Genomic DNA, 59280 nt, shown 5'->3' on the forward strand with positions numbered 1-59280 from the left:
TCGGCGCTGCGTTCCCACAACACAAAAGTCCCCCAGTAAACTGCAGGAACACCAACTCAATCGTTACGGTCCCCGGCGCACTACAACACCCAGCCAGCCCGGAGTGTGTCTGTGCCTGCCGGGGATACAGAGTACCTGTATGATGCAGGGCCATGTCCCTGATTGTACTCCTGCTCCATATCCATCAGGTTCAACTGGGTCTGTGGATGGAGCCCGGCGTCAGAGCTTAGAGGCCGGCAGGATCCCACTTCCACAGAGCCCTACAAGGGGATGTGGAAGGAAAACAGCATGTGGGGCTCCAGCCCCTGTACCAGCAATAGGTACCTCAACCTTACAACACCATCCACGGGTGAGAAGGGAGCATGCTGGGGGCCCTATATGGGCCCTCTTTTCTTCCATCCGAAATAGTCAGCAGCTGCTGCTGACTAAAATCTGTGGAGCTATGCGTGGATGTCTGACCTCCTTCGCACAAAGCTTGAAAACTGGAGAACCCGTGATACCACGGGGGGGTATAGCCAGAAGGGGAGGGGCCTTGCACTTTTTAGTGTAGTGCTTTGTGTGGCCTCCGGAGGGCAGTAGCTATACCCCAATCGTCTGGGTCTCCCAATAGAGCGCTGAAGAAAGAGCGGCTTGTACAAAATATTTGAAAGACAAGGTTGTTAACATGAGCTTGGATGATTGCAACATCCACAACGACCCCATAATTTGCACTTGTGTCACAACAGAAGATGGTGAAACTTACCTTACAGACACAATCGACACATCTGGAAATTCACATACTGCTGAATATTTACTTGAAATTGCTAAGAACTCAATTCACCAATGCCAAGAACAGTTTGGATGTAAAGTAAGGAGCTTAGTTACTGATAACGCAAGCAATGTGGCAAAAATGCGAGCGGAACTGGCACAGGATGACACAAATGTCAATACATACGGTTGTTCTGCCCATTTGTTGCATCTTTTGGCAAAAGACCTGCATATTTTGGGTGTCAAGGAACATGTTGTAGAAATTGTTAAATATTTCCGCAATAATCATTTTGCACATGCAACCTACAAGGAAATGGGAGGACTGAAGTTGGTTCTACCACAAGATGTTAGATGGAATACCTTGGCTGACTGCTTGGAACTGTTTATTAACAACTGGTCAAAATTACTGTCCATTTGCGAAACACATCGGGATAAAATTGATGCTAATATACGAAGCAAAGTATTAAATCTTGGTGTGAAGAGAAATGCCGAGGACCTTTTGGAATTGCGTTGGATAAAATGCAGAAAGATACTGCAACCATAGCTGATGCCACAGAAGTTTGGAAAGATTTAGAAGGTTCTCTAGATCTCTTGAACCTCTCAAACAATGTAAAGGTTGCAATACAGCACCGCAAGGACCAAGCATTAAAAGAAGAACACTATTTAGCCAATATCTTGCATCCCATCTACAGAGGGAAAAAATTATCTGAGGCGGAAATCAACTCTGCAATGGAGTGGCTCGCCAATACTAACCATGACATTGTGGCAACTGTGCTGAAATTGAAGTGTGAATCTGCACCATTTCAAAAATACATGTTTGCAGAGAACGTCGTTAATGAACTAAAACCACTGGACTGGTGGAAGTCGCAATCACTTGTTCTTCCAGCAAAGATAATAAATCTAGCTACTCAGCTACTGACTGCATCGGCTTCATCCGCAGGAGTAGAGAGATTGTTTTCTTCATTTGGTTTTGTGCACACAACAGTCCGAAACCGCTTAGGAACTGCTAAAGCAGGACAACTGGTTTTCCTATTAAAAGTCCTAAATAAACAGTAGGCTTAAAGGACTGATGTATTCACTGAAGATGTTTGCTTACTTCAAACGTTAGAGATAGGCTATTGTTAAAAAGTACTTACTCTCTGTAGTTCAATTCTGAGTGTTTAATAGTGCAAATAAAAATTATTAGGTTTCATAATCAACTGTTTTAATATTTTTATTTGTGTAAAACAATTAGATTTGCAAAAAGACAAAGTTTTGCTTGTGTACAACTTGATTAAAAAATCTGATTTAAATCAAATGATTTAAATCAAAAAAATCTGATTTAAATCAAATAAATCTGATTTTTTTGATTTTTTTAAAAAAATCAAGATTTTTATCCACCCTGCATACCAGTACCCCACCTCTACCTTGCTGGCATCTGAGTTGGATTGGAGCTCTCTGCCCTTTACTGATCCAGCCTCTGACCCATCCATCTGCCCCATCAAGAGTCACTGTCATTTCATCAGTCTATAAAACCTTTGAAAAATCAGTCTTAAGATATTTCTTGGCCAGTCTTGACCTTTTATCTTATGTTTCTTGTTCAAAGGTAGTCGTTTTTCAGCCTTCCTTACCTTGGCCCTGTCCCCGAGTATGGCACACCTTGTGCTTTTTGATACTCCAGTAATGTTGCAGCTCTGTAATATGGCCAAACTGGTGGAAAATGGCATCTTGGCAACTTCACACTTGATTTTCCTCAATTCGTGGGCAGTTATTTTACGCCTTTTTTGCCCAACACGCTTCTTGCGATCCTGTTGGCTATTTGCCATGAAACGCTTGATTATTCGGAGATCACGCTTCAAAAGTTTGGCAATTTCAAGACTGCTGCATCCGTCTGCAAGACATCTCACAATTTTGGACTTTTCAGAGCCCGTCAAATCTCTCTTCTGACCCATTTTGAAAAAGGAAAGGAAGTTGCCTAATAATTAAGCACACCTTATATAGGGTGTTAATGTCATTATACCACACCCCTCCTCATTAGAGATGCACATCACCTGATTTACTTAATTGGTAGTTGGCTCTCAAGCCTATACAGCTTGGAGTAAGACAACATGTATAAAAAGTATCATGTGACCAACATACCCATTTGCCCAATATTTCTGCACACCGTGTATACAGCATGTTAGAATGCTGTATATAAGCACCCACTGGAGGTGGCCGCAGCTTATAGGCCCCAAATCTGATGACAGGTTCCCTTTAAGTGTTAGACACACACAGCCGATTCCTTATGCCAATGAGTCACAGTACAGACATCATTACCACTGTCCCACTCAGAGCTCACAATCTATATCTCTAGAGTGTGGGAGGAAACCCAGGTAACACAGGGAGAATACACAAAGCCTTTGCAGATGTTGTCTTTTTGGGGATTTGACAGAAACAATGAAAAAAATATCTTCTTCCCCATTTGTGAGTTCTATGGTGTCTTAAAGAAGTGATTTGTGGATATGTTTTTTTTTCTGTGTGAGTTTTTTGATGTGCAATCAAAAGAGACTTTTGCTTAAAACACTTTACATATACACTACTATATACTACAAAAATGCTAGTGCATGCTCTCATAATCTCCCGCCTCGACTACTGCAACATCCTCCTATGTGGTCTCCCTGCTAACACGCTCGCCCCTCTCCAGTCCATCCTTAATGCTGCTGCCCGACTGATCCACCTCTCGCCTCACTACCACCCCGCTTCTCCTCTCTGCATGTCCCTTCACTGGCTCCCAATCTTCCATCGTATCCAATTCAAACTACTAATACTGACTTACAAAGCCATCCACAAATTGTCTCCTCCATATATCTCTGAACTAATCTCTCGCTACACTCCAAAACGTAATCTCCGGTCCTCCCAAGATCTCCTTCTATCCTCCTCTCTCATTCGCTCCTCATGCAACCGTCTCCAAGACTTCTCCCGAACATCCCCAGTCTTCTGGAACTCACTGCCTCAACACGTCAGATTATCTACTACACTTGCAAACTTCAAACGGAACCTAAAGACTCATCTGTTCAGAAATGCCTATAACCTTGAATGACCTCACTGCCCCACCACCGTGCGGAGCTGCCGCCCCACCACCGTGCGGAGCTGCCGCCCCACCACCGTGCGGAGCTGCCGCCCCACCACCGTGCGGAGCTGCCGCCCCACCACCGTGCGGAGCTGCCGCCCCACCTACACCCCACCTACTGTCTCCTCCCCATAATCCTATAGAATGTAAGCCCGCAAGGGCAGGGCCCTCTTCCCTCTGTACTAGTCTGTCTACTGTAACTTGTACATGTATTTTGTATGTAACCCCCTTCTCATGTACAGCACCATGGAATCAATGGTGCTCTATAAATAAATAATAATAATAATAATAATAATAATAATAATAATAATATAGAGAACATGAAAATGGCTTCTATACTGTGTGAATTCTCAGATGTCTAACAAGCGTAAATTTGTGAACAAATCTTTTCCCACATTCTGAACATGAATACGGCTTCTCCCCTGTGTGAGACTTTAGATGTATAACAAGCTGTGATTTCCGATTAAAACGTTTCTCACATTCTGAGCATGAAAATGGCTTCGCCCCTGTGTGAGTATTTTGGTGACTAAGAAGATTTGATTTGTGGATAAAGCATCTTCCACATTCTGGGCATAAAAATGGTTTTCCTGTGTGAGTTCTTTGATGTACAACTAGACCTGACTTTTGTTTAAAACACTTCCCACATACAGTACATGAATATGGCTTCTCCCCTGTGTGAATTATCTGATGTCTAACAACACCTGATTTCTGGGTAAAACATTTCCCACATTCTGAACATGAAAATGGCTTCTCCCCAGTGTGAGTTTTTAGATGTACAACAAGTTGTGATTTCCGAATAAAACATTTCCCACATTCTGTGCAAGAAAATGGCTTTTCCCCTGTGTGTCTTCTCCCATGGTTAACAAAATCTGTTTTATAGGTAAAGCATTGGCCACATTCTGAACATGAATATAGCTTCTCCCCTGTGTGAGATCTGAGATGTATAACAAGCTGTGATTTCTGAATAAAACATTTCCCACATTCTGAACATGAATATGGCTTCTCCCCCGTGTGAGTTTTTAAATGTATAACAAGCTGTGATTTCTGAGTAAAACATTTCCCACATTCAGAGCAAGAAAACGGCTTCTCTCCACTGTGACTTGTTACATGCAAAACTAGCTGTGATTTCCGAGTAAAACATTTCCCACATTCTGAGCAAGAAAATGGCTTCTCTCCCGTGTGAATTCTTTCATGGTTAACAAGATCTGAATTCTGGATAAAATATTTTCCACATTCTGAACAAGAATAAGGCTTCTCCCTAGTGTGAGCTCTTTGTTGTTGAACACACCTCGTGTGGATTTTAGTTTTCTGAAGATTCTGCAGTGAATCAGGAGATTTTTTGAAAGCATCAGATGATGGGTCTTGCATGTTAAGGGCTGAGGATATATCCTGGATAATGACTTGCTCCTCGTATGTATGTAGTATGATATTACAATTATCTGTGAAGAAAATAAAACAGATTTTGTAAATTTTAAGCACTATAACATTAAACTTTGTTTCCACTGGTAACTCAGGCCCCTGACTGCAGTATCATTGTTCTGCCCAGATAGTGATGGCTTTATTACCAAGATGACACTTCTACAATTCCAAAAAGTGAAAGTACATAGAAAATTAGTTAATAATAGTTATAATTATTCGGTTCCACTTGCATATCGTATCCGAGGTGAGAGCATCGGATGAGATATGATAATGATCCTCGGCTCAGGCTCTGCTCGAGCATGATCAGTGTCATTCTACTGTGATCTGATCAACATAAAACTGAATGTCTAAATACTCTATAATGAAGGGGAGTCAGCAACAGTAGTGTACAACCAAGGAGATATTTCTCACATTTTAGCGCCTTGTGATAAAAAAAAACAAAACAACAAATCCGTATAATTCCTTTTTCCTATTATGAAACTCGTCTACTGCACATTCACTGAGGAATTGACGTCAGTAGAAGAATGGCTCAAGAATCCCCCCCCCAATATTGGGATTAAATTGCTGGACCTCGGACATCCTATCAGAACATAATAGGTTATATATAACAGGCGACGCTCGTCTTTCATGTAACCATGATATTTTTTATATGATAATAACACTCTGCCATCTCTGTCTCTTCCTGCTCCCTGGTCAGCAGCATTACCGACCCTCAGAGCAGTAATCTCCATCCGCTCCTGTTATTTGGGTTTATGTCTCCATGTTCTGTATCTGTCACACACTGACATGAATGTAATAGGAGATAATGGATTCTTAGTCCCTAAACTGGAGAAACTCCTCATCAGCCCTGACAGCGGATAATAGGAAAGAGTTGGAGCTCGTCCTCGCTCACATCGGCAGAATTCATGTCCAGCTGTATTTCTCCTCTATAACATAACTGCACATCCCGTGTTATCACCTGCACCGGGATCACAGATTCAGTCACATTTCATGTGTATTTTACATGAAGGGTTAATATACCGCTTGAAAAACTGACACAGCAAAGAGCGGAAAAATAGGAATCAGTGACTTGTGTGCGTTTTTGGGTGGTCTGTACTCACCGGGGCGGTGATCTGTAGGAATCTCCTCTTTACTCCGCTGATCGCCCCTCACATTTCTCTCTGGAGAATTAATATTGTTCAGATCTTTATCCGGATCCAAAAGCTGCAAAACAAAATATTGTAAAAGTCCCCGGGAATAATGGAGATAAGATCCGGACATGTGAGGTCTGTGGTCAGCTGTGATCCTGCCGTCTCCACCTCTCTCATTACACAAGTATAAAACATCTAATACTGGAGGAGAAAACAAGACTGACCACAAGGAGGTCACAGCCGTCTACACCTCATAGGGGAGATCTCCATCTACCTGAGGATCCTGTGGAGGAGGAGGAGCGGGACATCTCTCTGGGGTCGTCCTCGTACTGGAGAGACCTGCAGGAGACACAGACAGGACGGACATCATTATTACATACAGATAATTATAGGCCGGGTATATTCAGTCCTGTCTATTACCTGGTGATGTGCGGGGCTGGGGCTCCTCCATCATCACCTCCTTGTACCGCTCCTTGTGTCCTTCTAGATACTCCCACTCCTCCATGGAGAAATAGACGGTGACGTCCTGACACCTTATAGGAACCTGACAACACAATGATACCGTCATCACCCAGAATCCTCCAGTGCCGTCCTGTATAATGTCCCAGCATTCCCAGCAGTGTCACCTCTCCAGTCAGCAGCTCAAGCATCTTGTTGGTGAGTTTTAGGATCTTCTGGTGATTGATGTCCTCATGTATCCGGGGGTGAGGTGGAGGCCCCGGGATTGGGCTCAGGGTTCCTCCCCGTCCTTCAGACACAGGGGCCTGAGAGCGATCACTAGAGGTCTTCACTACTGTGTAATCCTGAGTGTGGAGACAGTAATAATATCACTACAGACATTTCTAGAATCCATCACCTCCCCGGTCATATCCTCTGTTATCCCCATAGATAATGGTGTAATGTGATGACATCAGAGCCTCTCACCTCCCCGGTCATATCCTCTGTTATTCCCATAGATAATGATGTAATGTGATGACATCAGAGCCTCTCACCTCCCCGGTCATATCCTCTGTTATTCCCATAGATAATGATGTAATGTGATGACATCAGAACATCTCACCTCCCCGGTCATATCCTCTGTTATCCCCATAGATAATGATGTAATGTGATGACATCACAGCCTCTCACCTCCCCGGTCATATCCTCTGTTATCCCCATAGATAATGATGTAATGTGATGACATCACAGCCTCTCACCCCCCGGTCATATCCTCTGTTATCCCCATAGATAATGATGTAATGTGATGACATCAGAACCTCTCACCTCTCCAGTAAGATGGAAGATTATCTCTAGAGTCAGGTTCAATATCTTCTCCATAATTTGGTCTTTGTTCTTATTCATTTCGCATCAATCAGGAAAAATCTCCTAGTTTAAAAAAAAGACAACAGAAGATTTTTTATTGTAAAGAGGATGAGAAGTTAAAAATAAATCAACAAAAGGGAAAACACAAAAATTATCTGAATATAGAAAAGGGAAATTTTTTGAGAGGATATCACAGTCTTCCTTCTTCTAGTGATGAGATGAATAACTTATTGCAGCTTCTCTTTGTTTGAGGTTAACCCCTTCACAACCTTTGATGTAAATGTACATCAAAGGTCATGTTCCTTCCTTTAATGGGGGTTCGCACACCCCACATATTTCCTGGCAGATGACAGCTGATATAATTAGACATCATGTACCTTTAAGAGGCGCGGGTGGTCGGAGCTACACCCGCAGTTGTTAATCTGTTAAATGCCACTTTTCAATCTCTGAAAACAGGCATTTAACATGCAATGGCAGGGGTTCGCGTCATTCCATGTGCCCATCAGCGTGCCCTTGACGTGAGCGCGGGGCGTCAATGGGTTAGTAAAACATCAGAAGGTCTACAGGAGACCCCTGTGCCTGACATTACAATTCTTCTGTGAAGGCCAGCGTTTAGCTGGCATTTATAGCAGATTGTGATTTTCTCTATACATAGCAGTGCTGATCAGATGACCGCAGCTTCAAGTACCTTAAGGGGACTGTTAAATACAATTAAAAAAAGAATGATTTTAAAAATGAAAAAAAAAAAAAAAGTTTAAATTGCCTTTCTTTTGCTCCATTAAAAATAAAATTGAAAAAATAAAAATAATAACAATAATATTTATTTATATAGTGCTATTAATTTCGCAGCGCTTTATATACATCATCATCACTGTCCCCATCAGGGCTCAGAATCTAAATTCCCTATCAGTGTGTTTTTGAAGTGCGGAAGGAAACCGGAGAAACCCACACAAACACGGGGAGAACATACAAACTCCTTACACATATCTGTTATTACTGCGTTCATAAAAGTCTGATCTATCAAAATATAAAATAAATTAATTCAATCAGTAAACAGCGTAACAAGAAAAAAAAAAAAAGTCAAAATGCCAGAAGTTATTTTTTTTGTTGCTGTTGCAACATTGCAATCAAAGGCGAACAAAACATCTAAAAATGATATCAACAAAAATGTCAGCTCAAAAATAAGCCCTCCACTGCCCCAGATCCCGAAATTTGAAAGTGTTTCCTGTCTCGGAAAAAGGCGATGCAAAGAAAAAATGTTTCTTTACAATTTTTGGATTTTTTTTTGTATTACGTAAATAACAAAAAACAAAATGATACATGTTTGGTATCTAGTAATTGTACTGACCTGGAAAATCATATCAGGTCGGTTTTATTGTATAATGATTTGGCAAATAAAAAGCCCAATTGTTGAATTACATTTTTCTCTTGCAATTTTCAACGCGATTGGAATTTTTTTCCGCTTTCCAGTGCAGCAAGTGATAAAATTACTGTCATTCAAAAATAGAACTCGTCCTTCACGCAGCGATGTGGGAAGAAAAATAACAAAAAGTTATAGCTTGGAAGAAGGAGAGGAAAAAAACAAAAGCACAAAAATAAAAACTTGCTCATTTGCGAAGGGATTAAAGCAATGTCGAAAGATGTCAGTTCTTAGCATGAGAGCTGCAGGCGATCAGTGGAGCTGTAGGCGATCAGTCATCTGTTTTTCCTATCAATGTGGACTGGGATTGACAAGGATCACAGGAACATCAGCGCGAGATTATTATAATCTGCTAATCTGTGATAAAATACATCTTCCATAGATTCACAGCACAGATGTATAGACTGGACTCCACGACACCAGAACTTTTTAATCTCCTGAGAAACAATATTTACTGGAATTTTGCGATCACTTTATAAAGCTGACCGAGGTCTGAACTTCTTGGTAAAACACAATCTGAGGAGGAGACTGTGCAGCAGATCGGGCGACTTCAACACTTTCTCCTTGGTCCTAAAATTGTCCGACTCTAAAGGAGTTTATCATAAACCGGCCAGACGGGAAACTTTACTACCCGCTTCTATTAGAGGATGAAAGGAGGAAATAGAAGGGAATGTTGAAAATCCTTTGGTCAAAATAACACATTGGGTCTACTATTCTGGCAATGATAACCGAAGAAGAGACAGTGCGGCTTTTATTCTCAACCGAAAAATTTGCCGACAGTGTCCTGAATTACAATGCAGTCAGTGATAGCGCCATCTTGATATTACTACAAGGAATGCCAATCCAGATCACAGGTTGTCACCCCCGAGCATAGAGAAACTCAGCATGTGGCACAATACATGGGAAACAATGGGAGTGGTATAGAAGGAAGGCCATGACGATAGGGAGACGGGAGAAGGTCACCTATTACACTCACCTGAGGCAGATCCCTGCACTTCCCAACTTCCCTATACGTATTTTCCTTTTCACAGTCAAGTGCCTAGGCCCTCGCTTGCCCTTGACTCACCCTGGCTAGTAACAAGGCAGGCGAGAACACTAGTCTCACCACTACAATAATACAACACAAAGTATGAAAGACAAACAGGGGGAAATAGACAATAAAAGAGGAAAACACTCCAGGCAACTCCAATGCAGCTAAACATCACAGCTGCTATTGTCATTTCTCCTCAGCTTCTTCCAGAGGCTGGACTTCCAAAGTGGCCAGCATAGGACTGAGAATCTATAACCAGCACCAGATGGTAACACGTGACTTTTTTAGTAAAGTAGAGTGGGCACAAAAAAGCTGCATCTAAGATTAAGGCTACAAAAGACAGCTAGATAGGAAAGAGTCTTTAACCTCTACAGCATTAAAAGAAAGTATACTCACTCAAACCCTAGCTTCAGCCCCAGGGCCCCCACCATAAGAGCTTCCAAGGGGGCCCCCACCACCAGGGCCATACTTGCCACCCGTCAACAATTTTTTTTTTTTTCTTCACACCCTCCACACCCACCACACCCACCACACCCAGGGGGGGGGGGGGGGGGGAAGAGAGAGAGGTGCGCGCACCTACATTTATTTGTATGTGCGTCTCTAAGACGCAAAAACAAACTCCGGGCGCAGGACGCTGATTGACCCCGGAAGTAGTTTGTACTTCCGGGGTCAGAGGTATGCCTGCTCCCTGCTCTGCTGCGGGGTCCAATGCCGCGGCCGTCACAGCAGGACGCCGCCCAGGCCGGGGATGAGACGACCGGCGCCGCGGCCGGGGATGAGACGACCGGCGCCGCGGCCGGGGATGAGACGACCGGCGCCGCGGCCGGGGATGAGACGACCGGCGCCGCGGCCGGGGATGAGACGACCGGCGCCGCGGCCGGGGATGAGACGACCGGCGCCGCGGATGAGACGACCGGCGCCGCGGATGAGAAGACCGGCGCCGTGGCCAGGAGAGGAGACTCACCGGAGCAGGAGGATGGCCGCGGCACCGGAACAGCAGCAGGAGGACGGCGGCCTATACCGGAGCAGCAGGAGGATGGCATCAGAGCAGGTAAGGGCAGAGCTGAAGAAAGATGTGTGTGTGTGTGTGTGTGTGTGTGTGAGAAACAGAGCTGTGTGTGTGTGTGAGAAACAGCTGTGTGTGTATGTGTGTGTGTGTGAGAAACAGAGCTGTGTGTGTGTGTGAGAAACAGAGCTGTGTGTGTGTGAAAGAGCTGTGTGTGTGTGTGAAACAGAGCTGTGTGTGTGTGAAACAGAGCTGTGTGTGTGTGTGAGAAACAGAGCTGTGTGTGTGTGTGTGTGAGAAACAGAGCTGTGTGTGTGTGTGAAACAGAGCTGTGTGTGTGTGTGAAACAGAGCTGTGTGTGTGTGTGAAACAGAGCTGTGTGTGTGTGTGAAACAGAGCTGTGTGTGTGTGAAACAGAGCTGTGTGTGTGTGTGTGTGAAACAGAGCTGTGTGTGTGTGTGTGAGAAACAGAGCTGTGTGTGTGTGTGTGAGAAACAGAGCTGTGTGTGTGTGTGTGAGAAACAGAGCTGTGTGTGTGTGTGTGAGAAACAGAGCTGTGTGTGTGTGAGAGAAACAGAGCTGTGTGTGTGTGAGAGAAACAGAGCTGTGTGTGTGTGTGAGAGAAACAGAGCTGTGTGTGTGTGTGAGAGAAACAGAGCTGTGTGTGTGTGTGTGAGAAACAGAGCTGTGTGTGTGTGTGAGAAACAGAGCTGTGTGTGTGTGTGAGAAACAGAGCTGTGTGTGTGTGTGAAAAACAGAGCTGTGTGTGTGTGTGAGAAACAGAGCTGTGTGTGTGTGTGAGAAACAGAGCTGTGTGTGTGTGTGAAAAACAGAGCTGTGTGTGTGTGTGAGAAACAGAGCTGTGTGTGTGTGAAACAGAGCTGTGTGTGTGTGTGTGTGTGTGTGTGTGTGTGTGTGTGTGTGTGTGTGTGTGTGAGAAACAGAGCTGTGTGTGTGTGTGTGAGAAACAGAGCTGTGTGTGTGTGTGTGAGAAACAGAGCTGTGTGTGTGTGTGTGAGAAACAGAGCTGTGTGTGTGTGTGAGAGAAACAGAGCTGTGTGTGTGTGTGAGAGAAACAGAGCTGTGTGTGTGTGTGAGAGAAACAGAGCTGTGTGTGTGTGTGAGAAACAGAGCTGTGTGTGTGTGTGAGAAACAGAGCTGTGTGTGTGTGTGAGAAACAGAGCTGTGTGTGTGTGTGAAAAACAGAGCTGTGTGTGTGTGTGAGAAACAGAGCTGTGTGTGTGTGAAACAGAGCTGTGTGTGTGTGTGTGTGTGTGTGTGTGTGTGTGTGTGTGTGTGTGTGTGTGGGAAACAGAGCTGTGTGTGTGTGTGTGAGAAACAGAGCTGTGTGTGTGTGTGAAGCAGAGCTGAAGAAAGCTGTGTGTGTGTGTGAGAATCAGAGCTCTGTGTGTGTGTGAGAATCAGAGCTGTGTGTGTGTGAATCAGAGCTGTGTGTGTGTGAAGCAGAGCTGTGTGTGTGTGAAACAGAGCTGAAGAAAGATGTGTGTGTGTGTGAAGCAGAGCTGAAGAAAGATGTGTGTGTGTGTGTGTGTGTGTGTGTGAAGCAGAGCTGTGTGTGTGTGTGAAGCAGAGCTGTGTGTGTGTGTGAAGCAGAGCTGTGTGTGTGTGAAGCAGAGCTGTGTGTGTGTGTGAAGCAGAGATGTGTGTGTGTGTGAAGCAGAGCTGTGTGTGTGTGTGTGAAGCAGAGCTGTGTGTGTGTGTGAAGCAGAGCTGTGTGTGTGTGAAGCAGAGCTGTGTGTGTGTGAAGCAGAGCTGTGTGTGTGTGAAGCAGAGCTGTGTGTGTGTGAAGCAGAGCTGTGTGTGTGTGTGTGTGAAGCAGAGCTGTGTGTGTGTGAAGCAGAGCTGTGTGTGTGTGAAGCAGAGCTGTGTGTGTGTGTGTGAAGCAGAGCTGTGTGTGTGTGTGAAGCAGAGCTGTGTGTGTGTGAAGCAGAGCTGTGTGTGTGTGTGAAGCAGAGCTGTGTGTGTGTGTGAAGCAGAGCTGTGTGTGTGTGAGAAGCAGAGCTGTGTGTGTGAGAAGCAGAGCTGTGTGTGTGTGAGAAGCAGAGCTGTGTGTGTGTGAGAAGCAGAGCTGTGTGTGTGTGAGAAGCAGAGCTGTGTGTGTGTGTGAGAAGCAGAGCTGTGTGTGTGAGAAGCAGAGCTGTGTGTGTGTGTAGCAGAGCTGTGTGTGTGTGTAGCAGAGGTGTGTGTGTGTAGCAGAGCTGTGTGTGTGTGTGTGTGTGTGTGAAGCAGAGCTGTGTGTGTGAAGCAGAGCTGTGTGTGTGAAGCAGCTGTGTGTGTGAAGCAGCTGTGTGTGTGAAGCAGCTGTGTGTGTGAAGCAGCTGTGTGTGTGAAGCAGCTGTGTGTGTGAAGCAGCTGTGTGTGTGAAGCAGCTGTGTGTGTGAAGCAGCTGTGTGTGAAGCAGCTGTGTGTGTGAAGCAGCTGTGTGTGTGAAGCAGAGCTGTGTGTGTGAAGCAGAGCTGTGTGTGTGAAGCAGAGCTGTGTGTGTGAAGCAGAGCTGTGTGTGTGAAGCAGAGCTGTGTGTGTGTGTGAAGCAGAGCTGTGTGTGAAGCAGCTGTGTGTGTGTGTGTGTGAAGCAGCTGTGTGTGTGTGAAGCAGAGCTGTGTGTGTGTGAAGCAGAGCTGTGTGTGTGTGAAGCAGAGCTGTGTGTGTGTGAAGCAGAGCTGTGTGTGTGTGTGAAGCAGAGCTGTGTGTGTGTGAAGCAGAGCTGTGTGTGTGTGAAGCAGCTGTGTGTGTGTGTGTGAAGCAGAGCTGTGTGTGTGTGTGTGTGTAGCAGAGCTGTGTGTGTGTGTGTGAAGCAGAGCTGTGTGTGTGTGTGTGAAGCAGAGCTGTGTGTGTGTGTGAAGCAGAGCTGTGTGTGTGTATATATGAATCAGAGCAGTCTGTGCGGCACCCCAGAGCGCTAAGCCACCCAACCCAGTAATGTGTACGCCACCAGAGCTGTTTGCCACTCCAGCAACATCTATGCCCCCCCCAGTAACGTCTATGCCCCCTGCCCCTCCTGTAATGTATATATTGTAGGCCCTAGCCCCTCCTGTGATGTATATACAGAAGTGCTGTGTCAGTGTGCATGGTGTGCAGTCATATCTGTTAGTGATGGCCATCATGCAACACAGCCACATGTCCTGGAGGAGCTGGACGGAAACAAGCGGGGGAGGTGAGTGATGCTGCTTGTGACTTCTCCATATTAACACCTGTAATGCGTCTGTGTCTGCATGTGTGTCAGTGTATATGACTGTGCATATATTTGTCTGTTTAAATGTATTTTTGTGATTTTTTTTCTTCAAATATGTATATGTACATATGCCTGTATGTGTATGTGCATGTCTGTGTGTGGATGGGGCCCACTGAGACTCAACCGGGGACCACAAAAACCTGGAGCCGGCCCTGGCTGCCTTAACATTGGGATGAATAAAAAAATATGTGAGTAACTCTACTTTCTGTGTATAAGTGACTGCTGTGAGTGATCCTGGACTGTCTGTATTGTACTGTGTGTATAAGTGACTGCTGTGAGTGATCCCGGACTGTATCTGTATTGTACTGTGTATAAGTGACTGCTGTGAGTGATCCTGGACTGTGTCTGTATTGTACTGTGTGTATAAGTGACTGCTGTGAGTGATCCTGGACTGTATCTGTATTGTACTGTGTATAAGTGACTGCTGTGAGTGATCCTGGACTGTGTCTGTATTGTACTGTGTATAAATGACTGCTGTGAGTGATCCTGGACTGTGTCTGTATTGTACTGTGTATAAGTGACTGATGTGAGTGATCCTGGACTGTATCTGTATTGTACTGTGTGTATAAGTGACTGCTGTGAGTGATCCTGGACTGTATCTGTATTGTACTGTGTATAAGTGACTGCTGTAAGTGATCCTGGACTGTATCTGTATTGTACTGTGTGTATAAGTGACTGCTGTGCGTGATCCTGGACTGTGTCTGTATTGTACTGTGTGTATAAGTGACTGATGTGAGTGATCCTGGACTGTGTCTGTATTGTACTGTGTGTATAAGTGACTGCTGTGAGTGATCCTGGACTGTGTCTGTATTGTACTGTGTATAAGTGACTGATGTGAGTGATCCTGGACTGTATCTGTATTGTACTGTGTGTATAAGTGACTGCTGTGAGTGATCCTGGACTGTGTCTGTATTGTACTGTGTATAAGTGACTGCTGTGAGTGATCCTGGACTGTGTCTGTATTGTACTGTGTGTATAAGTGACAGCTGTGAGTGATCCTGGACTGTATCTGTATTGTACTGTGTATAAGTGACGGATGTTAACGTTTATGGGGCCCCCACCAGATTTTCTGCCCAGGGGCCCCCACCAACCTTAATCCGGCCCTGCCATCACCAAACGGGGCCTATAAAAATCAGATTAACTACATATATGTTCGACAAAGATACAGGTCGTCAATCATTACTGTGAAAACAAGGCCCGGAGCTGACTGTGGATCTGATCATAAACTTTTTGAAGCATAGATTAGAGTCAAGTTGCACATTTGGCCTAGACATCAGGTCATTTCCAAGTTTGATTTGAACAACATACAGTGGGGAAAAAAAAAAAAGTATTCAGTCAACCCCCAATTGTGCACGTTATCCCACTTATAAAAATGAGAGGCCTGTAATTGACATCATAGGTGACCACACCTATGAGAGACAAAATGAGTAAACAAATCCGGAAAATCAGCTTGTCTGATTTGGAAGATTTGTTTTTGCAAATTATGGTGGAAAATAAGTACTCGGTCAAAAACAAAAGTTCATCTTAACAATTTGTTATATATCCTTTGTTGGCAATGACAGAGGTCAAACATTTTCTGTAAGTCTTCACAAGGTTGGGACACACTGTTGGTGGTATGTTGGCACATTCCTCCATGCAGATCTCCTCTAGAGCCGTGATGTTTTGGGCCTGTCACTGGGCAACATGGACTTTCAGCTCCCTTTAAAGGTTTTCTATGGGGTTGAGATCTGGAGACTGGCTAGGCGACTCCAGGACCTTCTTATGCTTCTTATGAAGCCACGCATATGTTGCCCTGACTGTGTGCTTAGGATCATTATCAGGCTGAAAGACCAAGCCACGTTTCATTTTCAATGCCCTTGGTGATGGAAGGAGGTTTCCACTCAAAATCTCACGATACATGGCCCCATTCATTCTTTCATGTACACGGATTAGTCGACTTCCCTTTGCAGAGAAACAGCCCCAAAGCATGATGTTGCCACCCCATGCTTCACAGAAGGTATGGTGTTCTTTGGATGCAACTCAGCATTCTGTCTCCTCCAAACACGACGAGTTGTTTCTACCAAACAGTTCTACTTTTGGTTTCATCAGACCATATGACATTCTTCCAATACTCTTCTAGATAATCCAAATGCTGTCTAGCAAACTTCAGACAGAAACGTACACGTACTGGCTTAAGCAGGGGACACGTCTGGCACTGCAGGATCTGAGTCGCTGGAAGCAAAGTGTGTTACTGATGGTAGCCTTTAATATGGTGGTACCAGCTCTACGCAGGTCATTCACTCGGTCCCCCCCATTTGGTTCTGGGATTTCTGCTCACCGTTCTTGTGATCATTGTGACCCCACAGGGTGAGATCTTGTGTGGAGCCCCAGATCGAGGGAGATTATCTTTGGTTTTGTTACATAGTTTGAAAATACGTAATTACTTACCGGTAATGTGTTTTTTCTGAACCCATGACGGCACCACGAGAGAGGGGATCCGCCCTTCAAGGACAGGAAACCTCCAGAATAAAAAGGGGCGGCACCTCTCCCCACATCAGTTGATTACCGAGCATGACAGGACCTCCGAAACAAGGAACATCGTTAATAAACATATCCCGCCACCATAACCGCCCAGTGAAGAGGAGTGAAAAGGGAAGCAAACTAGCAACCCCCAAGTGCAGGGAGGGAATGTAAGGGTGCCGTCATGGGTTCAGAAAAAAAAACACATTACCGGTAAGTAATTACGTATTTTTCAAGCACCCATGACGGCACCACGAGAGAATTACAGAGAGGAAGACCTAGGGAGGGACAACAGTTTGCAGAACCCGCCTCCCAAAGGTGATGTCGATGAACAACAAATCAAGGCGATAGTGATTAAAAAAGGTGGACGGAGAAGACCAGGTTGCCGCCTTACATATCTGCTCGATGGAGACCTCCGATCTCTCCGCCCAGGAAGATGCCATCGCTCGCGTGGAGTGTGCCTTCAAACCAGGAGGTACGTCTTCCCCCCCGGCTGCGTAGGCAACCGAGATGGCATCCCTGATCCACCTTGCCAAGGTGGATTTAGAAGCCTTAAGCCCCTTTCTACAACCCTGGAAGACTACAAACAGAGACTTATCCCTCCTCCCTTCCGAGGTGACCAACAGATACCGTTGAAGACAACGCCTAACATCCAGGCAGTGCCATCCCATCTCCTCCGGAGTAGAAGGGTTGGCATAAAAAGAGGGGAGCACTATTTCCTGTGATCTATGGAAGTGGGAATGCACCTTCGGCAAATAGGCAGGGTCAGTTCGTAAAACTACTCGGTCCTCAAAAAACTGGGTATACGGAGGAGAAATGGATAAGGCCTGAAGGTCACTAACCCTACGGGCAGAAGTGAGGGCGACCAGGAGAATCGTCTTAAGGGACAGATGCTTGAGAGAGATAGAATCTAAGGGCTCAAATGGGGGCCGTGTTAAAGCTGAAAGGACCAAGTTAAGGTCCCAGGACGGTAGTGGCATGGTTCCCCGAGGCTTAGACCTAGCACAGGACCTAACGAACCTAGATATCCAGGGATCTCCAGCCAGGGCATGGTTATACAAGGCGCTCAGTGCGGAGATTTGCACCTTAAGGGTACTAACTGATAGACCCAGTTCCCAACCCTTCTGGAGAAATTCCAGGACAACCGGGACGGAGGGTGGTTTAGTAGGATCCGCACCCGTAGAGGTCAGGAATTTCGCCCAAATACGCCCATAAATGCGAGTAGTGACAGGCTTTCTGCACTGCATCAAGGTGGAGATCAGACCCTGAGAAAATCCCTTAGTGCCTAAGAGTGACCGCTCAAGAGCCACGCCGTCAGATGTAACCTGGTGTGCTGTGGGTGGAAGGCTGGACCCTGGGATAGGAGATCCGGTAGGTCCGGGAGAACCCACGGATCGGTGACTGACAGATGCGTCAGCCAATAAAACCAAGGCCTCTTTGGCCAAAAGGGTGCTATGAGAATCACGACTGCTTGATCCTCCCGTATCTTCCTGAGCACTGCAGGGAGGAGGATGAGTGGAGGGAAGGCATATGCGAGGCGGAAGTCCCACTTGAGCAATAGCGCGTCCACCGAGTGGGGACGATCCCTTGGATCCAGGGAACAGAATCGGGGAACCTTCCTGTTGGTCCGAGTTGCAAAGAGGTCTATCTCGGGAACCCCCCATATCCCCGTTATCCTGTTGAAAATGGACTGATTTAGAGACCATTCGCCCTGGTGAAACTGGGTGCGACTGAGAAAGTCCGCCAAATCGTTCTCCTTCCCTCGGATGTGCACTGCCGACAGGGAACCCAGATGAGCCTCTGCCCGAGACATGATCCTGCTTGCGACGGACATGAGGTGTCTGGAGCGAGTACCCCCCTGGTGGTTGAGATAAGCTACCGTCACTTGGTTGTCCGACAGAACTTTTACATGTCGACCCCTTAACAACGGCATGAAATGACCCAATGCCTTTTCCACCGCCAGCAATTCCCTTGTATTCGAGGAATTTTGAGCTTCTTCTCCAGACCATCGTCCCTGAATGAAATGAGCGTCCAGATGTGCCCCCCAACCGTAGAGACTGGCGTCGGTGGTTACCACCACGGGCTCTGGTGCCCTCCAAGGCACCCCTCTGCCCAAGTGGACCGGATCTAGCCACCAATAGAGGGACTGTAATGTGCGATGTCTGAGAATGATGAGTCTGTCCAGATGGTCCCCGTGAGTGGTCTGATGCTGTAAGATATTCCACTGTAGGACCCTGGTGTGTGCCTGAGTCCATCTGACGGCCGGGATGGCCGCAGTCAGGGAGCCCAGGAGGGACATCGCACCCCGGAGAGACAGACGCCGGTGCCTCAGAGTCCGGTCTATCTGGGTCCGGAGGGCTTCCACTTTGGAAGGAGGCAACCGACAAAGTTGAGTGTTGGAGTCCCAAGTGAGTCCCAGAAACAGCTGAACCTTTGATGGAATTAATCTGGACTTTTCCTCGTTGATCAACCAGCCCAACTCCCGCAGGGAAGCTTGCACCTGCCGGAGAAGGGCCGCACAATGGAGAGCTGAGGCGCCCACAATCAAGAAGTCGTCCAGATAAGGAATCAAAAGGACCTCTCTCTGACGCAGATATGCTGACATTTCTGCTATAATCTTTGTAAAAATCCTCGGGGCGATGGCCAGACCGAAGGGGAGGGCTTTGTATTGGAAATGGCAGACCCGACCATCCATGTGGAGGGCTATCCTGAGGAAGCATTGGAAGAGAGAGTGGATTGGGACATGATAATATGCATCGCGTAAGTCTATGACAGCCATGTGACAGTGGGGATACAGATATTTCACTATGGACCGCACGGACTCCATCTTGAAGCTGTCTATTTGATGGAACCGGTTGAGGGCTTTCAGGTTGATGATTGTGCGATAGGAACCGTCGGGCTTCCCTACCAGAAAGAGGGTGGAATAGAACCCTTCTCCCTGTTCCCTTGTGGGAACTTCCACTAGAACCCTCTTGAAGAGGAGGCGACGGACCTCTGCTTCCAACGCCAGCTGTTCCGCCGGAGAACGACGCAGAGGGGTAACCACGAACCGGGGAGGAGGAGGCCGAAGGAAGGGGAGCCGGAGGCCGGAGCGTATAAGGGCCAGTATCCATGCACTGGAGGAAATCCTTTCCCAAGCTGGAAGGAACTGAGAGAGCCTCCCTCCGACCTGGGAAAGCGAGTCACTTGGACGACTTATTCTGATCTTTTGAGGGGCCCTTGAACATGAACCCCTTTCCCTGAGTCTTTCTATCGGACCAGGTATTCCGATCCCGTGGTCGGGTGGGGCGGCGAACTGGCTTCCTCCGAAAGGACCGCCGTGAAGAAGGAAACGATGGAAAGGGAAAGCCGCCCTTCTTGTCGCTAGCTTTTTCCAGGATGTCATCCAGTACCGGCCCGAACAGAAATTCACCTTGACAAGGGATATTGCAGAGTTTAGACTTAGTTTGCAGATCCCCCGGCCAGCATTTCAGCCAGAGAGCCCTTCTAGCCGCATTGGAGAGGGATGCTGACTTTGCAGCCAACTTAGTGGAGTCCGCCGAGGCGTCCGCAAGGAAGGCCGCCGCCCCCCGCAACTTGGAGAGGGAGGAAGCAATCTCCTCCTTAGGTGCTCGGGATCTAAACTGGTCTTCCAGTTCGTCAATCCATATAGTCAGGGATCTAGCCGTACAGGTAGCCGCAATGGCGGGTCTTAGTCCTCCGGCAGCAGCTTCCCAGGTATTCTTTAGGAAGTGATCAGCTTTCTTATCTAATGGGTCTTTCAGGGAGCCCATGTCCTCAAATGGCAAGGCAAACTTTTTGGATGCCTTAGCGACAGCCACATCCAATTTTGGCGCCTTATCCCATGTGGAGCAGGAGGCCTCCTCAAACGGATATTTTCTCTTAAAGGCGCCAGGAATGGAATGCTTCTTATCAGGTCTCTTCCATTCCCGGGCAATTAAGGCTTGTATCTTATCCACCACCGGGAAGGAGCGTCGTTTCTTGTGCTCCATGCCCCCGAACATCCTATCCTGGATAGATTTTTCAGGTTTCTCATCCGGGAGGCCCATGGTGGTCCTCACCGCCTTAACTAACTTCTTCATATTATCGAGTGGGAAGCACTGGCGACCCCCTGAGTCGCTATCAGAGGAGGAGCGGGAAGTAGAGCCAGAGGAATCACATTCCCCATCCGACCTATCAGAGTTCTCGTGGGTAGGCGAAGGGGCCCGAGAACCCCCAGCACTTTGTGCTCCAGACAGGGATCGGAGGGAGTCCCTGACTTCTTCCCGTATGAGGGACCGGAGGTCGGAGGCAAATCCTGGCTGTTCCTCCGACAAAGTCTGCTGAATGCAGCCTTTGCACAATCTCTTAGTCCAAGAACCAGAAAGTTCTTTACAGCACAAGGCACATTCCTTATGTCTGGATTTAGATAAACACTTCTTAGGTTTACTGCGATCCTATAAAAAAAACAGACAAGATGACCGCCATTAAAAGCGGAACACCTGAGTTGCACTCACCCACCGATGCCCAGAGGCTATACCGGTTCAGCAGGGCCCTCATCTGACTTCCTTCCTCTAGAAGGCCGTCTTCTGTCAGGAGAGTCAGGGTCCTTCCGCTTGGAGGACCGGTCATCAGTCCCCCCACGCTTGACCCCTGAGCCGGTGACACTGTCATCCTTGCCACCCTTCTGCTGCCGCTTCAGGGAGGCAGTATCATGATCAGAGGGAGGTTTTGGGGAGGAGGGAGGCGAAGGAGACGCCGCTGACTGCTTGTCCGTCATGGTAACAGAGCACAGGCACCATAGAGAAGATTGCCGCTCTGAATTTCAAAGACAGTCTGGCGACTCCGCCCCCACTTCCGGCGGATGTCCCATCCGGCTCCACAGGCCGCCCGTCCATAGGGAAAAAACGCGCGCCTGCGCACAGCCCGGACATCTCCTTTGCCACCCACAACATGGCGCTCCTTCCTGGAAGCGCCACATCATCAGTCGCCACGAGGATGCCCCGCAGAGATCGCAGCAGCCGTCCCCCTCATCTCGGCCTGGTGCCGGCACGCGCAGACCAGACGCTGGTAAGGAGAGGGGGGGGGAGGGAGGGAAGGAGCCCGTGCGCAGACGTAACCCCCGTGGGTACGCTGCGACGGGAGAGCCCTGCGGACAGGTCCCTTGGAAGATCCACTTACCTGCCCCGCAGGCTCCTGGCGCTCCTATCGGGCGCGCTGTAGGCACTCCGGACCCCCATGGGTCTGTTGCGGCAGCTCCACAGCACCTCGGCCGACCGCAGCAGGACCCGTGCCGCTGCCAGAGCCGGCCGACCGGGCGCCGGACTTGAATCTTCGGCCCATCAGGACCTTCTTGGATCTATTGGACCTCTGGAGGCTCCCTGTTCAAGGAGAGGAAACCAACTGATGCGGGGAGAGGTGCCGCCCCTTTTTATTCTGGAGGTTTCCTGTCCTTGAAGGGCGGATCCCCTCTCTCGTGGTGCCGTCATGGGTGCTGGAAAAAAAGACCTAGGTCCATCTAGTTCAACCTTCCTCCACCAATTCTACATTTTGTCACTAAGTCACTTATAACTAACAATGTTATGTGTACTGAGGAAATCATCCAGCTCTTTTTTAAAAGCTGTTATAGTATCTGCCATTACTACCTCTTGTGGTAGGGCATTACACAGTCTGACTGCTCTAGCTATAAGGAAACCCTTTCCTATTTACCTGCCGGAACCGCTTTTCTTCCACTCGAAGTGTATACCCCCTGGTTCTTAGTATTGTCTTTGGAAGAAATAAGTGATGTGCCAGTCCTTTATATTGACCACACATGAATTTATACATATAAATGAGATCTCCTCTGAGACGTCTTTTTTCTAAGCTAAACATATTTAACTTTTTCAACCTCTCATCATATGGGCGGCCTCCATTCCTTGTAGTAGTCTAGTTAGCCACTTTTGAACTGACTTTAATTTCTAAATGTCCTTTTTAAAATGTGGAGCCCAAAACTGGATCCCATATTCTAGATGTGGCCTTACAAGTGACTTATGTATGTCTGTATGTATGATGTTCCATTTTCTTATTGCTCCCACAGTTGATTTCTTCACACCAAGCTGCTTGCCTATTGCAGATTCAGTTTTCCCAGCCTGGTGCAGGGCTACAATTTTGTTTCTGGTGTCTGTTGACAGGTCTTTAGTCATCACCATAGTGTGACTGTTTGAGGTTGTGGACAGGTGTCTTTTATAATGATAAGTTCAAAAAGATGCCATTACAACAGGTAATGAGTGGAGGACAGAGGAGCCTCTTAAGGAATAAGTTACAGGTCTGTGAGATCCATAAATCTTGCATGTTTTTAAGTGACTAAATACTTATTTCCCCATAATTTTCAAAAAAATCTTGCCAAATCAGAGAAAGTGATTTTCTGGATTTGTTTTCTCATTTTGTCTCTTAGTTGTGGTCTACCTATGATGTCAATTACAGGCCTTACTAATCTTTTTAAGTGGGAGAATTTGCACAATTGGTGGCTGACTAAATAATTTTTTCCCCCCACTGTACCTGAAGTTTTTTGCAATGGTCTGCACAACCAATTTATATCATTGGACACGAATGAAAGAAAGGATGAGGAATTATGGTCACGTATAAAGAATATTACTACTGAAGAAGCCTGAAAGACAATAAACAAGAGGCAGAAGAGACCCCTGCAGCAATGGTTAACAGAAGAGACCCTAGTGATCATCAAAGAAAGACAAATGGCAAAAGATAACAAGCAGGACGCAAGCAACATCAGTATAAGACTAAAGAGAGCCATTCAAGCAGACTCTCTTGAAGAACTGTATTACTAAAAGATATATTCAGAAAGAGAAAATGAACATCTGAAGGGAAAGACCAGGACGGCACCAAAGAATAAAAAGCTATACAATAAAAGTTTCAACCAAGAGTGGAAATGTTGAAAGGCGCCAACGTGAACAAACTAACTGAGCAGATAAAGGAATAAATGAAGAACAGATAAAGGAAAGATGGAAAGAATACACAGAGCAAGTCTACAAGAATGACTCATTGACATGGGAAGAAATGGAGACTGGAACTGATTGCCAACAGAACATCTTAAAAGATTACGTCATTTCTGCGATAAAGCTTCTGTCAAAAATCAAAGCACCTGGATGCGACAATATTCCAATAGAGCTAATAAAGTCTTCTGAAGCAGCAGTTGATGTCACTGCACGCCTGTGTCAGCAGATATGGGCAACTGTTAAATGGCCCAAGGACTGGACAAGATCGGTGTTTATTACTATTCTAAAAAAGGGAGATGCCACAGACTATGGAAACTATCGAACTATTGCGCTTATTCCTTCATGCCAGCAAAACACTACTGAAGATCCCACAAAGATGGCTACGACCTTACTGTGACCAAAAGCTACCAGAGAAACAAGGAGGATTCAGAAAAGGCCGAGGAACAAGAGATGTAATTGCTAACATTAGATGGATGATAAAAAAGGCCAAAGAAAATAACCAGGAGATCTATTTTTGCTTCATCAACTACAGCAAAGCCATCAACCTTGTTGATCACCAGAAATTTTGGATATGGGTGTGCCGAACCATCTGATCAGCGTCATCAGGAACCTTTATATCGACAAAGGGGCAACAGTCCGAACAGAGCATGGTGACACAGCATGGTTCAAAATTGAGCGACGCTTTCAGGCAAGGCGGCGTCCTGTCACTATTTCTCTTTAATTTATATGCAGAATCTATTTTCAGGAAGGCTGGACTTGCTGAAAAAGAAGAAGGAATCAAAATTGCTCATCATCAATAATCTTAAATAAGCAGAGAATACAACATTGATAGCAACAAGCATAGATGATAAGAACGACTTATTACAGAGTTCCAAGATGAAAAGCTCAAACAATGGACTCCTACTCAATACAAAGAAGACAAAGATATGGACTACTGCCAGGAGTGACCGGGACACATTTGAGATGGATCGAGATGAACTGGAAGTTGTAAAGAACGTCAACCTATTGCCTACTGAGATTAATGATCACTCAAGATGCAGTGACGACACCGGCAAGTCAATAGGAGAATAGCTATGAGTAAATCAACAATGAAGTCACTGGACAAGGTCCTCAAATCAAGGAACATTTCACTGGTGAAGACACAACTTGTATATAGTGTGGTCTTTTCTGTAGTCACATATGGATACAAAACTAGAACGATAAAGAAACAAGACAGAAAACGAATCAACTCCTTCCAAATGTGGTGCTGGAGAAGGAGGTTATCAAAACCATGAATGGCAAAAAGAAGAAACAAGTCAACTCTGAACAAATCAAGCCAGACATTTCACACATAGCAAAGATCACCACCTGAGGCTGTGTGCACACGATGCGTTTTTTACCGCGGAAACGCTGCGTTTTGAACCGCAGCGTTTCAGTGGCAAATTGCATGCGTTCAGCTTTCCCAGCAAAGTGTATGGGAAAGCTGAAAAATCAGTGCACATGCTGCGTTTCTTTCCGCAGCGTTTTGGATGCCAAAAATCGGTGCGGAAAGAAAAGCAGCATGTCACTTCTTTTGTGCGTTGTGGCTGCGTTCTCTCCCCCATTGAAATCAATGATGTGGGGTCAGAACGCAGCCACAACGCATGGACCTGCTTTTTTGTTGCGGTCCGCGGCCTTTGTCGGCACGCCAGAACGCAGGCATTTACCTGGAAGTGAGGTCAAGAGGCTTCCTGTTGACCTCACTTCCTGGCAAAGCCCCCGGTGCCGCCAAAGTGCCCGCCCCGACCCCCGACCCCCCTCCCGAAAATCCAACATGGCCGCGCGCACAGTAGCGCACCGGCCGCCCTGCTCCTATGATTTCTGTCGCATGTGCAATAACACATGCGACAGAAAACTGTTCCCCAGGCCCTGCCCGTTCACCCCCTATTCCCCCCGGTGTCATACATACCTGTCCGGTCGCAGCGCTGATCCCCCGCGGCCCCCTCCGCCTCCTTCACAGCAGGCGCCGGCCGGTCACATGAGCAGAGCAGCTGACAGCCAGCACTGTGTTCAGTGTGAGCTGTGCTGGCTGCTCGCACTCTGCAGCTGTGACCCGGGGAGAGTGGGTGCAGATTTTTGCACCCACTCTCCTCAAATGGAGGGTCTGCCCTCCTAGAAAATGGGGGATACGTTTCCTGAACGTGCCCCCATATTCTAGAAGGTCCAGAGGCGACGTGGGACATCCATATGGATTTCTGCGGACCCATTTTTTTTTATTAAATTGGAGAACAAGGGAATGATTTGGGGAGTGTTTTTTCTAATAAAACATTTTTTGTTGTCTTTTTTTGCTTTTGTTTACTGTCAATTAGTTATGTCGGGTGTCTGATAGACGCCGTGACATCACTAATTGCTGGGCTTGATGCCAGGTGACATTACACATCTGGTATCAACCCCATTTATTACCCCGTTAGCCAACGCACCAGGGCGCGGGATGAGTTGGGGCGAAGCGCCAGGATTGGCGCATCTAATGGATGCGCCACTTCTGGGGCGGCTGCGGCCTGCTATTTTTAGGCTGGGAAGAGTCCAATAACCATGGCTCTTCCCACCCTGAGAATACCAGACCCCAGCTGTCAGCTTCACCTTGGCTGGTGATCTAATTTGGGGGGACCCCATGTTATTTTTTTTTTTATTCTTTATTTATAAATAAAAAAAAAAACATGGGGAGCCCTCCAAATTGATCACCAGCGAAGATGAAGCTGCCAGCTGTGGTTTGCAGGCTACAGCTGTCTGCTTTACCCTGACTGGCTATCAAAAATAGGGGGGACCCCACGCCATTTTTTTCATTTTTTTTTTTTTTTTTTTATTGGATAAATACTAAGCTAGGCACCCTTTAGTGCCACATGAAAGGTACTAAAGGTGCCAGCTTAGAATATGCTGGCGGAGGTAGGACGTTCTATATATTTGACATCCCTTCATCCATTGACGCTTTTTAGGCTGTGTGTCCACAATCAGGGTTTGCAGCGTTATGGGCGCTGAGTGTTTTCCCTGCGTCCATAACGCTGCGTTGTGCAGTAGAAGCACAGTGGAAGGATTTTTGGAGATCCCATGCCCACTGTGCTTCTTTTCTCCGCAGCATAAACTGACCGGTAGCGTGGCTTCCCGAGCCTCAGCATGTCAATTTATGCTGCGGAGACGAGTGTTCTCTGCAGGTAGTATAGAGCTCCACAGCAGCCTGAACCCAAATCGTGGGCATGGGCAGCTGCAGGAAGGCTGACACTGTGTACTAGACGCCGTGTCGCTGGATCATGGCCACATAGCCTTAGGCCCCTTTCACACGTCAGTGATTCTGGGACGTTTGTGCTTTTTTTTAAACGTACCAGAATCACTGACATACGCAGACCCATTATAATGAATGGGTCTGCTCACACATCAGTGATTTTTCACTGCACGTGTCTCCATGCGGCGTACCCGCGTGTGCGTGATTGCCGCACGGAGACATGTCCATTTTTTTCTGGCATCACTGATGTCCCACGGACCACGCAGTGGTGTGATCCGTGAAACACGTGCCAGAAAAAAACGTGCTTTTAAAATAAAAAACATTTTAACTCACCCGGCTCCAGCGATGTCCTCTGCAGCCCGTCCTCCCTGTTCCTTCTGTGCCGGCTCATTATTGTCGCGCATATTCATGATGCACGACACAGCCAACCCGGAACCAGCTGCTGCGGGGGTCAGCGCCGGCCGGATGCTGCACCGCGGGAGCGATCAGCACCATGGAGAGCGGGAGCGGGCGCAGGTGAGTTAATCTCTAAGTGCAATCACGGGCCACGGAGAACGGAGCCCGGATTGCACTTAGACAACCCACGTGTGCCGTGATTCACGGCACACGGAGGGACATGTGCGTGTTTTACACGCCAGTGAAAAACGTCAGTGTTTTCACTGACGTGTGAAACGGGCCTAAAAGTGAGAATATTGTTGCTACAGCAACATTTTGGGTGAAGTAGCTGTGGATTCAAAATGCTTAATATACTCCTGAATAAAATCCTTGATGGGTGCAGATTCCAAAATGGGGTCACTTGTGGGGGTTTTCTGACGTATAGGTACCTAAGGGGCTTGGTGCGCGAAGTTTATTTCAACTTTTCCAAAATTCAAATGGTGCTCCTTCCATTCCAAGCCCTCCCATTTATCCAAACAGAATGTGGAGAAGGAAATGACATCACAGGTTTTTTTTTCCAAAGGTCTGTGTTCAACCAACTTTATTATCACTGACAAGTCTTAAAAAACGCACCTAAAAAAACGCATGAAAAACGCATGAAAAACGCATGAAAAACGCATGAAAAACGCATGCGTTTTCGATGCGTTGTTTCTCAAAAAGCATTGTTTACAATTCTCCCCTCTGCCAGAGGGTGCGTTTTTTTCCGCGCGGAAAAAAAAGCAACGTGTGCACATACCCTAAAGCGGGCTTTACACGCTACAATATCGTTAATGAATTATCGTCGGGGTCACGGTGTTTGTGACGCACATCCGGCTTCATTAACGATATCTTAGTGTGTGACACTTATGAGCGACCTAAAACGATCGCAAAAGAGTTTGCCGCGGAGAGGTCTTCCTGAAACAAAAAATCGTTTTCTGTTTATTAGCGATGTTGTTCTTTGTTCCTGCGGCAGCACACATCGCTGTGTGTGACACCGCAGGAGCGACGAATATCTCATTACCTGCCTCCACCGGCAATGCGGAAGGAAGGAGGTGGGCGGGATGTTACGTCCTGCTCATCTCCGCCCCTCCGCTTTTATTGGATGCCTGCTGTGTGACGTCGCACAAACTGCCCCCCTTAGAAAGGAGGAGGTTCGCAGGCCAGAGCAACGTCGCAGAGCAGGTATCTGCATGTGATACTGCCGTAGCGATAATGTTCGCTACGGCAGCGATCACACAATATCGCATGTACGACGTGGGCGGGTGCTATCGCACTTGACATCGCTAGCCAATGCTAGCGATGTCGCAGCGTGTAAAGCCCGCTTAAGACTTGTCTACACGTGATACAAAGAGAATAAACCCTGGAGAAGGACATTAAAGGCCGCTTTACACGCAACAACATCACTAATGAGATGTCGTTGGGGTCTCAAAATTTGTGACGCACATCCGGCCTCGTTAGCGACGTTGTTGCGTGTGAAGTGTACGAACGACCGCTAATGATCAAAAATACTCACCTTATCGTTGACACGTCGTTCTAATCCCAAATATCATTGCTGTTGCAGGACGCAGGTTGTTTGTCGTTCCTGAGGCAGCACACATCGCTACGTGCGACACCCCAGGAACGACGAACAACACCGTATCTGCGTCCTCTGGCAACAAGGTGGGCGTCCCTTTCTTTCAGCTGCTCTCCGCCCCTCTGCTTCTATTGGATGGCTGCCGTGTGACGTCGCTGTGACGCCGCATGAACTGCCCCCTTAGAAAGGAGGCGGTTCGCTGGCCACAGCGACGTCGCTAGGCAGGTAAGTCTGTGACGGGGACTAACAATATTGTGCGCCACAGGCAACGATTTGCCCATGATGCACAAATGACGGGGGCGGGTACGATTGTGGAGGTGGCCTGAGCTAGCAATGTCGCTGAGTGTAAAGTGCCCTTAAGGCCAGAGAAATAGAAGGAACAAGGCGAAGAGGAAGACCAGCAACCTGATGGCTTGATACAATCAAGATAATGGTAGAAGAAGACTCTGGTGGACCTGTCTAGGCTTCACAAGATCGATCTTCATACAGAGCGTTCATCCATCAAGTTGCCATGACTCAAGCTAGAGTTGAAGGCCAAAAAAAAAGAAAAAAAAAACAAAAAACCTCCTTACCTAAATATAAAGAAACCCTGGATACTTCTTTTCCTCCACTTTGTATATGCAGCATTGCACCAATGTGCTGCACCAATACTCCATGTGTGGTGCGGGGGTCAGTCGCTCTCGCTCTCTCCCCCCCATGTGTAGTGCGCGGTCTGTCGCGCTCTCTCTCCCCCCCCTTCATGTGTAGTGCGGGGTCTGTCGCGCTCTCTCTCCCCCCCCTTCATGTGTAGTGTGGGGTCTGTCGCTCTCTCTCTCTCTCCCCCCCCCCATGTGTAGTGCGGGGTCTGTCGCTCTCTCTCTCTCTCTCCCCCATGTGTAGTGCGGGGTCTGTCGCTCTCTCTCTCTCTCTCTCCCCCATGTGTAGTGCGGGGTCTGTCGCTCTCTCTCTCTCCCCCATGTGTAGTGCGGGGTCTGTCGCTCTCTCTCTCTCCCCCATGTGTAGTGCAGGGTGTGTCGCTCTCTCTCCCCCATGTGTAGTGCGGGGTCTATCGCTCTCTCCCCCATGTGTAGTGCGGGGTCTGTCGCTCTCTCTCTCCCCCATGTGTAGTGCGGGGTCTGTCGCTCTCTCCCCCATGTGTAGTGCGGGGTCTGTCGCTCTCTCTCTCCCTCATGTGTAGTGCGGGGTCTGTCGCTCTCTCTCTCTCTCCCCCATGTGTAGTGCGGGGTCTGTCGCTCTCTCTCTCTCTCCCCCATGTGTAGTGCGGGGTCTGTCGCTCTCTCTCCCCCATGTGTAGTGCGGGGTCTGTCGCTCTCTCTCTCTCTCCCCCATGTGTAGTGCGGGGTCTGTCGCTCTCTCTCTCTCTCTCTCCCCCATGTGTAGTGCGGGGTCTGTCGCTCTCTCTCTCTCCCCCATGTGTAGTGCGGGGTCTGTCGCTCTCTCTCTCTCCCCCATGTGTAGTGCGGGGTCTGTCGCTCTCTCTCTCTCCCCCATGTGTAGTGCAGGGTGTGTCGCTCTCTCTCCCCCATGTGTAGTGCGGGGTCTATCGCTCTCTCCCCCATGTGTAGTGCGGGGTCTGTCGCTCTCTCTCTCCCCCATGTGTAGTGCGCGGTCTGTCGCTCTCTCCCCCATGTGTAGTGCGCGGTCTGTCGCTCTCTCCCCCATGTGTAGTGCGGGGTCTGTCGCTCTCTCTCCCTCATGTGTAGTGCGGGGTCTGTCGCTCTCTCTCCCTCATGTGTAGTGCGGGGTCTGTCGCTCTCTCTCTCCCCCATGTGTAGTGCGGGGTCTGTCGCTCTCTCCCCCATGTGTAGTGCGGGGTCTGTCGCTCTCTCTCCCTCATGTGTAGTGCGGGGTCTGTCGCTCTCTCTCTCCCCCATGTGTAGTGCGGGGTCTGTCGCTCTCTCTCTCTCTCTCTCCCCCATGTGTAGTGCGGGGTCTGTCGCTCTCTCTCTCTCTCCCCCATGTGTAGTGCGGGGTCTGTCGCTCTCTCTCCCTCATGTGTAGTGCGGGGTCTGTCGCTCTCTCTCTCCCTCATGTGTAGTGCGGGGTCTGTCGCTCTCTCTCTCTCTCCCCCATGTGTAGTGCGGGGTCTGTCGCTCTCTCTCTCTCTCCCCCATGTGTAGTGCGGGGTCTGTCGCTCTCTCTCCCCCATGTGTAGTGCGGGGTCTGTCGCGCTCTCTCTCTCCCCCATGTGTAGTGCGGGGGGTCTGTCGCGCTCTCTCTCTCCCCCATGTGTAGTGCGGGGGGTCTGTCGCGCTCTCTCTCTCTCCCCCATGTGTAGTGCGGGGGGTCTGTCGCGCTCTCTCTCTCTCCCCCATGTGTAGTGCGGGGGGTCTGTCGCGCTCTCTCTCTCTCCCCCATGTGTAGTGCGGGGGGTCTGTCGCGCTCTCTCTCTCTCCCCCATGTGTAGTGCGGGGGGTCTGTCGCGCTCTCTCTCTCTCCCCCATGTGTAGTGCGGGGGGTCTGTCGCGCTTGTTAGAGAATAGTCAGCCATAATATGCGGAGCAGCCATGTTGTATCTAATAGCCATCTTGGGCAGACTTGAGCAAACTAACTTTGCAGCTAATGAGATGCATTGGCTAGAGTTCTCCCCCCAGAGAGCAGAAAGAGATGATATCAGTGTTATTAGCAAGTATAAGAAAAAGTCTAAAAAGGTTAAATCGAATAGAAGAATACAATTGCGTCAGTTGATAGATGGTGATGTGTAGTCATGAATAGCAGGTATATTGAATTGATAAAGAAACAAAGTTGTCAATAGAGTTGTCAGTGTTTGAAGAGTTATGTGAAGTAGAGGCGCCTTCAGGGATCAGAGAGGCCAGACATGACAACATTACTGAATTAATTCAAAGTACCATGGAGGCTCATAGGGATCTGATAAGTTTCTACCGCAATGCTCGTAAATAATGTCATGATGTATCATTATATTCTTTGTTTTCTAATGTGTACGCCTTTCTCTGCAGTATGAGCTTTCCTTTGTCTAACATGTATAAAAGCCCCCACCCGCCTATCGGGGACACTTCTTCTTCATCTGTTGCTAATTCTGCTGTTCTACAAGACACCTGCGTGTGTCTTCGTGCCGATAACCTGTCTTATCTGCTCTGTTGCTATCTCGGAATAAACTTCAGTCTTTGCTTGGAACGGATTGTCTACAACGTCTTCTTAGCTCTCGAGGTCTACGAGAACCTTTTTCTTTCAAGTGGCGAGCTCAGCTAAGGAGGAGAAGCCAGGACGGTGGCTGCCTCCAAGAAGAACCTAGGAAGAATTTGTAGACGAGAGCTAAGGACTGGAAGGGAAAAAGAAGAAAAAAGCGTGGCGCCACGTGGAAGTCACTCAAAGGAAGCCAGCCTGAAGAGAACCACTCACGAGTGCATCCCAGTCTGCCCGATTGTTTTTTTTATTTATTATAAGAGACTAAGGACTATAGAGATTTATGTTTAACTAAGAAGAAACCTCTTTGTGAGTTTATCTACAAGGACGTGGAGAACCGTTTTTGTGCCACGGTAGCAAAGAGGCTTTAAAAGACGGAGGGATACGCCTGGCAAGCGTAGTGAGTGAGGCTGGAAAGCAACTACATCTCACTTGGTCGACTCAAGCCGGCACACGGGTCTTCCATACAGAGAGGTGTGAGTATCTAACTCTTGCTTGAATCGCACTGGTTGATACTAGAGCAGACTTAAAACGCGTCCTTGTAGACCACTGAACTGATATGGAGTGGTTAAAAAGACAGGCAGAAAGGCACGCTGTCACACCCCAGGTGGAAGGGGTTAATACAGAAGTTACATCGTTAAAAAGGATGCACTGGTTTGTGCAAGAGAATAGAGAATTAGACAGAAAGAAGTCGCTAGTTAGGGAAGGGTGCCGAGTAGCGGCTTTGTGTAAGACAGTGATGGCTTTTGACCAGACAATTGAAAGACAGCCTCAGAGACAGCATATTTGTGGGGTCACGTGGAATAGAATAGTGTATGGGGAGAGAGAAGCGCAGTTGAATGAGACATTAAAGCAAGCAGAGGTAGCACAAAGGAAGGGGTATGAGCTCCGGGACCAGCATGCAGCGATGAAAGAGAAGGGGGAGCTGGCACGGAGTCAGAGTGTGACAGGGAAGAAAGTTGAGGAATGGAGACTTAGGTTACAGAACTGGATGAGAGAACATATGGAAAAACAAGAAGTAGTGACAAAACATATTCAGTTGATGCAGGAGCAGTTAAAGAGAGATGCAGGGGAATCTGATGATGGGGACGATTCATGCCAGATAGAGGATAAACCTAATGCCACTTCTACCCCTAAAATAGCTCCCGGCCAGGCGTCCCTGATACATCTTAAATTAATTAAAAACCTGCCCAATTGGGATGAAAGTAAAGGGGTGTTTCGTAATGTTCTTGGTTTTGAATCATGGTTGAATAAGTTTCAAATTGAGTCCACAGAGGATGCTGCCCTATACTTTCTGTCCTTTGTTACTCCTGAATTTTTGTCCCACTACAAAGTACAAGAAGGAAGAGGGATTCATTATGACCTTACAGATTCTCAGGGGAGGATGAAGTTAGTGATCTCCCAAAAGCCACGAGGGAGAAAGTCTAATCCGGGATTGTTAGAGTCCTTCAAAATTAAGAAAGGGGATGAGCTTAGAGTTCAAGCAAGTAAGTGGGTTGCAGCCTGGTGTGTAGTGTTTGACAAGTTATTGAGTAGTATGGATCAAGGGGATAGAAATGCGATGATGGAACAGTTTGTGAAGAAAGTGCCCTTGGATGGGGCTTTCAAGTCAGGGGTTTTGAATAATGCTGAATCTATTGAGGATGTAGTCGAAGCCTTGTTAACAAATGTCAGAACCATGCAGTCCGAGACGAAGGGAGACGAATCTAATGTTTTTGCCTACCGCGCGCCTTGGGTTGCATCTGCTGATTCACGGAGACCAGGGTTTCCAGGGGGGGATGGCCAGCTGCCGAGAATGGGCTGGTCCCAGTCGGCAGAGCCCCCCTTTCGGAACCCCAATAGGGGTCCTCCGGTGTGTTATTTCTGTGGACAGGTGAGACATATCAAACGTCAGTGTCCTCATTTGGAGCAGAGGAACATACCTCGGGTACCATTTAACCCCCCCATGTCCCGAGGTATTCCCGGACCCCATCCACAGGGAGTAAGACCTCCTTATCCCCTCGTGGATGATCCCCGGCAGTATCAGCAGTACAATGGTCTTCAAATGGTTAACCCTGCCACTCAGGGACCTTCCGCCCCCCTAGCTCTTAATTACACAGGCTCAGAGATCAATGCTATTCAGGGTGGAGCCACCCCTCCTCGTTTCTATGCTCCGGCAGTGAAGGAGCTGCAGGAATATGAGGACCGGGCTCTCGCTGATGGTCTCTTTGGGGCAGAGGTGGGGGCTGTGGGGCGAAAGACTCTCATAGACGAGAATGATGGATTTTTTTGGGCTTCCCACGGCGGGAGACACGGATTGATGCCATGAACCCCCTGTTCCCCTCACCTTTCTTGCCCATCTTTCCCTGGGCACGGATGGACGACCATATGTCAGAGGGAGAATGGAGGGGCTATCGTGGGAAGACTTTCTCGTTCATACAGGAGCCTCGGTTTTGTAACTGGGCACAAATTGCAGTCACCCCCTGGACTGCCTGAAACTACCACTTTGGTAGGATTTGAAGGCTCCTGTATTCAAGCAACAAAAAGCCGTCCAGTGATCCTGAGATTTCAGGACTCAGGGGGATCGAAGCAAAGGGGTCTTCGATGTACTTTTTGGGTAAATCCACAGTTGGACTCCACTATTTTGGGAACTGATGTACTAGGAGCATTGGGAATTGTTGATTTATGTAACCGAGCTCTGTGGCGTGACAAGAGAGCCACTGTTTGTTCCGTTATTGTGCCTGTGGAAGAAGAGCTGGAGAGTCATAAAGTAGACATTGCCAGCTTGAATCTATGTACTGATGAAATTCTGGGGGAAAATGTTGCAAATGATGCTTTAAAAGATGAATTGAAACAGTTGTTCCCAGAATTGTGGACTTCAAATGAAACTGATTGTGGTCTAATGCAAACTCAGGTTAAAATTGATGGTGATAAGCTACCACCTTTCCAGCGACAGTACCGAATTCCTGAAGAAATCATCCCGTACATACGGGTGGCAGTTTCTGGGTTGGAAAAACAGGGCGTGGTCGTGCATAGAAACTCCCTGTGCAACAGCCCCATCCTGCCTGTCAAAAAGACAGATGGTAGCTTTCGCATGGTTGTGGACCTGAGACTTGTAAATAAGTACACTCTGTTAGCTGCTCACTTTGTTGCATCTGTCCCTGAAGTCATGTCGCAGCTGAGGAATGAATGTAAAGTGTTTTCATGTCTTGACATTGCAAACGGATTTTTCTCCGTACCCATTGTTAATTTTTCCAGATAATTTATTGTAGATTTTGCTTGCCTCTCTAAACCACTATATGAGCTCCTAAAAGGTATTGAGAATGATTATGTCCAAATCATTATCGAAATCCTACAGGCCTTTGACGGGTTAAAGCGGGCTCTCACTGCAGCCATGGCATTAATCAACCCTGATCCCTCCCAGCCCTGCACAGGGGATGTATCCATCTCATCTGTGCTTTTGCAAGAATGGCCCAAAGAAGGTTCTGAAATTGCAAGTCATTTACATGCCTTGGGTTTTTCCGCTCAGTTGTTAACGTGCATGGAAACGGGCTTCACTTTGTGCATGACGCATGTACTGGCTGTACACTGGACGATGAATCAAGTAAGACACATAGTCGGATTTGCCCCTTTGATTTTACCAGCTATTCTGCTGGCCATCCGTGCTGTGGCTTCCAAATCCACAGGAATTTCTCCTTTTGAATGAATGACGGGAAGACAGATGCCTGTTCATTTGCCAAGTGACATTGTATCTCCTTGCCCAGAACAAGCCATAGTACAGAGGGATCAGTGGCACCAAAACCAACAACAGATTTAGCACCTTTAGTAGTATGCTGTTTTCAGATGGCTAAAAGTTGTCAATCCTACTGAAAAATCCTTTCAATCCAAAATTGTTACAGAAGCTCAGATCATAGTTAAAAACTTCAGGTAGAACTCAGAAGCAAATTGGGAGTGTTCATTTTTCATCACTCAAGTGATTGGCCCCACAATATTAGGAGTACATAGGTTTAGCAAGCCAACAAACAAAGGTGTTAAAAGTGTTCACATTGATCATTGCAAACTTCTTAATATTGGTAAGAACTGATACCTCACTTTTATTTTTCCCGCAGGTCCCTAACCATGGATCCGCCAGAGTATCTGCAGGTGGTGTTTCACACTATATAGTGGGACTCTGATAGTGTGACAGAGGGAGAAGATCTGGAGATTCCAGAATTTGGAGAGGAAGAAAAGCAGGAAACATGGATCATAAGATTTAAGGACTGTTACAGGACTCATTACCTTGGGACTCATACTTTGATTACTTTGGACTCCTACTTTGATTATTTTTTTTGTGTTTTTTTTGTTTTTGTTAGGGATATGGGCCCTCCATGTACGTGCTCAATCTGATCTCTTGAAAAAACTGGCTTACTGGTGTATGAGTCAATGAGGTCCCTGGATAATCCTGTCTATGGCAATTCAACATTGCATATGTCAGCTCTGTAAGTTGTACTCTGGACAGAGTACAAAAGGGGGAGTTGTTAGAGAATAGTCAGCCAAAACATGCTGAGCAGCCATGTTGTATCTAACAGCCATCTTGGGCAGACTTGAGCAAACTAACTTTGCAGCTAATGAGATGCATTGGCTAGAGTTCTCCCCCCAGAGAGGAGAAAGAGATGATATCAGTGTTATTAGCAAGTATAAGAAAAAGTCTGAAAAGGTTGAATCGAATAGAAGAATACAATTGCGTCAGTTGATAGATGGTGATGTGTAGTCATGAATAGCAGGTATATTGAATTGATAAAGAAACAAAGTTGTCAATAGAGTTGTCAGTGTTTGAAGAGTTATGTGAAGTAGAGGCGCCTTCAGGGATCAGAGATGTTAGCAATGACGACATTACTGAATTAATTAAAAGTACCATGGAGGCCCATAGGGATCTGATAAGTTTCTACTGCAATGCTCGTAAATAATGTCATGATGTATCATTATATTCTTTGTTTTCTAATGTGTACACCTTTCTCTGCAGTATGAGCTTTCCTTTGTCTAACATGTATAAAAACCCCCACCCGCCTATCGGGGGACACTTCTTCATCTGTTGCTAATTCTGCTGTTCTACAAGACACCTGCGTGTGTCATCCTGCCGCTAACCTGTCTTATCTGCTCTGTTGCTATCTCGGAATAAACTTCAGTCTTTGCTTGGAACGGATTGTCTACAACGTCTTCTTAGCTCTCGAGGTCTACGAGAACCTTTTTCTTTCAGCGCTCTCTCTCTCTCCCCCATGTGTAGTGCGGGGTCTGTCGCGCTCTCTCTCTCTCCCCCATGTGTAGTGCGGGGTCTGTCGCGCTCTCTCTCTCTCTCCCCCATGTGTAGTGCGGGGTCTGTCGCGCGCTCTCTCTCTCTCCCCCATGTGTAGTGCGGGGTCTGTCGCGCGCTCTCTCTCTCCCCCATGTGTAGTGCGGGGTCTGTCGCGCTCTCTCTCTCTCCCCCATGTGTAGTGCGGGGTCTGTCGCGCTCTCTCTCTCTCCCCCATGTGTAGTGCGGGGTCTGTCGCTCTCTCTCTCTCTCTCTCCCCCATGTGTAGTGCGGGGTCTGTCGCTCTCTCTCTCTCTCTCCCCCATGTGTAGTGCGGGGTCTGTCGCTCTCTTCCCCCATGTGTAGTGCGGGGTCTGTCGCTCTCTCTCTCTCTCCCCCCCATGTGTAGTGTGGGGTCTGTCGCTCTCTCTCTCTCCCCCCCATGTGTAGTGCGGGGTCTGTCGCGCTCTCTCTCTCTCCCCCCCCCCCCCCATGTGTAGTGCGGGGTCTGTCGCGCTCTCTCTCTCTCCCCCCCCCCCCCCATGTGTAGTGCGGGGTCTGTCGCGCTCTCTCTCTCTCCCCCATGTGTAGTGCGGGGTCTGTCGCGCTCTCTCTCTCTCCCCCATGTGTAGTGCGGGGTCTGTCGCGCTCTCTCTCTCTCTCCCCCATGTATAGTGCGGGGTCTGTCGCGCGCTCTCTCTCTCTCCCCCATGTGTAGTGCGGGGTCTGTCGCGCGCTCTCTCTCTCCCCCATGTGTAGTGCGGGGTCTGTCGCGCTCTCTCTCTCTCCCCCATGTGTAGTGCGGGGTCTGTCGCTCTCTCTCTCTCTCTCCCCCATGTGTAGTGCGTGGTCTGTCGCTCTCTCTCTCTCTCTCCCCCATGTGTAGTGCGTGGTCTGTCGCTCTCTCTCTCCCCCATGTGTAGTGCGGGGTCTGTCGCTCTCTCTCTCCCCCATGTGTAGTGCGGGGTCTGTCGCTCTCTCTCTCTCCCCCCCATGTGTAGTGTGGGGTCTGTCGCTCTCTCTCTCTCTCCCCCCCATGTGTATTGCGGGGTCTGTCGCTCTCTCTCTCCCCCATGTGTAGTGCGGGGTCTGTCGCGCGCTCTCTCTCTCCCCCATGTGTAGTGCGGGGTCTGTCGCGCTCTCTCTCTCTCCCCCATGTGTAGTGCGGGGTCTGTCGCTCTCTCTCTCTCTCTCCCCCATGTGTAGTGCGGGGTCTGTCGCTCTCTCTCTCTCTCTCCCCCATGTGTAGTGCGTGGTCTGTCGCTCTCTCTCTCCCCCATGTGTAGTGCGGGGTCTGTCGCTCTCTCTCTCTCTCCCCCCCATGTGTAGTGTGGGGTCTGTCGCTCTCTCTCTCTCTCCCCCCCATGTGTATTGCGGGGTCTGTCGCTCTCTCTCTCTCTCCCCCCCATGTGTATTGCGGGGTCTGTCGCTCTCTCTCTCTCCCCCCCATGTGTAGTGCGGGGTCTGTCGCTCTCTCTCTCTCTCTCCCCCATGTGTAGTGCGGGGTCTGTCGCTCTCTCTCTCTCTCCCCCATGTGTAGTGCGGGGTCTGTCGCTCTCTCCCCCCCATGTGTAGTGTGGGGTCTGTCGCTCTCTCTCTCTCCCCCCCATGTGTAGTGCGGGGTCTGTCGCTCTCTCTCTCTCCCCCCCCCCCATGTGTAGTGCGGGGTCTGTCGCGCTCTCTCTCTCTCCCCCATGTGTAGTGCGGGGTCTGTCGCGCTCTCTCTCTCTCCCCCATGTGTAGTGCGGGGTCTGTCGCGCTCTCTCTCTCCCCCATGTGTAGTGCGGGGTCTGTCGCGCGCTCTCTCTCTCTCCCCCATGTGTAGTGCGGGGTCTGTCGCGCGCTCTCTCTCTCCCCCATGTGTAGTGCGGGGTCTGTCGCGCTCTCTCTCTCTCCCCCATGTGTAGTGCGGGGTCTGTCTCTCTCTCTCTCTCTCCCCCATGTGTAGTGCGGGGTCTGTCGCTCTCTCTCTCTCTCTCTCCCCCATGTGTAGTGCGGGGTCTGTCGCGCTCTCTCTCTCTCTCTCCCCCATGTGTAGTGCGTGGTCTGTCGCTCTCTCTCTCCCCCATGTGTAGTGCGTGGTCTGTCGCTCTCTCTCTCCCCCATGTGTAGTGCGGGGTCTGTCGCTCTCTCTCCCCCCCATGTGTAGTGCGGGGTCTGTCGCTCTCTCTCTCTCTCCCCCCCATGTGTAGTGCGGGGTCTGTCGCTCTCTCTCTCTCTCCCCCCCATGTGTATTGCGGGGTCTGTCGCTCTCTCTCTCTCTCTCCCCCCCATGTGTAGTGCGGGGTCTGTCGCTCTCTCTCTCTCCCCCCCATGTGTAGTGCGGGGTCTGTCGCTCTCTCTCTCTCTCCCCCATGTGTAGTGCGGGGTCTGTCGCGCTCTCTCTCTCCCCCATGTGTAGTGCGGGGTCTGTCGCGCTCTCTCTCTCCCCCATGTGTAGTGCGGGGTCTGTCGCGCTCTCTCTCTCCCCCATGTGTAGTGCGAGGTCTGTCGCGCTCTCTCTCCCCCATGTGTAGTGCGAGGTCTGTCGCGCTCTCTCTCTCCCCCATGTGTAGTGCGGGGTCTGTCGCTCTCTCTCCCTCATGTGTAGTGCGGGGTCTGTCGCTCTCTCTCCCTCATGTGTAGTGCGGGGTCTGTCGCGCTCTCTCCCTCATGTGTAGTGCGGGGTCTGTCGCGCTCTCTCCCTCATGTGTAGTGCGGGGTCTGTCGCGCTCTCTCCCTCATGTGTAGTGCGGGGTCTGTCGCGCTCTCTCCCTCATGTGTAGTGCGGGGTCTGTCGCGCTCTCTCCCTCATGTGTAGTGCGGGGTCTGTCGCGCTCTCTCCCTCATGTGTAGTGCGGGGTCTGTCGCGCTCTCTCCCTCATGTGTAGTGCGGGGTCTGTCGCTCTCTCTCCCTCATGTGTAGTGCGGGGTCTGTCGCTCTCTCTCCCTCATGTGTAGTGCGGGGTCTGTCGCTCTCTCCCTCATGTGTAGTGCGGGGTCTGTCGTTCTCTCTCCCCCATGTGTAGTGCGCGGTCTGTCGCTCTCTCTCTCTCTCCCCCATGTGTAGTGCGCGGTCTGTCGCGCTCTCTCCCCCCCCCCCTTCATGTGTAGTGCGCGGTCTGTCGCGCTCTCTCTCCCCCCCTTCATGTGTAGTGCGGGGTCTGTCGCTCCCTCATGTGTAGTGCGGGGTCTGTCGCTCTCTCTCTCTCCCCCATGTGTAGTGCAGGGTGTGTCGCTCTCTCTCCCCCATGTGTAGTGCGGGGTCTGTCGCTCTCTCTCCCCCATGTGTAGTGCGGGGTCTGTCGCTCTCTCTCCCCCATGTGTAGTGCGGGGTCTGTCGCTCTCTCTCTCCCCCATGTGTAGTGCGGGGTCTGTCGCTCTCTCTCTCCCCCATGTGTAGTGCGGGGTCTGTCGCTCTCTCTCTCCCCCATGTGTAGTGCGGGGTCTGTCGCTCTCTCTCTCCCCCATGTGTAGTGCGGGGTCTGTCGCGCTCTCTCTCTCCCCCATGTGTAGTGCGCGGTCTGTCGCGCTCTCTCTCCCCCCCATGTGTAGTGCGCGGTCTGTCGCGCTCTCTCTCCCCCCCCTTCATGTGTAGTGCGCGGTCTGTCGCTCCCCCATGTGTAGTGCGGGGTCTGTCGCGCTCTCTCTCTCCCCCATGTGTAGTGCGGGGTCTGTCGCGCTCTCTCTCTCTCCCCCATGTGTAGTGCGGGGTCTGTCGCGCTCTCTCTCTCTCCCCCATGTGTAGTGCGGGGTCTGTCGCGCTCTCTCTCTCTCCCCCATGTGTAATGCGGGGTCTGTCGCGCTCTCTCTCTCTCCCCCATGTGTAGTGCGGGGTCTGTCGCGCTCTCTCTCTCTCCCCCATGTGTAGTGCGGGGTCTGTCGCGCTCTCTCTCTCTCCCCCCATGTGTAGTGCGGGGGGTCTGTCGCGCGCTCTCTCTCTCTCCCCCATGTGTAGTGCGGGGGGTCTGTCGCGCGCTCTCTCTCTCTCCCCCATGTGTAGTGCGGGGGGTCTGTCGCGCTCTCTCTCTCTCCCCCCCATGTGTAGTGCGGGGTCTGTCGCTCTCTCTCTCTCTCCCCCCCATGTGTAGTGCGGGGTCTGTCGCTCTCTCTCTCTCTCCCCCCCATGTGTAGTGCGGGGTCTGTCGCTCTCTCTCTCTCTCTCCCCCCCATGTGTAGTGCGGGGTCTGTCGCTCTCTCTCTCTCCCCCCCATGTGTAGTGCGGGGTCTGTCGCTCTCTCTCTCTCTCCCCCATGTGTAGTGCGGGGTCTGTCGCTCTCTCTCTCTCCCCCCCATGTGTAGTGCGGGGTCTGTCGCTCTCTCTCTCTCTCCCCCATGTGTAGTGCGGGGTCTGTCGCTCTCTCTCTCTCTCCCCCATGTGTAGTGCGGGGTCTGTCGCTCTCTCTCTCTCTCCCCCATGTGTAGTGCGGGGTCTGTCGCTCTCTCTCTCTCTCCCCCATGTGTAGTGCGGGGTCTGTCGCTCTTTCTCTCTCTCTCCCCCATGTGTAGTGCGCGGTCTGTCGCTCCCCCATGTGTAGTGCAGGGTCTGTCGCGCTCTCTCTCTCCCCCATGTGTAGTGCGGGGTCTGTCGCGCTCTCTCTCTCCCCCATGTGTAGTGCGGGGTCTGTCGCGCTCTCTCTCCCCCTCATGTGTAGTGCGGGATCTGTCGCTCTCTCTCTCCCCCTCATGTGTAGTGCGGGATCTGTCGCTCTCTCTCCCCCTCATGTGTAGTGCGGGGTCTGTCGCTCTCTCCCTCCCATGTGTAGTGCGGGGGTCTGTCGCTCTCTCCCCCCCATGTGTAGTGCGGGGGTCTGTCGCTCTCTCCCCCCCATGTGTAGTGCGGGGGTCTGTCGCTCTCTCCCCCCCATGTGTAGTGCGGGGGTCTGTCGCTCTCTCTCCCTCATGTGTAGTGCGGGGTCTGTCGCTCTCCCTCGTGTGTAGTGCGGGGTCTGTCGCTCTCTCTCCCTCATGTGTAGTGCGGGGTCTGTCGCTCTCTCTCCCTCATGTGTAGTGCGGGGTCTGTCGCTCTCCCCCTCATGTGTAGTGCGGGGTCTGTCGCTCTCTCTCCCCCTCATGTGTAGTGCGGGGTCTGTCGCTCTCCATCCCTCATGTGTAGTGCGGGGTCTGTCACTCTCTCTCCCTCATGTGTAGTGCGGGGTCTGTCGCTCTCCATCCCTCATGTGTAGTGCGGGGTCTGTCGCTCTCTCTCCCTCATGTGTAGTGCGGGGTCTGTCGCTCTCTCTCCCTCATGTGTAGTGCGGGGTCTGCCGCTCTCTCTCCCTCATGTGTAGTGCAGGGTCTGTCGCTCTCTCTCCCTCATGTGTAGTGCAGGGTCTGTCGCTCTCTCTCCCTCATGTGTAGTGCAGGGTCTGTCGCTCTCTCTCCCCCATGTGTAGCACGGGGTCTGTCGCTCTCTCTCCCTCATGTGTGGTGCGGGGTCTGTCGCTCTCTCCCCCATGTGTAGTGCGGGGTCTGTCGCTCTCCATCCCTCATGTGTAGTGCGGGGTCTGTCGCTCTCTCTCCCTCATGTGTAGTGCGGGGTCTGTCGCTCTCTCTCCCTCATGTGTAGTGCAGGGTCTGTCGCTCTCTCTCCCTCATGTGTAGTGCGGGGTCTGTCGCTCTCTCTCCCTCATGTGTAGTGCAGGGTCTGTCGCTCTCTCTCCCTCATGTGTAGTGCGGGGTCTGTCGCTCTCTCTCCCTCATGTGTAGTGCAGGGTCTGTCGCTCTCTCTCCCCCATGTGTAGTTCGGGGGTCTGTCGCTCTCTCTCCCTCATGTGTAGTGCGGGGTCTGTCGCTCTCTCTCCCTCATGTGTAGTGCGGGGTCTGTCGCTCTCTCTCCCTCATGTGTAGTGCGGGGTCTGTCGCTCTCTCTCCCTCATGTGTAGTGCAGGGTCTGTCGCTCTCTCTCCCTCATGTGTAGTGCGGGGTCTGTCGCTCTCTCTCCCTCATGTGTAGTGCAGGGTCTGTCGCTCTCTCTCCCCCATGTGTAGTTCGGGGGTCTGTCGCTCTCTCTCCCTCATGTGTAGTGCAGGGTCTGTCGCTCTCTCTCCCTCATGTGTAGTGCGGGGTCTGTCGCTCTCTCTCCCTCATGTGTAGTGCGGGGTCTGTCGCTCTCTCTCCCTCATGTGTAGTGCGGGGTCTGTCGCTCTCTCTCCCCCATGTGTAGTTTGGGGTGAGGAGACGTCTGGAGCTCGAAGAACATGCACTCACCTCCAGCTCAGAGCCAGCACGGTAGATGCTAAAGAATACAGGCTGCTTGCAGGTTATGACATCACTTCCGGGGCGTATTCATCTACTGTTAAGGGGCGTGTCCTTTATACAGCGCGGCCTGTATTCTCTAGGTGTGTAATGTGAATAGAGCGGAGCCTCGTGTGTGTGTAATGTGAATGGAGCAGAGCCACGTGTGTGTGTAATGTGAATGGAGCAGAGCCGTGTGTGTAATGTGAATGGAGCAGAGCCGTGTGTGTGTAATGTGAATGGAGCAGAGCCGTGTGTGTGTAATGTGAATGGAGCAGAGCCACGTGTGTGTGTAATGTGAATGGAGCAGAGCCACGTGTGTGTGTAATGTGAATGGAGCAGAACCACGTGTGTGTGTAATGTGAATGGAGCAGAGCCACGTGTGTGTGTAATGTGAATGGAGCAGAGCCGTGTGTGTGTGTGTGATGTGAATGGAGCAGAGCCGTGTGTGTGTGTGTGATGTGAATGGAGCAGAGCCGTGTGTGTGTAATGTGAATGGAGCAGAGCCGTGTGTGTGTAATGTGAATGGAGCAGAGCCGTGTGTGTGTAATGTGAATGGAGCAGAGCCGTGTGTTTGTGTAATGTGAATGGAGCAGAGCCGTGTGTGTGTGTGTGTGTAATGTGAATGGAGCAGAGCCGTGTGTGTGTGTGTAATGTGAATGGAGCAGAGCCGTGTGTGTGTGTGTAATGTGAATGGAGCAGAGCCGTGTGTGTGTGTGTGTAATGTGAATGGAGCAGAGCCGTGTGTGTGTGTAATGTGAATGGAGCAGAGCCGTGTGTGTGTGTAATGTGAATGGAGCAGAGCCGTGTGTGTAATGTGAATGGAGCAGAGCCGTGTGTGTGTAATGTGAATGGAGCAGAGCCGTGTGTGTGTAATGTGAATGGAGCAGAGCCGTGTGTGTGTAATGTGAATGGAGCAGAGCCACGTGTGTGTGTAATGTGAATGGAGCAGAGCCACGTGTGTGTGTAATGTGAATGGAGCAGAACCACGTGTGTGTGTAATGTGAATGGAGCAGAGCCACGTGTGTGTGTAATGTGAATGGAGCAGAGCCACGTGTGTGTGTAATGTGAATGGAGCAGAGCCGTGTGTGTGTGTGTGATGTGAATGGAGCAGAGCCGTGTGTGTGTGTGTGATGTGAATGGAGCAGAGCCGTGTGTGTGTAATGTGAATGGAGCAGAGCCGTGTGTGTGTAATGTGAATGGAGCAGAGCCGTGTGTGTGTAATGTGAATGGAGCAGAGCCGTGTGTGTGTAATGTGAATGGAGCAGAGCCGTGTGTTTGTGTAATGTGAATGGAGCAGAGCCGTGTGTGTGTGTGTGTGTAATGTGAATGGAGCAGAGCCGTGTGTGTGTGTGTAATGTGAATGGAGCAGAGCCGTGTGTGTGTGTGTGTAATGTGAATGGAGCAGAGCCGTGTGTGTGTGTAATGTGAATGGAGCAGAGCCGTGTGTGTGTGTAATGTGAATGGAGCAGAGCCGTGTGTGTAATGTGAATGGAGCAGAGCCGTGTGTGTGTAATGTGAATGGAGCAGAGCCGTGTGTGTGTGTAATGTGAATGGAGCAGAGCCGTGTGTGTGTAATGTGAATGGAGCAGAGGCGCGTGTGTGTAATGTGAATGGAGCAGAGCCGTGTGTCTGTAATGTGAATGGAGCAGAGCCGTGTGTGTAATGTGAATGGAGCGGAGCCGTGTGTGTGTGTGTGTGTGTAATGTGAATGGAGCAGAGCCGTGTGTGTGTAATGTGAATGGAGCAGAGCTGTGTGTGTGTAATGTGAATGGAGCAGAGCCGTGTGTGTGTGTGTGTGTAATGTGAATGGAGCAGAGCCGTGTGTGTAATGTGAATGGAGCAGAGCCGTGTGTGTAATGTGAATGGAGCAGAGCCGTGTGTGTGTGTAATGTGAATGGAACAGAGCCGTGTGCGTGTGTGTAATGTGAATGGAGCAGAGCCGTGTGTGTGTAATGTGAATGGAGCAGAGCCGTGTGTGTGTAATGTGAATGGAGCAGAGCCGTGTGTGTGTGTGTGTGTAATGTGAATGGAGCAGAGCCGTGTGTGTGTGTAATGTGAATGGAGCAGAGCAGTGTGTGTGTAATGTGAATGGAGCAGAGCAGTGTGTGTGTAATGTGAATGGAGCAGAGCCGTGTGTGTGTGTGTGTGTGTGTAATGTGAATGGAGTAGAGCCGTGTGTGTGTAATGTGAATGGAGCAGAGCCGTGTGTGTGTGTGTGTAATGTGAATGGAGCAGAGCCGTGTGTGTGTGTGTGTGTGTGTAATGTGAATGGAGTAGAGCTGTGTGTGTGTAATGTGAATGGAGCAGAGCCGTGTGTGTGTGTGTAATGTGAATGGAGCAGAGCCGTGTGTGTGTGTGTGTAATGTGAATGTAGCAGAGCCGTGTGTGTGTGTGTAATGTGAATGGAGCAGAGCCGTGTGTGTGTGTGTGTGTGTGTGTGTAATGTGAATGGAGCAGAGCCGTGTGTGTGTGTGTAATGTGAATGGAGCAGAGCCGTGTGTGTGTGTGTAATGTGAATGGAGCAGAGCCGTGTGTGTGTAATGTGAATGGAGCAGAGCCGTGTGTGTGTGTGTAATGTGAATGGAGCAGAGCCGTGTGTGTGTGTAATGTGAATGGAGCAGAGCCGTGTGTGTGTGTGTAATGTGAATGGAGCAGAGCCGTGTGTGTGTGTAATGTGAATGGAGCAGAGCCGTGTGTGGATGGGATGTGATGTGAATGGAGCAGAGCCACGCGCTCGTGCATGTAATGTGAATGCAGCGGAGCCACGCGCGTAATGTGTGTGTGTTGTGATGTGAATGGAGCAGAGCCGTGTGTGCGTGTGTAATGTGAAAGGAGCAGAGCCGTGTGTGGGGATGGGGATGTGAATGGAGCGGAGCGGAGCGCAGCATGAATGGAGCGGAGCCACACAAGCGCGTAACGTGCAGGAATAAGGGCAGACAGTGAGCGGCTCCTGACTACAGCTTGGTGTGCATAGTCGTCCCCTGTCGCTCTCTGCTCATAGTCAGTTTGAGGTCTGCCTTGACACATGGTCAGTAGTGATGAGGGAATATATTCTGCACTATTTGTTACTCGCATGAATAGTACGGTATTCACGATATCCATTACTTGAGGAATATTTTGCTCCTCGGCTCTCGAGATTTGAGTCCCCTCCCTGCATGTTTGTCACTTAATTTTTAGCCAGTAGACATGGTGGAATTGCTTGCCATCTTCCGGTACAGGAACGCCGAAATGTATTAATTCATCATCTCCAAGGGTTTCTTGCTGCTAGACTAGTATGGCCAGACACAGGCGCTGCAGCACCGAATCACCTTGAGTCTATGAGGGGCCTTGTTTTAGAGCCACACCAGCCGGACACAGGTGCAGGAGCGCCATACTGCTTTTCTCTCTAAGTGTCCGCGTGAACAAGACCCATGAGGGTTGAAACGTTGTCTCTTTTGTCGCCATTCCTAACACAATTGTCCATGTGTCCCTCATATGTCAAAAGCAAATTAAAATTCAGCAAAACCACATTTTGATAGTGCAGTGATTTTCTTAAACAGACCACGAGGGATTAAACATCCCGTCTACCTGCACCTCCATTTTTTGACTGAGTGCACGCCAATTTAACCATAAGTAAAAAGGCATTTAGGCAGGGTTGATTGCATTAAATTACCTGCTGCAGCAACAAAAAAACCTCCACTTTAGGCCTGCAACACACATCCGTGCCTCCGGTACGTGTTTGTCATTTTTTACACGTACCGGAGACACGTACTTATGTTGACACAGTCCTTTTAATATAAATAGCCTCACGTCAGTGTTTTGGCACGGAGCGTGTGTCCGTTCCGTGCCTACGTTTGACTGTGCCGAAAAAGCGCTGACATGTCCGTTTTCCCCTGGCATAACGTCCTCACGGATCCATTAAATCCTATGGGTCCGTGTTTGCACGTATGTGATACGGGTGGCCTCCGTATGCTATCCGTGTGGTCCGTGTCCGTGTTTTAAAAATCAAGGTTGTTACAATTTTAAATACTTTCAGGTGGCGTAGCTAACATATTTTTTTTCCTCAAAACTTACTTTGCATTTGCAGAAGGAGTGAGCAAGCAAGCATTTGTAGTTCTGTGTAGTGAAAGAACTTTTTTGACCACAATTTCTGCTTCCAAATATAATAATGGCTCCACGGGTGGACACGGAGAAACTGATATCAGCTGTTGAGACTCACCCACCATTATGGGATACACGTGTTGATGGTTACCATGAGAGACTGACAGTTGACCGCCATTGGCTTCAAGTTGCTGAGGAAGTGTACCCCAATAATGCATGGGATAGATGTTCGCCTTCAAAGCGTGCTAAATATGGTAAGTGTTTAATTGTTTTTGCGAGGTTTTTTTTTTATATATATATTTTTTTTTTTATAATTTCAAACTGTGAATGTTTTGTTATTGTAATGTTCTTTTTTATTAAAATTAACTTTGTGAAGAATTGTTATATGTAATAATCTATTTATTTAGTTAATGTTAAATTTTTATAAATGTTACCTAACTTTTCAAAAATACAAAAATTCAAAGTAAACTTTAATTTTTAATATTATTTTGAATTCTTCATGAAGTTAATTAATTAACAGATAAAACTGTCATGTGAATTTCAATTCCATGTTTTATTAGTCTAATTTTTTTATCCCAATTTCTAATCATGTTTGGTTAATTCTGGATGTTGATTTTTTTTTATTTTTTTTTCATAACATTTCAATATCATGACCTAAATTTTTAAAATAATATTTCTAAATATTTTTTACAAATTTATGTTTTTTCTAAAAAAAACCTACCTTTTTAAAATCTATATCACAATTACTTCCAAGATAATTCCAGAGAAATATTATTTTGTTATGTGTGAATGTATAAAAATGCTTTTTAGTGAAGAATATCTTCAATAATGTATTTTCCTCTAATGTATTAGTCCCCCTTTATTTTTTAAAATTGTATATTACATTTAGCAAACATTATTATCATTAATGTGTGCAGAATTATGCTGAATGTTGCAAGTGACATAATTTTTAAAAATCAACAGTTGACTTGGTAAAAAGGCGTTGGCGTTCAGCACATGATCAGTACCGAAGGGAGTACAACCCTATACCATCCTCATCCAGCCAAGGCCGCAAACGCAGATATGTTTACTATGAACAAATAAGCTTCCTAGCACCCATCTTAGAAGTAACACAGTAAGTTTTTTGTTATATTTGTTTTTTTTTTTAAATTTTTCATTTAAATTTCTTTATTTTCTGAAGGTAATTTTTAAAATATTAATTTAATGATTGTAATATTGTATCTAATTTGAAAATAAAAAATATAGAACGGAGGATAATCTAGACGATTCTGATGACCAACCAACAGCTGGTCCCTCTGCTACAGCAACCTCAGCATCAGAACAAGAACCTGGCAGAGAAGACAGTGAAAATCAAGAGATTCAACATGATGCAGCAGCAGCAACTGAATCACATGAGGGTGGGACAGAGAGTGCACAAACCAACACCCAAGGCTCATCAACACAACAAACAACCACACCAGCAACACAATCAACACAAACAAATGTACTTCCACGTTTTGCACCACAACCTCTCCGTGCAAGAAGAATCCGCAGACCTGAGGAAATGAGATCCTTACCGGAAATAATTGACACACGCATTATTCACATAATGAACACTTTAATTCCAGAAACAGATGCCGAGCGTTTTTGTCGGTCTTTATCTACTAGCTTAACCAAAATTGCATCCGATAGGCAGGAACGTGTACGTGCTGCTATGCTTACCCTACTTTCAGCTAGTCAGGCAGAACAGGAACCAGTGAGAGTTTATGAGGCCATAGAAAATTGGCGTACCATTATGCAACAACATACAGTCCCAAACACAACAGACAATCAAAATACCATTTCAACACAAACAACAATGGCAACAGTAATTGTCACTAATCCAGTATTACAACAATCTGGTCAACCTTCTATTGCTTCAAGTACGGTATTCCCAACACCAATTAGACAAGGGTATGTTTCAACCAATACTGGCGCCTTAAGTACTGTACAAAGTGCAACCTCACAGCAACCCATAAACTATATGAATTTACAACCAACTCCAAGTACTAGTTACTTTACTCAACCCACAAATATTGGTGCTTTACCTAACTTGTTTCCTGGTTCAACATACCCACAATCATTCATGATGCCTCATTATCCAATCTCAACTATGTTACCTACACCACACTTACAAACAACAGTCAACTATCCTCAAGGTCAACAACATACACACACACAATACCCACTTACCCATGTAGACCCACAGGTGTACTCAACAACAGGCAATGTGTTGAGCCAAACAAGCATGCAACAGACTGTTCCACACACTACTGTAGTTAGTAATAGGAATGTTGTTCAGCAAACAACTGCTTCCATTCCTGAAAATACTATTTCTGAGGCCACCCAAAACAACATACTCAGCAACACTCAGGTTACTTCCCTAGAAGATCTTGTAGACTTATGATACACATTTTTGTTAATCTTTACATTCAACCAACAAATATGATGAATGGGCCAAAAAAAAAAAACATTGGGTTTGACAAAAATGTTTAAACTCAGAGTCTTGAAACTACAAAAAAAGGCATGTGTGATTATATTTTGTGCCGGATGACATATATGTTTTTTGCCATGGATATGTTTAATTTTTTATGAACACATTTGTACCAAACAAATTTGATGGGTAGATGAGTTCTCATATTCTAAAAACAAAGTTTACAATTATTATGTCTATGTAAATGTCCAACATGAGACCAACATAATTATGTCTGGTCGAAAATTTTACAACATTGTAAGCAATGCAAAAATTTTTGCAAGTGTACTATTTTATGTAAAGTATATGAACAATTTTTTTAGAAAAAAAAAATATGTTAATTTTGTTAAAGTTTCCTGAAGATGAGCAAGATTTTTTTTTGTTTATTTGGAAAATAAAAAAGAACATCATTACTTTTTGGAATAATAGGCATATTATTAATAAAAAAATATGTTTTTAAAAAAATATTCTGTTTCTTTTTTTAATGTATATATAGTATTGCATTCTTTGCATAGACGATTAACATTATTAATTTTGTAATTTAAAAAAAAAAAAAAAAAAAAAAATCATGATACTAACACTGAAATTTACAAACACATACATACAACATTCAGAAATCCATGTTGTTAACAGAAATGTAAGTTGTTGATTAACGGATTTTCACTTTAATACAAGTAATCTTTAACCCTTTAGTGACGGAGCTAATTTTCACCTTAATGACCAGACCAAATTTTGCAATTCTGACCAGTGTCACTTCATGAGGTTATAACTCTGGAACGCTTCAACGGATCCCGGTGATTCTGAGATTGTTTTTTCGTCACATATTGGACTTCATGTTAGTACCAAATTTAGGACAATATTTTTTGTGTTTATTTATGAAAAAAATTGAATATTGGCAAAAATTTTGAAAATTTAGCAATTTTCAACTTTTGAATTTTTATATCGTTAAACCAGAGATTTCTGTGACACAAAATAGTTAATAAATAACATTTCCCACTTATCTACTTTACATCAGCACAATTTTGGAAACAAAATTTTTTTTTGTTAGGAAGTTAGAGGGGTTCAAAGTTTATCAGCAATTTCTCATTTTTACATCAAAATTTACAAAACCAGTTTTTTAGGGACCACATCACATTTGAAGTGACTTCAATAGGCCTAGATGATAGAAAATACCCGAAAGTGACACCATTCTAAAAACTGCACCCCCCAAAGTACTCAAAACCACATTCAAGAAGTTTATTAACCCTTCAGGTGCTTCACATGAACAAAAGCAATGTGGAATGAAAAAAAGCAAAAATTAAATTTTACCTAAAAATGTTGCTCTAACCCAAATTTATTCACTTTTAGAAGAAATAACACAACAAAATGGACCTCAAAACTTGTTCCCCACTTTCTTATGAGCGCGCTGATACCCCACATGTGGTCAGAAACCTCTGTTTGGACAAATGGGAGGGCTCGGAACAGAAGGAGCAATATTTGAATTTTGGAAAGCAAATTTGGCTGAAATAGATTGCGGGCACCATGTTGCATTTACAGGTCCGCTAAGGTACCTAAACAGAAGAAATCCCTCACAAGTGACACCATTTTGGAAACTAATAAAAAAAGCAACAATAAGAGGATAATGTCCTCCAAAAATCAAGTATTACTCACAGCAAGTTGGGCTGCAGTGTGTACATCGCCCTGGCCAAAAACTGATGCTCTAGCAGGATACAGCTAAACCCCCACTAAGTGGAGACATCACAGGTGCAGGAGAAGCACATCACTGATATACAGTGGAGTACGGCTTGGCAGCCCGCCTGATCTAATAGAAGGGCGTTACCTAATAGGCTGCGGGTTTGTGACTGTGTCATCTGCATGTGAACAGCGCTCTATGCAAGCCACTTGTGTGCAGTTTTATCATCTAGCAGTCACCTCCCCTCCATTCCATGAAGGTGTGTGTGTGATGTGCTTCTCCTGCACCTGTGATGTCTCCACTTAGTGGGGGTTTAGCTGTATCCTGCTAGAGCATCAGTTTTTGGCCAGGGCGATGTACACACTGCAGCCCATTTTGGAAACTAGACCCCTCAAGGCTTCTATCTAGGGGTATAGTGAGCATTTTAGATCCACAGGTACTTCACAGATTTTGTTAACGTTACGTTGTCATATTGAAAATTTTAATAATTTTCTCAAAAATGTTGCTTTAGCATCAATTTTCTCACTTTTTCAAGAGGTAATTCCAAAAATTTGACCTCAAGGTTTGTTAACCACTTTTTTATGAGCGCGGTGATACCTCACATGTGGTCTGAAACCTTTGTTTGGACAAATGGGAGGGCTTGGAACGAAAGGAGCAATATTTGAATTTTAGAAAGGAAATTTGGCTGAAAAAGATTGCGGGCACCATGTCGCATTTGGAGGTCCCCTAAGGTACCTAAACAGCAGAAACCCCGCACAAGTGGCCCCATTTTGGAAACTAGGCCCCTCAAGGAATTTATCTAGATGTTTGGTGAGTACCCTGAACCCTCAGGTGCTTCACAGAATTTTATAACGTTGAGCCATGAAAAAAAAAAAAAAAATTTTACCACAAAATTGTTATTTCAACCAGGTAGCTTTTTTTTTTACAAGAGTAAAAGGAAAAAATTCAGCATAACATTTATTGTGCAATTTCTCCTGAGTTTGGCGATACCTTATATGTGGTGGAAATCAACTGTTTGGGCGCATGGCAGGGCTCGGAAGGGAAGGAGCGCCATTTGACTGCAAAATTGGCTGGAATCAATAGCGGACGCCAGGTTGCATTTGGAGAGCCCCTGAGGTGCCTAAACAGTGGCGGTCCCCCACAAGTGACTTCATTCTGGAAACAAGACACCTCAAGGCTTTTATCAAGGTGTATAGTGAGCAGTTTGAATCCACGAGTACTTCACAGAATTTGATAAGCTTAGGTTGCCATATTGAAAATTTTCATTATTTTCACAAAACTGTTGCTTTAGCATCAAATTTCTCACTTTTTCAAGAGACAACAACAAACCGTGGACCCCACAGGTTGTTATCCAATGTCTTATGAGCACAGGGATACCCCACATGTGGCCAAAAACCTCTGTTTGGATAAATGGGAGGGCTTGGAATGGAGGGAGCACCATTTGAATTCTGGAAAAGTTGAAATAAATTGCGCGCACCATGTCACATTAGCAGGGCCCCTTGGGTACCTATACAGCAGAACCCCCCCACAAGTGACTCCATTTTGGAAACTGGATTTTATTCAGGAGTATAGTAAGCATTTTGAATCCACAGGTACTTCACAAAAATGTTGCTGTAGCAACAAATATCTCACTTTTAGGCTATGTGGCCATGATCCAGCGACACGGCGTCTAGTACACAGTGTCAGCCTTCCTGCAGAGATGTGAGTGTTGTCCACGGGAGAACGCAGCTGCCCAAGCCCACGATTTGGGTTCAGGCTGCTGTGGAGCTCTATGCTACCTGCAGAGAACACTCATCTCCGCAGCATAAATTGACATGCTGAGGCTCGGGAAGCTGCGCCACAGGTCGGTTTATGCTGTGGAGAAAAGAAGCACATTGGGCATGGGATTTCTAAAAATCCTTCCACTGTGCTTCTACTGCACAACGCAGCGCTATGGACGCAGGGAAAACAGTCTGCGCCCAAAACGCTGCAAACCCTGATCGTGGGCACACAGCCTAAAATGCTACAATGGATGAATGGATAGATGTCAAACAAATATAACGTCCCATTCCCCTGCATATTCTAAGCTGGCGCCCTTTAGTGCCTTTCATGTGGCACTAAAGGGTGCCTAGCCTTGTATTTAGCCCCCCAAAAAATTAATAATTAAAATAAACGACGTGGGGTCCCCCCTATTTTTGATAGCCAGCTAGGGTAAAGCAGACAGCTGTAGCCTGCAAACCACAGCTGACAGCTTCACCTTGGCTGGTGATCAATTTGGAGGGCTCCCCAGGCGTTTTTTTTAAAAAAAAAAAAAACGTGGGGTCCCCCCCAAATTAGATCACCAGCCAAGGTGAAGCGGACAGCTGGGGTCTGGTATTCTCAGGGTGGGAAGAGCCATGGTTATTGGACTCTTCCCAGCCTAAAAATAGCAGGCCGCAGCCGCCCCAGAAGTGGCGCATCCATTAGATGCGCCAATCCTGGCGCTTCGCCCCAGCTCATCCCGCGCCCTGGTGCGGTGGCAGACGGGGTAATATATGGGGTTGATACCAGCTGTAATGTCACCTGGCATCAAGCCCTGGGGTTAGTGATGTCACGGCATCTAAACAGATACCCGACATCACTAACCCAGTCAGTAATAGAAAAAAAAAAGACAAAAAAAAAATTTAGTTGAAAAAACACTCCCCGAAACATTCCTCTTTTACCAATTTATTGAAAATAAAGAAATTCCGGTCGCTGTAATCCATTTTGGAGGTCCCACGCCGTCTCTGGATCTTCTAGAATATGGGGGGCACGTTCAGGGAACGTATCCCCCATTTTCTGGAAGAGCAAGCTCTCCATGAGCAGTGTGGGTGCAGTAATCTGAGAATACTGCACTCACACTGCCCCGGTCCAACCTAGGGCAGAGTGACCTGCAGTAACCTCATTCCAGAATATGAGGGGCACGCTCACAGAACGTACCCCCCATTTTCTGGAACAGCAGCCTCTCCATGTGAGGAGTGTGGCTGCAGATCACTGCACTCACCCTCCCCCGGTCCACAGTGGAGTAGCCTGTGCAGTTGCGACGTCAGCAGGATCCCTGCTTGCAGGGATCCAGCTGACAGCCGCTGTCTGCGCATGCGCCGCCAGCATTGAAGAAGGAGGCGGCGATCGCGGGCCCGGAGCGGCAGACAGGTAACGTATAATTGGGGGCTTGGGGGGGGGGGTGACGGGGGGTGACCTAGTGGGACCTGGGGACACCTTTCTGCCGCATGTGACGTGTCACATGCGGCAGAAAGAGCAGAATGAAGGCGGCCGCGCGCTGTGCGCCGCATTCTTCCACGATCCGGAGGGGGGAGGGGGGTGGTGGCTCTGGAGAACCGGAGGGGGCTCCGGTGACCAGAGGGCTCCGGTGGACCGGAGGAGGGGTCAGGGGGAGGACATTTCCCTCCGATCTGAAATGTTTGATCATTTCAGATCGGAGGGAAATGACTGCAGAGCCGGCGCCGGCGGCAGTTTTCTGTGCGCTTCGGCGCCATTTTGGATGTCCGGTGGGGGTAGGGGTGGGGGTGGGGGGACTCTCCGGTACCGGGGGCTTTGGGGGCACTAGGGGGTTAGATTTCTTTCTCATCTGACATGTTTGATCATGTCAGATGAAAAAGAAATCAGTTTTACCGGCCATTTCTTTTTTTTCATGTGTTCGTCGGTATACAGTGTATACCGCCGATCACATGATCGGGGTCCAAAAAAAACACCCCGATTCATAATCTGGGGGGTCTCAGCTACCCCCGGTAGCTGAAACCCCCGAGATTTTCGGTCGCTGGGGGGCGCTACAGGGTTTTTTCGGGCCGCCGCTTTAAAGCGGCGGAACAGAATAAGTACCCTGTTTTGCCGCCGCTTTAAGTCGTACGGCCGTCGTTATGAGGTTAAGCTCTTGGATTTTTTAAACTAAGTAAACATTTTCGTCTAAGTGAAAATAACTACATTGTCAATCCAAAATTGCCATTAAAAATTTAACAAACATCATTATTATTATTAGCATCAAAACAATTAAAGTAATCAGTAAATAATTTTCTAATTTGTAAGCCAGATGTCACGGAATTATGAGACATAGGTTCACCTGTTGGATTAACAACATGGTTTATCTGAAATTCATCATCAACATAAGTTCCTCCTTCATGTATCCGACAGAAATTGTGAAGCACTATGGTAGCCTTGATGACAGATTTGACAGTTTGGCTGCAACTGAATAGTTGTCTGATAAATGCGCCATTTGTTAGCTAATATACCAAATGCACACTCCACATAACGTCTTGCTTTAGTTAGCCGATAATTAAAGTACTGTTTCCTGTCATCAATTGATCTCCTTGGATATGGTCGCATAACATGTTTGGATAATGCAAATCCTGCATCTGCTACCATGACATATGGTGCCAACGGTCCAGATGTACCAGGTAGGGCAACTGGGGGTGGGATCAATAATGAATTTTCTTGCAGGCGTTGGGCTAATCTTGATGAACGGAAAATACGGGCATCTGAGGCACTACCATAGCCCCCAATGTCAGCATAAATAAAACGGTATTCTGTGTCAACCAATGCCAAAATAACAACCGAAAAAAACTTATGAAAATTGAAATAACGGGAACCAGAGTTTGGTGGTTTTTTAACTCTGAAATGCTTGCCATCCAAAGCTCCTATGCAGTTAGGAAAGTCCACAGAGTCCTTGAAGCCCTTAGAGATTTTCAACCAATCTTGTCTGTTTGGCTGAGTCATCATTTGGTCTTTTAAATGTTGCCATATCATGTCGCATGTGTGACGTACTATAACGGCAATGGTTGATCTCCCCAACAAAAAATCAAAATGTAACGCACTAAAAGATTGACCAGTCGCCAAGAATCTATGAAAACAAGACAAACAATGATTTTCAATTATCAATATGTTTTTTTAAAGAAAAGCAAACAAAAAAAAACACAAACATTTATTAAAAACAGAGATTAGATCAAGAAATATCAATTACACATTTCAATGTGAAACCTAACACATTTAAAAAAAGAATACAAAAAAAATATTATACCTCAGAGTCACCATAAATCTCTCCTCTGGGGAAATGGAAAGCCGCATCCAAGTGTCCTGGTGTTGCAAATGAGGTCGTAAAATATTTAGTAAGTAATCAAAACTCTCAACTGTCAAACGGCAGTATGAAAAAAACTTATCTGGGAAATTCCGTAACTCGAAAAATAACGTATGGAAATGACCATGCATAGGCCGCATCATGATTAGTGGATGCACCCACAATCTGTTTCTTCTTACATTATCATATTGCAACATGTGCCGTCTAACGCCAAAACGACGAGATATAATCCAACATAAAAACACTAAGGCCTCCGTGGATAATGGCATTGCCAAAAATTTGTCACAACACATAGGTGCTCCAAGGCAGAATACAAGCAGGAAACAGTTTATAGGTAACTTATATTTATGTCCTAATCACATACACCTATGTGTCATTTAATTCCAAGTGATCACCATTATCTCAATGTGTGAAACATGTTAAACACGCACAAAAAACGGACTGCTCACGGAACACACACTGACGTATTTCACGCACAGGAAAACGCACACACGTACACACGTATGACACACGATATGCATACGGACACTACACGGAGGGGAAAAACGGACAAAAAATACGGAACACGGACACAAAAAACGGACTACATCACACGTACGTTTTTTAAACGTGAGTGTGGCAGAGGCCTTAAAGAGATAATTCTAAAACTGCTGCCATTGTTCCTTGTTAGTGCTTATCGAGTTTAATAGAGTAAGGGCTACAGAGTGTTTCAAAAAAAGTCATTTAGACAGGGTTGATTACATTACATTAAATGGTGGAAGATCAATTAAATAGTTCCTTAAAGGGATAATTCCAATACATTCTCTTCTGTAAGAAGAGTTTACTGACCTGTCTACCTAATAAAATTGTACAAGTTATGCTTTAAGCGATGGGGACGTGGACTTGGTGCTCATGTTGGTGGACTCCGTGGTCATGGCCGTGTGACAAGGCGAACTGTGTCTGCTTCTGTGCAAGCACCCAAAAACTCATCTTGTCCTAAGTTTCTTGCCAAATTAGTAGGGGGCGCAGTACTCCACTTTAAAAGCCAGAACAGTGCGAGGAAGTTGTGGGCTGGATGGCAGATAATTCTTCCAGTCTGTTTACCAGCGTCATCTTGTCTTCCACACGGTCCAGTCTCTCTAACCAAGAGCCAGGCACACATAATCCTCATCCTGAGCCTCCTTCCTCCCACCATGATAAGTCCCAGTAGACAAGTCATTCCACAATTGGACACTCCGAAGAGCTCTTTAGCTTTCCATTTAGGGCCTCTTATGGCCTCTCACCCTGCATGTTTCAAGAGGGACATGAGGAGGTCGTGAGTGGGGATTCAAAAATATTTGAGCAGCGACTATCAGAAGAATGTGACGGTAGGGAACGGCAATTACTTTCTCAAGAGGTGGATGATAATGAGACACAGTTGTCATCAGGTTAGATTAAGGCTATGTGCGCACGTGTGCGCTCTGCACCGCACCGAAAAGGTGCGCTTCAGAGCGCAGCTGAAAAGCTGCGTTCTGAAGCGCCTGGTGCCGGCAGATTCGTGCGCTCTGCATGCTGCCTCTCCCTATAGACAGCATGCAGAACGCACGAAAGAAGTGACATGTCACTTCTTAGAACGCAGCGATTCGGCAAGCAGCCGAATCGCTGCGTTCTAACATGCCACGTGCGCACGGCTCCTGCACAATCTCCATAGATCGTGCAGGGGACGCAGGACGCATGCAGTTACGCTGCGGTGCAGAACGCAGCGTAACTGCATGTAATACGCACACGTGCGCACATACCCTAAGAGCTCAATACAGGAGGATCAAATTGAGGAAGTGGAAGACAAGGGGGTGGATGATGAAGCCATTGACCCAACCTGGCACGGTGGCATGCATAGTAATAATAATAATAATATTTTTTTTTAGATAATGCCAACATATTCTGCAGTGCTTTACAACTCATAGGTTCATACACAGTCATACGTAACATACGGTAGTTATAGAATATACAAAAATTAATAGTAGTGAGAACAGCATCATAGTGGGGGAGGCATCCATAGCACCGCAAGAGTTAGTGGGTGGACCAGAGGAAGAAAGTGGTCAACTGTTCCCTAAAGCACACCCAGGCTGCCAGATCATAGACTAAGGTTTCAGTGTTCCCCAGTTTGGTTATTTTTTACTGAAAGTCCTGAAGACAAAAGACAGTTATTTGCAGCATCTGCCATACCAAACTAAGCAGAGGCAACAGCACTACCAACCTGAGCACGTCAGCCAAGCACCTCACTAGGTGGTCGGA

The 59280-nt window shown here is 47.7% G+C and overlaps 2 protein-coding genes across 2 annotated transcripts; one reads left to right on the forward strand and one right to left on the reverse strand.

The window, feature by feature from the left end:
- Positions 1 to 3958: 3958 nt before the first annotated feature.
- Positions 3959 to 43733, reverse strand: LOC142257154 (uncharacterized). The gene is made up of 7 exons (XM_075329275.1): positions 43669 to 43733; positions 7648 to 7749; positions 7011 to 7187; positions 6805 to 6928; positions 6659 to 6723; positions 6355 to 6457; positions 3959 to 5274 (listed from the first exon to the last, which is right to left on the reverse strand). Exons 2-7 carry the CDS (start codon positions 7723 to 7725, stop codon positions 4169 to 4171), a joined length of 1653 nt encoding a protein of 550 aa, XP_075185390.1. The 5' UTR covers positions 7726 to 7749; positions 43669 to 43733; the 3' UTR covers positions 3959 to 4168.
- A 4035-nt stretch (positions 43734 to 47768) lies between these two features.
- Positions 47769 to 50592, forward strand: LOC142257188 (uncharacterized). The gene is made up of 3 exons (XM_075329317.1): positions 47769 to 48032; positions 48742 to 48892; positions 49024 to 50592. Exons 1-3 carry the CDS (start codon positions 47846 to 47848, stop codon positions 50201 to 50203), a joined length of 1518 nt encoding a protein of 505 aa, XP_075185432.1. The 5' UTR covers positions 47769 to 47845; the 3' UTR covers positions 50204 to 50592.
- Positions 50593 to 59280: the final 8688 nt, after the last annotated feature.

The sequence above is a fragment of the Anomaloglossus baeobatrachus genome, chromosome 1 (assembly GCF_048569485.1).
Source record: "Anomaloglossus baeobatrachus isolate aAnoBae1 chromosome 1, aAnoBae1.hap1, whole genome shotgun sequence".
NCBI classification, from domain to species: Eukaryota; Metazoa; Chordata; class Amphibia; order Anura; family Aromobatidae; genus Anomaloglossus; species Anomaloglossus baeobatrachus.

What these genes read in the sequence shown, in the direction of transcription:
- LOC142257154 (XM_075329275.1), bottom strand. Translation starts at nt 7,725, where the DNA reads ATGAATAAGAACAAAGACCAAATTATGGAGAAGATATTGAACCTGACT. An exon ending in TCTTCCATCTTACTGGAGAG is followed by an intron (nt 7,188 to 7,647) that starts GTGAGAGGTTCT and finishes CTCCACACTCAG; the next exon opens with GATTACACAGTAGTGAAGAC. An exon ending in TCCTACAGATCACCGCCCCG is followed by an intron (nt 5,275 to 6,354) that starts GTGAGTACAGAC and finishes TTTTCTTCACAG; the next exon opens with ATAATTGTAATATCATACTA.
- LOC142257188 (XM_075329317.1), top strand. Translation starts at nt 47,846, where the DNA reads ATGGCTCCACGGGTGGACACGGAGAAACTGATATCAGCTGTTGAGACT. An exon ending in TTCAAAGCGTGCTAAATATG is followed by an intron (nt 48,033 to 48,741) that starts GTAAGTGTTTAA and finishes AAAAATCAACAG; the next exon opens with TTGACTTGGTAAAAAGGCGT. An exon ending in CCCATCTTAGAAGTAACACA is followed by an intron (nt 48,893 to 49,023) that starts GTAAGTTTTTTG and finishes TAAAAAATATAG; the next exon opens with AACGGAGGATAATCTAGACG.